This window comes from Monodelphis domestica, chromosome X (genome assembly GCF_027887165.1).
Source record: "Monodelphis domestica isolate mMonDom1 chromosome X, mMonDom1.pri, whole genome shotgun sequence".
NCBI classification, from domain to species: Eukaryota; Metazoa; Chordata; class Mammalia; order Didelphimorphia; family Didelphidae; genus Monodelphis; species Monodelphis domestica.
In genome coordinates this window covers 83,799,239-83,871,327 of record NC_077235.1, presented here as the reverse complement: position 1 = coordinate 83,871,327, position 72,089 = coordinate 83,799,239, and the positions used below count along the sequence as shown (strand labels likewise).

The 72,089-nt window shown below is 38.1% G+C and overlaps 1 long non-coding RNA gene across 1 annotated transcript; it reads right to left on the bottom strand.

Annotated features, from left to right (window-relative positions):
- Positions 1 to 12,135: 12,135 nt before the first annotated feature.
- On the bottom strand, positions 12,136 to 71,045 carry LOC103098920 (uncharacterized). Its single transcript, XR_008914735.1, has 4 exons — positions 70,852 to 71,045; positions 69,970 to 70,074; positions 69,449 to 69,586; positions 12,136 to 13,835 (listed from the first exon to the last, which is right to left on the bottom strand). It is a non-coding gene; the product is annotated as an uncharacterized LOC103098920 (long non-coding RNA).
- Between the last annotated feature and the right edge of the window lie 1,044 nt (positions 71,046 to 72,089).

Here is a 72,089-nt window from a genome sequence, read left to right as displayed (position 1 = left end):
GGACTTCTCCATTACTATCAATACAATTTCCCTGAACAATCTGCAGGGATCTAAAAAAAAATACTACCCACAAGCAGAGGATAAACTGTGGGAGTAAAAACACCGATGAAAAGCAACTGCTTGACTACAGGGTTGGAGGAGATAAGACTGAGGAGAGACTCTAAATGAACACTCTAATGCAAATTCCAACAACAGGGAAATGGGTTCGAGTCAAGAACACATGTGATAACCAGTGGAATCATGTGTCGGCTATGGGAGAGGGAAAGGCGGAGGGGCGGGGGGGAAGGGGAGGGGAGGAAAATAAAACGATGTTTGAAAGAGTCCTTCTGACAAAGGTCTCATTTCTCCAATACATAGAGAACAGGGTCCAATTCAGGAGAATAAAGGGCATTCCCCAACTGAAAATATGGTCAAAGGATAGATATCAGGAGGCAGCTCTTAGCTGAAGGAATCAAAAACATCAATGATAATATGAAAAGATTCTTCACATGACACCACTGACTAGAGAAATTCAAATTAAAACAACTCTAGGATACCAGCTCACACATAAAAGATTGGCTAAGATAACAAAACTGGGAAATGATGAAAGTAGGAGGGGGTGTGGATAAAAGAGAGCACTAAAACACTATGGTTGGAACTCTGAAATAATGCAACCATTCTGGATAGCAATGTGGAACCACAACCAAATGGCCACAATACTGTGCACACCCTTTGACGCAGCAATACCACTATTGGGAAAGTATCTCAATGTGATCACAGATAATGGAAAAGAACCTACATCCTCAACAAGGTTTAAAGTGGCTCTCCTTGTAGTCACACAAAAATGGCAACCGAAGGGATGTCCATCAATTGTAGAATGCCTCAACAAGTTGCAATATGTGTTCATAATAGAATGCTATTGGGCCACAAGAATGGAGGAATGGGATGATTTCAGAAAAACCTGGAAATGTGTGTAGCAACTGGGGCAAAGTGAAGTGAGCAGGACCAGGAGAACATTGCATATTGTAGCAGAAATATTGCATGATGGTCAACTGAGAAAGTTGTACTATTATTAGCAATGCAAGGTTCCAAGACAACCCCAAGGAGTCTATGATGAAAAATGGTATCCACAGCCACTGAAGGGACTACAAGCCTAAGAACGCAGATTGAACCATAATCCTTCCTGAGGACTCTTTTCTCAGATGTTCAATATTTGTCTTTTTCATGACATGAGGAACCTACAGATTTGTATTCTATGACAACACGGGAATAAGCCACATCACATTGTTTATCCTCTGGGGAGATGGTATGGGAGGAAACCGGATTGCAGAAGATGAGAACACTGTTAAAAATGGATTCCATGGGCAATTGAAAAAAAGTGGGAAAAAAGAAAAGTAAGAGCATAATGGCCTATATAAAGACAATTTTTAATGAAAGAAACCACATGATTATCTCAAAAGAGGCCTTAAAAAGCATTTGAAATCATGCAGCACCTATTTCCTAACGAAAATCTCAGAAGATATTGGAATATATAGAATTTGCTGAAAGTGCTAAATGGCATCGACCTGCAAACATGAGCAGCCATTATTTCTAATGGGGATGATCTATGAGCTTTCCCAATGAGATCAACAGTGGAGCAAAGATGCCCGTCATTATCATGACTATATCATGTACTAGAAAAGCTAGCTATAGCAATAAGAAAAGAGGAAGAAACTGAAAAGACGACGATACGCAATGAAATGAAAAAATCACTAATGGGCATATCAAATCAACCTCATAAAACGGACAATTCTCCCTAATTAAATTCCACCCTCCCCCCACCACCAGGAACATACCCATCAGACTTCCAGAGCAATATTTCATGAAACTACAAAGCATTCATCAGGAAGAATACCAGGTCAAGCACATCAAGGAAAGTCATTTAAAAAATGAAGGAAAAAGACCTAGATATAACAGATCTCAAACTGCATCATGAAGGAACAGTGGAATAGGTCTATTAATCAACCCTTAGAATTTAATGACCATGATAACGTAGTGTTTGATCAACCTAAAGATTCAGCTTCCTGTGGGAAGGACTCATTTTGTGGACTTGCACCTGCTGGGAAAACACTTTCTGCAGAAATGAGGCACAGACCGACATGTCACTCAGTCTACTAATGTGTTTACCCAGAGTCACCCAGCTGCAAGTCAGAAGGGGCTTTTAATACCTCTTTCGGCACTCTCGCAGGCTATCATTGTGACTGTTCAACCACCAGATCCCGTTCCTTTTGCAGTTCATAAGAACCATATCTGTTGCCTGCCAAAAGCTGTAAAGTCAAAAACAGAACACAAGGAAAACCGGGCAACGAAGGCTTGTCTAGTGGTATCATTCAAATCATGCTGGGAACTCCCTCTGAGGAAGACCACCCCATAGCTCAGAGGGATTTCTCTGTGGCTGTGGCCAATGAATTCCATCCCGTATTGGGCAACCTTGCGGCCAGTCTTGGCTAGGCAGGTTGGGAACACACAGCTGTGAGGCTAGAAAGAAGCCCAGAGGCTACAGAAGCCTCCCAGATGAGGAAAGTTAGGCTCACGAAATGTAGAAAGAGGCGGAAACCATCAGAGTCAGGACAGCAAGCTACGTCCACATTAGACAGTGTCCTCTCCCCTCCTCAATTGGGCCTCCCTGAGAGGTCAGGAGACCACGCCTAAGGAGTATTGGGGCCACTGAAGTTTGGCTTCTCTCTCCCTCTCCAGAAGGAAAAAGTCAAAGGCTAGCAGGAAATCTCTCAAACCAGAGGAACGACATCTTTGCAGAGGGACTCTTTTTGTGGGAAGGACGGGCGGTCCTTCTTAGGGAAGAGGGGAGTGTTTTCTCACCTTTCACAGACACTTAGAGTACACAGCCAAGCAGCAGCATTCTGTACCAACTTGGGACAGAGAAGTACAGCTTGGGACAGGACAGGGACAGGGAAAGACGGGAAGAAGTATTCAGGAGAGGAAAAGGATGCACTCGGAATGCAACTGACACGATAGGTTGAAAGGATAACAATTTCCCTCTCCAAGAATACACCAAACTGCAGGATCTCTTCTCCCACAAGGACCCCAAATAGCTGTTAGAACAACAAGGACTGGGGACATTTGCTTGACGGGAGCTTTGCAGAGTCTTTGCATGCATTTATCTTTCTCTTTCAATGGGCTTGGGAATTGACTTCCATTAGGAAATGAGCTATTAGGGGGACTGAACCCATTCTTGCAAAGAAAAAAAACACCACCCGATTAGGCTTCCTTCACTGCCAGGATAGAACCTTGAGCTCCCACGTGATGAACCCTGTGAAAAAAGGTAGCAAACACCCGGTTGGCCTTATCTTTGCCTCCTGGAACAGGGACAAGGAGGATACTCCAGGCTTATCCCTTTCTCCACTGAACCACCTCACTGCCTCCAGGAAATGTCAGCCAAAGTTTATTAAGATAAGACAATGATGGGGGAGAGATCAAAATCCCTCCTTCCTGATGGAGTGCTGACTTGCTTAGAAAACCAGAGGGAATGAGCAAATTTACTGAGGTCAATGATCCCTTCATCCAAGCTGCAGGTGGAACAAATGCATCCTCTAAAAGCAAAATGTTTCTATAGAATGCTAACGGCAGAAGACAAGAAGCATTCCCAGAAATAGGGCAAGTCCAAGATGGACAACTACAGAAGGCACAACCATCTGTGGCAATGGACCTCTCGAGGAGGAGGGAGAACTTTACAGATTCCAAGGTAAAGACCTCCTTCAAGCAGTAAAGGGCCAGATCATTGGCTGTAGGATCATGGGGGGCCGGAGGGGGGCTCAAGCTTGGGGAGGGCCAATGTCATCAGAATGCAGATTGGACCAAGGACTTGGGAAGAGTGGGAAAGTGGCAGGAAGGGGGCAGTGGCCATGGAAAGAGGGGGTAGGTACAAGGTTTAGCTTCAGGAGGGAGCAAGAGCAGAGATGTGAGAGCAGGAGGAGAACCACACTGCTGCCAGGGGCAGAAAGCTGGGCCATGGCAGGTCATGAAGAAAGAAAACGTGCCGATACAAGCTAGGGGGCCAGAATTGGACACAGCCACAGGTGACAGACACATCTGGACCTGGGTCAGACATGAAGCGCACGAGGTAGGACTAGACACGCTGGCATGTGGGTAGAGCAAGGCAAAGGTCTCCTCTGGCACAGGAGGTTTCAAAGCAAGCCTTGTCCAGCAGGGACGGCGGCAAAGGAGCTGGTAGTTTTGGTGGTGCTGCTGGTGGTGGTGGCGGTGGCGGCTGTGGCTGTCTCTCTGCATGCCGGCTTTGCTGCTTTGGCCGGGAAGGAAGGCCAGGAAGAGGCTTCTGTGGGTGCGGTGGGGGGTGGCTGATTCCAGGGGCGCCAACAGAACCTTAAGACAGGGGGCAAAAGCCCCACACTTTCTCCTTGCTAGTTACCTTTTTATGCTTCTCTGGAGGCTTGTGTTCCAGTGTTCCCAGAGAGCTTGTCTCCTGTCAAGAGGAGCTTGTCGTCCGAGTGTCCCGAGACTAGATCTGCTTCCACAGAGAGCGCACCTGCAGCACCTGGAATGTTCTCAGAGAGCGGGTCTCCTGCCATCAGCATTTCCTCCAGCGAGGATCGTGTGTTTAGAAGTCCTTCCCCAGAAAGTAAGCCTGTTGTAGTGCCTAGAATATAGCGAGAGAGGCTGCCACCCCCCCGAAAATATGTTGTCTCCGGGTGTTCTGAGACGCCATCTGCTCCAGCGGAGATCCAGCCTGTAGGAGTTGGAGTGTTCTCCGAGAGTGTCTCTCCAACCACAGCGATCTTGCCCTCGGAGGGCTGGGAGACTAGATGTGCTTCGGCACACAGTGACCCGGTGGTACCCGCAATGTCCTCAGAGCGTGTGTCTCCAGCCACAAACATCTCGTCCTCCCAGTGTGACCTGGAGGACGAGAGATCCGTGGCCCCAGGCAGACCCATGCTCCGAGGACACCCCGGCTACTGCCGGCTCACTGTGTGCCCGAGCACACCGAGCCTCTCAGCGTTCTTAGACTAGACTTGCTTGCACAGACAGCGCACCTGCAGGACCCAGAATGTTCTCAGAGACCGTGCTCTCCTGCCACCAGTATCTCTTCTACCGAATATTCTGAATTTTTATATGTTTGCTCTGACAGAAAACCTGTGGTTGTACCTAGAATATGCCCAGAGAGGTTGTCTCACCCCCCCGCAACATGTTGTCTCCAAGTGTTCTGAGATGGAATCTGCTTCCGCAGAGAGCCAGCCTGTAGGACTCGGGATGTTCTCAGAGAGCGTGTCTCCTGCCACCAATGTCTTGTCCCCTGAGTGTTCTGAGACTCGGTGTGTTTCCACAGAGAGCCAGCCTGGAGGAACTCGAAGGTTCTCAGAGAGGTGGTGTGTCTCCCACCACAAAGTGTGTGGCCTGTGAGTCTCATGGACTTGAGCTGGCTCGTTTGTCTTCCCTGAAACAAAAAACACATCCTGTCACCTAGGCTGGCTGAAAGGGACAGGGAGAGGGAGAGGAAGGGAGAACTGGGACAGGGGGATGGGAGAAACAGCCAACATGGAGGAAAGCTCAAGAGTCTCAAGAGGAAGCAGGGAGGCTTGGCAAGGAGCAATGAAAGGGCTTTGGCACATGCAGAGAGACTGCTTCCACCACCACCAAATTGGGGCTTGTCTTGAAACCTCCGACCCATACACAAGAAATCTTTGCCCTGCCCTGTCCACACATCTGTGTGTCCGGCCCTGGCAGGTCTGCGTGCTGTGCGTTTCGCTCGTGTGTCTCTCGGCGCTCAGACACTCTGTGCCAGTCCCTGGATGGGGCATGCCACTCGTCCTCTCCTGTGCGTGGCTGTGCCGGGCCCACCTGTTTCTGGCCCCCTCTGGCCCTTCTCCTTTGCTCTGGCCCTGCGCCTTCATGCTTGAGTGCCTCCTGCCGCTCGTGCTTCTCTGTCCCAGCCTCCCAGGTGTCCTTGGACCTCGGGCTGGCCAGCATCCTACCTCCCAAAGTCCCCATCCCAAGCCAGCGAGCCAATGCCTGCCATGGCAAAATCGTGTTCAGTCGAGGTCGGCGGAATGGTCCTCCTCGGAAGATCTAACTGTCCTTCAGACACATAAAGAGATGGGAGAAGTAGAAAGTAGTTTGGCAGGAGCTGGATGAGAAATGGGCACCTGACACAGCCTCTCAACTCCAACTCCAAACAGAAAGAGGAATGAGATGGGACGGAGAAATGAAGGAAGAAGGTGTTCTCACCGCTAATTATCCATGGCAGACGTCAAGGGAATCAGGAAGAATTACTGGATGGGGGCAGCTGGGAGGCTCAGCGGATGGAGAGCCAGGCCAAGGGAGTGCCCAGGTGCTGGGTTCTAATGTGGCCTCAGGCACTTCCTGGCCCCTGGGTACTAGGTCACTTCTCCCCCAGGCCTGGCTCTTGCCACTCTTCTGTCTTGGAGCCAGCACACAGTAGGGATTCTAAGACCCAAGGGAAGGGGGTAAAAGAATACAATGACTCCAGGCAGAGTCGACACTCCTGCAGTTCACCATTCAGCAGATCCTGACTCATCTCTGACTCTGGACGCAGAACACAGAGACACGGGTGGCCGAATTCATGCGTCCCCAAACACTGACTAAGAAAGAACCAAGTGTGTGCTAGGCACGGCGTGGGGTATGGCAGATGCAAAGACGATCAAGCATTGTAGTGATTAAAATAGTGGAAGACATAAATTGTGGATATATAAAAGAGTGGATGAGTCCACTGTGACCGCAGAAAATAGGTTTTCGAGACAGTGTCTTGTTTTTAAATCAAATAGAAGGTGGTTGCCAGGGAAAAATTCCCAATTATTAAAATATACCCAAGTCAGCTGGGTTTAATAGAGATTTCAATTAATTAATATAAATTAAAGAATTAATGAAAGTGAGAGAGAATAAAAAAGGAATAAGTATGAAGGGCCTTAGCCGAAAGCTCTAGACCTGAGTCTTGTACCGCAGCTTTGGATTCATGAAGTTCACACAATTTGTGCTGTAATTCCTGTATATAGGAAGCAGTAGCAGTATCTCCCCCTAATAGTGATGTACATGCAGGGGAAAAAGCTTTAGCCTGTATAGGCAGATGTCCAAAAAGCATCTCAAATCCTGAGATGGGGAGGTCTCCTCTACGCCTGCTTCTAAGATCAAATAGGGCCACAGGGAGAATTTCAGCCCATTTTAAATGGGTCTCGGGGCATAATTTTCCAATCATAGTTTCAAGTTCTTTGTTCATTTCCCCCTACTATTTGCAGGGGAGAAAAAACTGTCAAAGGTTAATTAACATCAATAAAGTCAATAGAGTCTAACAACAAACACCTTCTTTATATTTCAGCCGTTCCTTGGGCACCCTCCTGAAGGGCACCCCTCTGAGGGTCATTAACACCTCCACTATTTTTTCGACGAGCACTATTTCTTATATATTGCTGTTGGGTATTATCATTTTCTTCATTTGGAGCATTGTCATTATTTTCCCCATTCCTAGTTCTATAATTTTGGTTTCTAAAGTTCTTATTTCTATATTCATTATGGTTATTTCCATAATCATTATTCTCATTTCTAAAATTTCTAAAATTCTGGTTTCTATGATTGTTATCATCATTTCTATAGTTATTATTTCTAAAGTGGTTATTAAACTGCTTATTCCTTCCAATCATCTTAAGAAAGGTTCTACATTCCATCATTTTGGTGGCCCTTCTCACAGAAGTGGCAGGTTACGGATTTATTTGTGAAGTCCCACAAAGGGACTATAGTCTCTCCCTTATTTTTCAATTTGTCTCTTGAACATTTCAACTTCTTTCTTTAAATCTTCCACTAACCTATTGCCTTCCTCAGGTCTTTTTACACCACCTTTATAAACATAGGTTGCTACTCTCCTCAATTCTTCGAGGTCCATAGAGTCCCAATTAGGACAGCTAGTTGTAAAGTAGCCTTTTACCACTGAACAACAATTCTCAAGGAATTGCCTACGTATTTGCCTAATGGCTCTTTCTCTGGATAAATCAAGGTCCATATATGTATTTCCTACGTCAATAAGTCTGTCCATAAACTGGGAGGGTGTTTCATCAATATCTTGTCGGGTTCTTTCAAATTTTGACCATTTTTCCGGGCTATCAGAGCAAGCTCTCATGGCTGTCAATAATGCTTCTCTGGCCTGGTTTAGTTTTGTGTGATCTAGTTCAACATTGGGGTTCCAATGTGGATCTTCAGTGGCCAATAATGTCCTTTTTTACCTCGATTTTGATTAGCCAGAGAGACGATATTATTTTTCTCTCTCTTTGTCAAAAATGCTTCTAATAAATTTTCAACATCCAACCATGTGGGGTCAAAAGTTCTGAGTATGTTCTCTAATTTTTTTTTATAATTAATATTGGTTCTTCCTCAAATGATGGCATATCTTCCTACAATTTATTTAAATCCTCGGGGCTAAAAGGTGTTTGATGCCTTAAAGATACCAAGTTTCCATCTATATTAAAAGTGGGTATTTCCCTTCACGGAAATAACCTATCTGAATTATTTGGTACTCCTGTTTCTAGGCTTATTGCTCCATTCTCAGTGGGGTAAGTACGAGAAAGAGAAGAGTTGGGCACACTGAGGGAAAGGGTTTGTTGTTGTCCCATAGTGTCAGAAAGATCTGAGGTAGGAAAGATCTGAGAATTGAATTGAGCAGGGTGGGAAGGAGGAGCCAAGGAAGAAGTGTGAAAGGATACAGAGGGATTAGGATTGGAAGGATCAGGAAGGTGTGAAGTGGAGGCATTAGGGTCAGAAGCATGGGTGGGGTGTGAACTTAGAGTGGATTGTGTAGGGTCAGAAGCATGGGTGTGGTGTTTACTTAGAGTTGAGGGTGTGGGGTCAGAAGCATTAGTAGTGGGAGGAGTGAATTGGTTAGAGCTAAGGTTTTCTGAGGCCAGTGGGACAGGGGGAGGGGTGCTTTGGTTAGATGTAGGGTTTTCTGAGGCTGATGGGGCAGGGGGAGGGGTGGCTTGGTTAAGAGCAGGGAGTTCTAAGGTAGAGTTAGCAGGAGGAGCAGTGGGTTGACTAGGAGGGTTATTGTCCAGAGCAAGTTGGGACAGAGATTCTGATAATGTTCTTAACTCTCTTTTCATGTTTCTCATGAAAGCTACAATCTCTCCCTGAATTTTGCCTATGAGCTCGAGCCGAGTATTTAGTTCTGCATTTTGTTGAGTAGTAGAAGGAACATTCGGTTGGTTTGACTGAGAAGTGGGTTTTTTAAGGAAACACAAGATTACAGCGATAACAATCAAAATCCCAAGGGGGAGTACTTCGTCAGTTGGTTTTGCCATAAGTCCCATGGTATGAGAAATTTCAGAGAGACAAAGAATGCAAATTTTACAAGCTTGGTCATGGAGCTGAATAGCCAGTTGTTAAGTATTTTGTGAACTGGCTGTAACCACATATTTCTAAAGTAAACACGTGGGGAGCAGGACAAGGCCAACATTTTCCCCAGGTGTGTCTTAATCTTATTTTAGACAGTTGTTCCTTAAAGGAAAGGATTTAGAAACAGTTCTCCTAGCCAGGACTTTAGGGCCCTGTTGCTAAGATCTAAAACAGCTTAATTTAGGGAGAATCAAAAAGGATTTTTACTCACCCGCTCTTGGAGCTGGGTTTCTTTAAGCCAAATGAGCAAGGTTTTAAAAAAAACAAACAAAACTGACTGATAGAGCAAGTAATAAAGGAAAGAGAGGAAGGAAAGAGACTTCACAGAAACTTTTTGAGGGTTTTCTCAGCAACCTCGTGGTCAGCCTACTGTCGCCAAGACTCAGCTTTTCCTCTCCTTAGGAAGGGAATTTGCTCCTATGTCACCTCCCCTAAGTTCTCCCATCTACCAATCACAGTAGACGTTTTTCAAAGGACAGACCATTCTTAATTCACACCTAAAAAGGCTTAAGTTTTTGATTAAGTTCACACCAGAAAACTTCTGAGTAAGCTTCTCACCTCTTTGCTCCTTGTAAATTCACAAGTTGCCTGACCTTTATAGGTACTTAGCACCCTTTTGTATTGGATCTAAAAATCAGCACAGCTTAAGAACTTTTGTCATCCCAGAAGGCTCTTGCCAAGCCACACTTCAGCAGGCTGCCTTCAGCCAAAGGAAGAAAAAGAGAAGAGCTCATCCTCAGCATCCTTAAGTTCTGAAACTGCTCAGCCCCCTTCAAAACTCGCCATTCTCGGGAAGCATTCTGGTTGCCCTAGCTCAGCTAGCAATTCCCCAGGTACAGTTAGTTCCCCCTGAAATACAAACAGGAGAGCCTCAGCAAAACCCTCCCACCATCCACGAGAATTTCTCCAGCCTGCTGCCAAAATGGTAGAGACAGCATAAGGGACTTGCCCAAGTGACCTTGGACAATGATACGGATCAGGCGCAGCATTGGAACTCAATTCTCCCTGACCCTAAGGACGGGAGACACCAATATGGTTCAACCCACGAAGCAGGAAGCTCCCTTTTCGGGGACTCCCTTTTCAGAGTCCAGGACACTTAAGTTCCTGCCTTCAACATGTACTCACATACAAGCACAACACACCCAAAAACTCCCATAGAGAAAACACTCACAACCCGGGGACTTGGCTTTGATGTTCACTTCACACAGATTTGACCTCATGTTGTGGAAATCATTTAAAAAATGGCTTTATAAAGATCATTTGCCATCATAAGACTACCAAACTGAATTCCCACTCATTTTGCAAAATCAAATTGCCTAGAGGACACTTGAAATCATAATAACAAATCCATTTAGAAAAACAAAGACTCAAGAATATCAAGTGAAATCGAGGAAAGAATTACAGAGGAAGCGGGCACAGGACTCTCAGTCCATTTGGGCTTCATATGATTTGATATATTAGAAAGCAGCACTCATCAAAACTGTCCGCTATTGCTAAATATAAAACACAGAAAGCAATGAATGGAAGAGACTAGACAAAGGAGATTCAAAAACCAGAGGCCTCCCTGACATTCTGTTTCCTAAAGTAGAATAGAGTAGAAATGCCTAAGCAAAAACTCACTCTGTGAGGAATTACTGTAGGGAAAACTGGTCAACACTGGTAGAAATTAGCTTTTGGCCGATACCTCAAAGCATACACTCCACAAAATGTTGGTTTTTATACAACACCTATTATCATCGTAGCTCTTAAGACAAAAGACCATACTATCAAAACAATCAGAAGAGAAATTGAATCATGTTTTGATTAGAGCAACTTGCCAAAGAAATCAAGACTGGAGAGATTAAGCAAGTAGAAGAAATGAAGAAAAGGGTGAGATGACCTCATCAGAAAGGAAAAAAAAAAGAGTCTAAATAAGGAAAGAATGAGTACAGAGCTAGAGCCAAATGGAAATCAACTTGCACTGACAGACTTTTGAATTCAAGGCTTGAAAGAGAAAGGGGGCTTAGAGTTGGGAAAAGGAGATCTGAAAAACAATTTTGATGCCACTGAGAAGGACAAACCTTTGAGGAATCTTTTAGACAAATGCCCGTTAGGTACACTGCTCCATACGGCTAATTTTGGAAAAATGGAAGGAGTGCATTGGGATCTTCTGATGATTTAAAGAAATCAAGAAACAGTGATGGGGCCCTAGAAGAGCCACTCACCAAAGGAGGAGTTTTAACCCTTGTCGGAATTCAATTGAGCAAAACTTACTTCCATTGGAATCCATTCTTCTGACCAGCACAGATTCTTAACAAACATTGGATATATTTCAGAAAATCAGATGACTGATAAAGTGTAAAAGACTAAGTGTTTTGTATTATTATAAATTTAAAGTAATCAACAAGAATCTCAATAAAAGTTCTGTCATCTGGAAACCACTATTCAAATGAACCTTTCTATATCTTTGGACATTAGTAACTAATTCCACATTGGATAGCTCTATACTGCGTTTTTGATGTCATTGAATATGATGAGTAAATTATCAAAGCACTTAGGATGCCTGATTTTTTCTGTAGCTTAATGCATTTCGATAAAGTATTGCCATGTGACTAGTGTTTCAAATACATGATGCAGGACACGCAAAATGTTCCTATGCAGAATGATGAGCTGAGAACAATTTTTAACAGAAGTGACTTCTCCAGTTTTTAATTTGAAACTTCAGTTTTTTTCCCGCCCCCCCCCCCATTACATATAAAAATTGTTTCCTTTTGTCTCTTTGCAATCGTTTCTCCTTCAGCTGAGAGGAACAAAATTTGACTCCAATATTCTTTGGAGTTGTCCTTTTGGTATCTTCTTCTCAAGGTGATGAGTGGGTTATTCAATTCCATTTCACCCTCTGGTTCTAGAATGTCCTGGATGTTTTCCTTGATAATTTCTTGAATGATGATATCAGATCTCCTTGTTGATCATGGCTTTCAGGTCATCCAATAATTCTGAGATGATCTCTCATGGATTGATTTTTCAGGTCAGTTCTTTTATTCAGTGAGATATTCCACCTTTCTGTTTGTTTGTTTGTTTGTTTGTAATTCATTTAACTTTGCTGGATCGTTTCTAAATGACCCATGGGGTCATTAGCTGGCTTCGATTTATTCAATATTAATTTTGAAAGCATGTTTTTCTTGAAAGAGCTTTTATACCTCCTTTCCTAGTCAATGAATTCTAATGAATAAACAGTTGATTCCTCAGGGAATGTCTATCTCTTTTTCCATCTTGCCAATTCTGCCTGTTTTGAGGTTGTGTTCCCTTTGGTACACTTTTCTATATCTTTTACCATTTGGCCAATTCTGATTTTAAGAACTTCTCTTGATTGGATTTACTTGGCTCTTTTATGCAGTTGACCTATTCTGGAACTTTAGCTATTAATTTCTTTAGTGTGATCGTTGTCATTTTTTTTCATGACTTTCCTTTTTCATGATTTTACAATATCACACTCATTTCCTCTCACAACTTTTCTTCTCCCTCTCTTGTTTGATTTTGAACCTCCTTTTGGCTCTCCCGTACTACATGCTTTTGGCTTAGAGAGCAATTCATGTTTTTCTTGGAGGTTTTGGATGAACAAGTATTGACGTGGTTGCCTTCTTCTGACTTCATGTTGGATTCTTTTTGGTTGTTCCTGTGACCCAAATAACTTTCTATGCTGAGGTTCGTGGGTTCTTGTTTGCTCATTTTTCCAGGCTTTTCTTTTCCTTCACATTAAAAAATGGATCACGTGGGGCTCTGTAACTACAGTGCAGGGAGCATTGTTCAAGGCTTCTGGTTCTTTAGGCACTTCCCTTCAGAGATACCTCAGGAGATCTAACTGGCGTCAGTTCTTCCAAGATGGTTTTTAACACTCTCCTGGCCTGTGCTCTGCTATATGTGTAAGCACAAGCACTCCTTTCCTCCTTGCAATTCTGACCAGGCTTGCATGAAACCCCATGAAACCAAAAGAACCGGTTTGTACTCTGCTACTGCCTCTCTTCTGCCTACAAATGCACATTTGGACTACTACCTGGATCTGACTTTAGGAAAGGGATTCAGAGTCTTGCAAGCCAGAGACAGCAAAGGGATTCCTTGTAATCTCCTTTGGAGTGGTTGCCCCTCCCCAATGATGATCTGTGCCTGTAAGCACCACAAGTTTTTCCTGTTGATTCAGCTGTACCAAAAGGAGCTCTGGACTTGCCGAGGCAGGAGGCTTCCACATCCACTTCCACCCTGGTGCACTAGATCTTCTGTCTTGGCCTTCTAAGGTGTTTTGGAATGAAAATTCATTTTGCTCTGTCCTTTTTGGTATTGTGCTTCTCCAGAATTCATTTGCAGGCTTTATATCAGAGATTTTGGAGAGTCATTTGGTAGAAATCAGTTGGGATTTTGTACTTTTCCAGACAACTTGGTTACTCTTCACATTTCCCCTTCATTTCAATCTCCTACAATACAAAGTATATGAAAAGCAGTTAAGACATAATGAGGCATATTTTGCTATTAGTTAAGAAAGCAAGAAGAATTATAGTGTACTTACTGTGGGGAGAAAAGCGTAGCAAAATCCTCTTTAAGAGATCTTTTAATGTTGATATTCCTTTGGGTGGGAAAAGGTAGATTGATTAAAAATGTACATTGGTGTAGAAGGAAATAGTGAAAGTAGAAAAGGCAGGACCAGGAGTAGAAACCTCAATGCTGGGAAATACACAGCTAGTAATCATAACTCTGGATGTGAATGGAATGAATTCACCCATTAAACTCAAGAGAATAGCAGAGTAGCGTGCAGGACAAGCAAAATGTTCCTATGCAGAATGATGAGCTACAGAAGAGTTCCAAGCATTCATAAATAAAAGACCAGACCTGAACAGAAAATTTGAAGTCCAACCACAGATCTCAAGAGAATCATCAAAAGGTAATTAAAAAAGAGGGGGAAAACTACAACAACAACAACAACAATTTTTAAGAGACTCAATAAGTTAAAATGATATGTATCCCTATAAGAAAAGAGGTCATTGGCATCTCTTAAAAACTGTTGCTATAACCTAAGCAGCCAGAAGAACTACACTCAGAGGGAACAGTGACAAACTCTAGGATGAAAGGACAAGACATAAATAGGTATATAGGTATATGCATGCATAAATACATATACATGTGTATGTATATATATATACATGACTAAAGCTAAAAAAGAAAAGAGGTTATGACTAAAAGAAATGGGAAAAGAAACAAATGGGGGTAAATTTATATGTCACAAAGAAGCTCATGGCAGTAGGGGGGAGAAAGTCGATACACTGGAAGGGTAAAGAGGTTGGAGATAGGAAATACTCAAGTCTTACGTACTTTGAAACTGACCCAAAGAGGGAAGAACAATCCAATCCATTGGGGAAGAGAATACATTTGCGCCCTATAGGGGAGTAGAAGGGTAAAAAACAGACTAGTGGGGAGGGAAGCAGTACAAGGGAGGGAGAGGGTGGGGGGGAAATTTTAAAAAGACTACAGGGGAAAATAAGGGAGGGACTAAGAAGGGAGGGGGGTAGAAAGGGAAATACAAGGGGGACTGATTTAAAGTAAATCTCTGGACTAAAAGGTAGAGCTGAAGAAGAAAGGTTAGAATTAGGGAAGGATATCAAAATGCCAGGGAGTCCACAAGTCACAATCATAACGTTGAACGTGAATGGGATGAACTCACCCATAAAACGTAGACGAATAGAAGAATGGATTAGAATCCAAAATCCTACCATATGTTGTCTCCAAAAAACACACATGAGGTGGGGAAAGACACCCACAAGGTCAGAATTAAAGGATGGAGTAAGACCTTCTGGGGTTCAACTGACAGAAAGAGGGCAGGAGTGGCAATCATGATATCTGATAAAGCCAAAACAAAAACAGATCTGATCAAAAGGGATAGGGAAGGTAATTCTATTTTGTTAAAAGGGACTTTAGATAATGAGGAAATATCACTAATCAACATGTATGCACCAAATAATATAGCACCCAAATTTCTAATGGAGAAACTAGGAGACTTGAAGGAAGAAACAGACAATAAAACCATATTAGTGGGAGACTTGAACCAACCATTATCAAATTTAGATAAATCAAATCAAAAAATAAATAAGAAAGAGGTAAAAGAAGTGAATGAAATCTTAGAAAAATTAGAATTAATAGACATATGGAGAAAAATAAATAGGGATAAAAAGGAATACACCTTCTTCTCAGCACCACACTGCACATTCACAAAGATTGACCATACATTAGGTCACAGAAACATGACACTCAATTGCAGAAAAGCAGAAATAATAAATGCAGCCTTTTCAGACCACAAGTCAATAAAAATAACGATCAGAAATGGTACGTGGAAAACCAAAACAAAAACTAATTGGAAACTAAACAATATGATACTCCAAAATCATTTAGTTAGAGAAGAAATCATAGAAACAATTAATAAATTCATCGAGGAAAATGACAATGGCGAGACACCCTTTCAAACCTTTTGGGATGCAGCCAAATTGGTAATCAGAGGTAAATTCATATCCCTGAGTGCATATATTAACAAACTAGGGAGAGCAGAGATCAATCAATTGGAAATGCAAATAAAAAAACTCGAAAGTGACCAAATTAAAAACACCCAGCAGAAAACCAAACTAGAAATCCTAAAAATTAAGGGAGAAATTAAAATCGAAAGTGATAGAACTATTGATTTAATAAATGAGACAAGAAGCTGGTACTTTGAAAAAACAAACAAAATAGACAAAAAATACCCAGGGCCTGAGGTATTCACCAGTGAATTCTATCAAACATTCAAAGAACAGCTAACTCCAATACTATACAAACTATTTGACATAATAAGCAAAGAGAGAATTCTACCAAACTCCTTTAATGACACAAACATGGTACTGATTCCAAAACCAGGCAGGTCAAAAACAGAGAAAGAAAACTATAGACCAATCTCCCTAATGAATATAGATGCAAAAATCTTAAATAGGATACTAGCAAAAAGACTCCAGCAAGTGATCAGAAGGGTCATCCACCATGATCAAGTAGGATTATACCAGGGATGCAGGGCTGGTTCAGTATTAGGAAAACCATCCACATAATTGACCACATCAACAAACAAACCAACAAGAACCACGTGATTATCTCAATAGATGCAGAAAAAGCCTTTGATAAAATACAACACCCATTCCTACTAAAAACACTAGAAGCATAGGATTAGAAGAGTCGTTCCTAAAAATAATAAAGAGTATATATCTAAAACCATCAGCTAATATCATCTGCAATGGGGATAAACTAGATGCATTCCCAATAAGATCAGGAGTGAAACAAGGATGCCCATTATCACCTCTATTATTTGACATTGTACTATAAACACTAGCAGTAGCAATTAGAGAAGAAAAAGAAACTGAAGGCATCAAAATAGGCAAGGAGGAGACCAAGTTATCACTCTCTGCGGATGACATGATGGTCTACTTAAAGAATCCTAGAGATTCAACCAAAAAACTAATTGAAATAATCAACAACTTTAGCAAAGTTGCAGGATACAAAATAAACCCACATAAGTCATCAGCTTTTCTATATATCTCCAACACAGCTCAGCAGCAAAAACTAGAAATTGAAATCCCATTCAAAATCACCTTAGACAAAATAAAATACCTAGGAATCTATCTCCCGAGACAAACACAGGAACTATATGAACACAACTACAAAACACCCTCCACACGACTAAAACTAGACTTGAGCAATTGGAAAAACATTAACTGCTCATGGATAGGATAAGCAAATATAATAAAAATGACCATCCTACCCAAACTTATTTATCTATTTAGTGCCATACCCATGGAACTCCCAAAAAATTTCTTTACTGATTTAGAAAAAAGCATAACAAAGTTCATTTGGAAGAACAAAAGATCAAGGATATCCAGGGAAATAATGAAAAAAAAAACCACAAATGATGGGGGCCTTGCAGTCCCAGTCCTCAAACTATATTACAAAGCAGCAGTCATCAAAACAATTTGGTACTGGCTAAGAGACAGAAAGGAGGATCAGTGGAATAGACTGGGGGCAAGGGACCTCAGCAAGACAGTATACGATAAACCCAAAGATCCCAGCTTTTGGGACAAAAATCCACTATTCAATAAAAACTGCTTGGAAAATTGGAAGACAGTGTGGGAGAGATTAGGAATTGATCAACACCTCACACCCTACACCAAGATAAACTCACAATGGGTGAATGACTTAAACATAAAGAAGGAAACCATAAGTAAATTGGGTAAACACAGAATAGTATACATGTCAGACCTTTGGGAGGGGAAAGACTTTAAAACCAAGCAAGACATAGAAAGAATCACAAAATGTAAAATAAATAATTTCAACTACATCAAATTAAAAAGCTTTTGTACAAACAAAACCAATGTAACTAAAATCAGAAGGAAAACAACAAATTGGGAAAAAAATCTTCATAAAAACCTCTGACAAAGGTTTAATTACTCAAATTTATAAAGAGCTAAATCAATTGTACAAAAAATCAAGCCATTCCCCAATTGATAAATGGGCAAGGGACAAGGATAGGCAGTTTTCAGATGAAGAAATCAAAACTATTAATAAGCACATGAAGAAGTGTTCTAAATCTCTTCTAATCAGAGAGATGCAAATCAAAACAACTTTGAGGTATCACCTCACACCTAGCAGATTGGCTAACATGACAGCTATGGAAAGTAATGAATGCTGGAGGGGATGTGGCAAAGTAGGGACAATAATTCATTGCTGGTGGAGTTGTGAACTGATCCAACCATTCTAGAGGGCAATTTGGAACTATGCAGAAAGTGCGATAAAAGAATGTCTACCCTTTGATCCAGCCATAGCACTGCTGGGTCTGTACCCCAAAGAGATAATGGACAAAAAGACTTGTACAAAAATATTCATAGCTACGCTCTTTGTGGTGGCCAAAAATTGGAAAACGAGGGAATGCCCATCAGTTGGGGCATGGCTGAACAAATTGTGGTATATGTTGGTGATGGAATACTATTGTGCAAAAAGGAATAATAAAGTGGAGGAATTCCATGGAGACTGAAACAACCTCCAGGAAGTGATGCAGAGCGAGAGGAGCAGAACCAAGAGAACATGGTACACAGAGACTAATACACTGTGGTATAATCCAACATAATGGACTTCTCCATTAGTGACAGTGTAATGTCACTGAACAATCTGCAGGGATCTAGGAGAAAAAACACTATCCAAGTTCCATCCACTTATCTGTACTGTCTGCACATTCCTTCATTGCCGTGAGGATGGCCTCTCTACAACGGTATAGTTGTAGATAATCCTCAGGATTGTTGTAGTCCCATTCCGGATCCTGAGATGGCCAATGTGCTGCATTATGCCCCCGGGTTTTGTTGACATGAGCAATTATTTTATTTTTCTCACGTTCAGTTAAAAAAGCCTGTAGCAAGTTCTCAATGTCCTTGTAAGACGGATTATACTGAAAAAATATGCCTCCCATCTTTTTTTGCTACTAGAAAAGGATCTTGTTCATATGTGGGGATATTTCTTGTAAATTCATTTATTTCTTGGGGAGTAAACGGTATCCTATGTCTTAATGTCACCACATCCCCATTCCATCCTATTTCAGGTACTTCTCTTAGAGGAAACAGGCCTCTAGTTGAATTTTGTACCTGTGGGTCAGTTTGACAAGGACAGGTTTCTTTAGGAGGACAAGATCTCCTTTGCGTTGGAATTTCGTTTTCTGTAGGAGAGGGAACATGAGAAACTGGGATTGCAGGGGAAGGGTTTTGGGGATTTAATTCAGTCAAAATTTGCACTGCTAACTGGGATATAGGGAAGGTGTTTTCCATCTCTATTTCAGGGAAGGAAATTTCCTTATTCAATGGTTCAGAAACAGGTCTGTTTCTCGTAGAGTGGGTGTTTGCCAATTGATCCTGTAAGAAACATTTTAGATCTTCTAATTGGGCTTGCATTTTATCCTCAAATTTTTCTATTTTATCCTCAATATTTTCTATTTTATCCTCAATATTTTTTATTTTAGCAAATCTAAATATAGTATTGAGGAGTACAAAAATGACAGTACCTATTAATATAAAAATTTGGAGGTATCCTGCATTCCTCAATGCCCCTAATTCTTCAGCTGCCATATAAATGTCAAAGAATGTAGTACTCATTTATATATATATATATTTTTTTTTAATTATTTCTCTAACAGTCTTCACAAAACATGTGGGGAGCAGGGCAAAGCAACAAAGTTTCCACAGGGTTTTTTTTTCTAATCTAGGATGTTGTTCCTTATGGGAAAGGATATTTAGAAACAGCTCTTCCAGCCAGGACTTTAGGGTCCTGTTGCTGAGATTTAAAACAGCTGTTTTCTATCTAACTATCAGAGTCACACAGCTGGGAAGTATCCGAGATCCGATTTGAACCCAGGACCTTCTGTCTCTAGGCCTGGCTCTCAATCCACTGAGCCACCCAGCTGTCCCTTAAGATTAAAGGGAAGAAAAAGAAAAACTGCTGATTCCAATTTAACTTAAGTAGAAAAGAGAAGAGAGAAAAAGTTTTTTATACTCACGTGTTCTAGCAGCTGTGTCTTTAAGCCAAGTTTGCTGTTAAAAGGGACTAAGTGGTGAGAAGGTAGAGTAAAAAGGCATGGAATTTCAGAAGTTTATTGAGAGAATTCTTTAGACTCCTATGTGGTCAGCCACAACGTGACAAGGAAATCACTTTAAAAGACTGATATATATTAATTTAAGGTCACCAAGGAATTCAGCTATGGACAGTACATATCATAAAACATTTCTACATATGACTTTAAAATTAGAAGCTCACATATGTCCCTCTATCTCTGTATTTAATTCCTTTATGCCCCACATAATGAATCTCTTCCATTAAAGAATAGAAAGGAAGTCAAGATTATGGGACAGATGTGAGATCTGCCTTACTCAGTAAATAGAACCAGCTTTTGCTACATGTTAGACCAAATAGGTCCTAGGATCACTCATTAAGAACCATTAGAAAAATGTATGACTGGTCGGTCTGGATGCAGATCTAGGGCTGACCAGGGTCCAGGGCTTCTAAGAGCCAGGCCTTGGGTTTCAGCTCAGCTTGTGTTATTTGAGGGTGGGTGACAGAAAACTTGAAGAGGGAGGTTGAGGGAGGAGGTGTCCTGAGCTCCCCAAAAGTGAAGAACTCAGCAGAAGTACTATCAGTAGGTATTAATTCATCACCAGGTTATGAGGAGGAGTTGAGAGTCTTGATGGAACACTTCCTCATCAACTATTCACCAATTGGAGTTGTTTGGGGACGTCCAAGAGAGAGGTTGAAAAATGAGCTCCAAAATTGTATTTATGGACTCACACAAGGGAACTTTGGGATCTTTGATTAGCAAGAGGATCATAGACCATTAATGTAATATTTAATGCTAGCCTAAATGATACTTTTCTAACCCAGAAGTTAGACTCTCAGAATCTTTAATTATCACAGCTATATTAACAGAACAATAAAACACATGACCAAAAAGATAGCATCTCATTTCCTTTTTCCAATCTAAAAAACACTGGCAATGAATTTATAATGGGCCAGTGTGAAATTCACCACAGTATTGTTTCATTTTTATGTGTGCTGAGAAGTCCCACTAACTCTGGCAAGTAAACTATAAACATGGAAACAATAACTAGTGGATTATGATGGGACCACCTTTCAGATATGACAAATGGGCTGCTTAGATTTACAATGATGAGAAAATTCCTCACATCCATGTTCAGACATATGTTAAGTCCTTGATTAAGGGGGCTCAGTTTCCCAGCCTCACAGTTCTAGTTTCAAACAATACCCAGTTTCCACAATCACTATCTTCCTTAAAGCCTGGGCAGAAAGAGCAAAATTTGAAGGAAAGTTGCCCTGGTGTGTTGAGCATATCACTAGCATCCTATTTACATTTTATTTTGTTTCCCCTTTCTATGCAAACAGAGTGAATCATGGGTAAAGTGGTATCAGTTCCTTGGGAACAACAGGGCAACAACCTCCCAAACATTTTAAATGACCACTTCCTTAGTAACTAATCAAGATAAAAAACATTCCTGAGAACCCCTTGGACAACTACCTATCTTTCTTACTTAAATTTCCTACTAGCTAACTCTCTACCTATTGCAGTACTATACTCTCTTATAGTAAAGCTTGTTACCTTATCATGGAGTCAGCATGAGCTAGCAAATTCTTAAGATGGTACCCTAACTTATCCCCATTTCAGATGATACTTTTGAGGAAAGGTCCTTCTATTCCTATACTTTCTAGTATTTTCAATAGGAATGGGTGTTGTATTTTGTCAAAGGCTTTTTCTGCATCTATTGAGACAATCATGTGATTTCTATTAGTTTGGTTGTTGATATGGTCAATTATGTGGATAGTTTTCCTAATATTAAACCATCCTTGTATTCTTGGTATTAATCCCACCCAGTCATAGTGAATAATCTTTGTCATAACTTGTTTTAGCCTTTTAGCTATTATTTAATTTAATATTTTTGCATCTATGTTCATTAAGGAGATTGGTCTATAGTTTTCCTTCTCTGTTTTTAGTCTTCCTGGCTTGGGAATCAGTACCATATTTGTATCATAGAAAGAATTTGGTAAGACTCCTGTGCTTATTTTGTCAAATAGTTTGTAGAGTATTTGGATTTCTTGATCTTTAAATGTTTGATAGAATTCACTTGTGAATCCATCTGGCCCTGGTGATTTTTTCTTAGGTTGTTCTTTGATAACTTGTTGAATTTCTTTTTCTGATATGGGATTATTTAAGTATTCCATTTCCTCTTCTGTTAATCTAGGCAATTTATATTTTTGTAAATATTCATCCATTTCATCTAGATTGCCACATTTATTGTCATATAATTGGGCAAAATAGTTCTTAATAATTATCTTAATTTTATCTGTTAGAGGTGAGGTAACTCTTTTCATTCATGATACTGTTAATTTGGTTCTCTTCTTTCTTTTTCTTAATTAGATTAACCAGTACTTGATCTATTTTGTTTTTTTTTTCAAAATACCAGCTCATAATTTTACTTATTAGTACAATAGTTCTTTTACTTTCAATTTTATTAATTTCTCCATTGATTTTTAGGATTTGCAATTTGGTCTTTCTCTGAGGGTTTTTAATTTGTTATTGTTCTAGTTTTTTTTTTTAGTTTCCTGCCCAATTTGTTAATCTCCTCTTTCTCTTTTCTATTTATATGGGCACTCAGTGATATAAATTTTCCCCTGACTACTGCTTTTGCAGTAGCCCAGAAATTTTGATACTCATATCATTTCCTCATTGTCATTCTCTTCTATGAAATCATTGTTTCTATGGTTTGTTCTTTAACCAACCAGATTATTTAATTTCCAATTAAGTTTTGATTTGACTCTCCATGTATCCTTACCAACTATCATCTTTATTGCATCATGATCTGAAAAAAAAGTTGCATTTATTGTTTCTGCTTTTGTGCATTTGTTTGCAATGTTTTTATGCCCTACTACATGGTTGATCTTTGTGAACGTGCCATGTGCTGCTGAAAAGAAGGTGTATTCCTTTATATCCCTATTTATTTTTCTCCATATATCTATTAACTCTCATTTTTCTAAGATTTCATTCACATCTCTTACTACTTTCTTTGGGGGGTTGATTTATCTAGAATCCCCAAACACTGTTTAACTTTAAGACTGTGTGGGAAAGCCCCTTTACTCATCTGATTTTGATTTCTGTCCTTTTGAGACACTTTGTAATGATCAGTTAGAAGGAGATTCAGAAGGTTCCTGTGACTAAGCTGCCATCTTAGCTCCACCTCCCTGGTAAGATTTCTTTAAAAGCCCTTTGGGCATAATTATGAATTGCCTTCCAGAATGGTTGAATCAATTCACATCTCCACCAGCAAGGCCCAATTTTTGTACATCCCCTCCAGCATTTATTATTTTCCTTTACTGTCATATTGGCCAATCTGCTAGTTGTGAGGTAGTACCTCAGAGTTATTCTGACTTGCATTTTGCTAATCAGGAAGGATTTAGAAAACTTTTTCATGTGATTATTAATAGTTTTAATTTTCATCTGAAAACTGTCTATTCATATCCTTTGACCATTTGTCAATTGGAGAATGAAATGGCTTGATTTCTAATACATTTGACTTAGTTTCTAATATATTTGGGAAATTAGACCTTTGTCAGAAAATTTTGTTATTAAATTTTTTTTTGTTTCCCGTTGTTTTGCTTCCAATTTTATTTCTTCACTTTTAATTTTGGTTGTATTGGTCTTCTTTGTACAAAAAATTTTTAATTTAATATAATCAAAATTATTCATTTTACATTTTATACTGTTTTCTGTCTCTTGTTTGGTCTTAAATTCCTTCACTTCCCATAGATCTGATAGGTATACTATTCTATATTCACCTAATTTATTATTTCACTTCATATTTAAGTTATTTACCCATTTTGAATTTATCTTGGTATAGGGTGTGAGATGTAGGTCCAAATCTAATTTTTTCCATACTGTTTTCCAATTTTCCCAGAAGTTTTCATCAATTCTTTTTCTAAAAGATGGAACCTTTCAATTTATCAAAGACTAGCTTGCTGAGGTCATTTACCCCTAGTCAATTCCATTGATCTATACTTCTATCTCTTAGCCAGTACCACATTGTTTTGATCATCACTGCTTATTAGTACAGTTTAAGATCCAATACTGCTAGGCCACTACAGTTCACATTTTGTTTTTCATTAGTTCCTTTGATATGTTTGATCTTTTGTTCTTCCAGATCAACTTTTAAATATTTTTTTTGAATTATACAAAAAACATTTTTTGGTAGTTTGATAGGTATGGCACTGAATAAGTAAATTAATTTAGGTGGGTTTGTCATTTTTTTATGTTTGCTCATCCTAACCATGAATAATTAACTTGTTCAATTATTTAGATCTAGTTTTATTTGTGTGAAAAGTATTTTGTAGTTTTACTCATATAATTTCTGTTTGTCTTGGCAGATAAGAGTCCCAAATATTTTATATTGTCTAGAGTGATTTTAATTGGGATTTCTCTTTCTAACTCTTGCTTCTGATTTTTGTGGAAAATATAGATAAATGCTGATGATTTATGTGGGTTTGTTTTGTATCGTGCAACTTTTACAGTCATTAATTATTTCAACTAGTTTTTAGTTGATTTTCTAGGATTCTCTTAGTTAGTAAGTAAACTTACTAACATATTATCTGCAAAGAGAGATAGGTTTCCTCATTGCATACTTGTATCTCTTCAATTTCTTTTTCTTCTCGAATTGCTACTGCTAATATTTCTAATACAACTTTAAATAATAGTAGTGATAAAGGGCATCCTTGCTTCACTCCTAATATTACAGGGAAGGCTTCTAACTTCTCCCCATTGCAAATGATACTTGCTGATGGTTTAAAATAAATTCTGTTTATTATTTTGAGGAAAGGCCTTTCTATTCCGATACTTTCTAGTGTTTTCAATAGGAATGGGTATTGTATTTTGTCAAAAGCTTTTTCTGCATCTACTGATATAATCATGTGGTTTCTCTTAGTTTGGTCATTGATATAGTCAATTATGTGGATTATTTTCCTAATGTTAAACAGTCTTGCATTACTGGTTTAAATCCTACCTGGCCATAATGAATTTTTTTAAACCCTTACCTTCCGTCTTGGAGTCAATACTGTGTATTGGCTCCAAGGCAGAAGAGTGGTAAGGGCTAGGCAATGGGGGTCAAGTGACTTGCCCAGGGTCACACAGCTGGGAAGTGTCTGAGGCCAAATTTGAACCTAGGACCTCCCGTCTCTAGGGCTAGCTCTCAATCCACTGAGCTACCCAGCTGCCCCCCCATAATGAATTTAATCTCTTTGCTTATATTTTATTTAAGATTTTTGCATTTATGTTCATTAAGGAGATTGGTCTATAGTTTTCTTTCTCTGTTTTTGGTATTCCCAGTTTGGAAATCAGGACCATATTTGTGTCATAAAGAGTTTGGTAAGACTTCTTCTTTACTTATTTTGTCAAATAGTTTGTGTAGTATTGCAATTAGTTTAAATGTTTGATAAAATTCACTTGTGAACCCATCTAGCTGTAGGGATTTTTTCTTAGGGAGTTCTTTGATGGCTTATTCAATTTCCTTTTCTGAGATGGGATTATTTAAGTATTCTATTTCCTCTTTTGTTAATCTAGGCTTTTTATATTTTTTAATTATTTGTCCATTTCTCCTAGATTGTTATATTTATTGCCACATAATTGAGCAAAGTGGTTCTAAATAATTGTCTTAACTTCCTCTTCATTAGAGGTGAGACCATCCTTTTCATTTTTGATAGTGTTGATTTGATTCTTTTCTTTCTTTTTTAAAATTAGATTTACCAGTACTTTATCTATTTTATTTGTTTTTTCAATGTACCATCTTCTAGTCTCATTTGTTAGTTCAAAAGTTCTTTTATTTTAAATTTTATTGATTTCTCCCTTAGTTTTTAGTTCCAATTTAGTTTTTATCTGGGGGTTTTTAATTTGTTCTCTTTCTAATTTTTTTTGTAAGTTGCAAGCCCAATCAATTGATCTCCTCCCTCACTATTTGTTGATATAGGCACTCAGGGATATAAATTTTCCCTGAGTTCTGCTTTGGCTGTGTCCAATAGATTTTGATATGTTGTCTCCTCATTGTCATTCCCTTTAATGAAATCAGTAATTGTTTTTTATCCCAACTGTTTTGAATAATTAGATTAACTAGTTTCAAATTAATTTTAAATTTGCCTCTCCATGAACCCTTATCAATTTTTCTCCCATTATGATCTGAAAAAATTGTGTGTGTTATTTCTGCTTTTGTGTAGTCATTTGCAATGTTTTTATGCCCTAGTACACGGAGTGCTGAAAAGAAGGTATATTCCTTTTTATTCCTGTTCAAATATCTCCAGACATCTATTAACTCTAATTTTTCTAACATTTCATTTACTTCTCTTACTTCTTTCTTATTTATTTTTTATTCAATTCATCTAGTTCTGATAGGGGAAGATTGAGGTTCCCCACTAGTATGGTTTTACTTTCTAGTTCCTGCTTAAGCTCCTTGAGTTTCTCCTTTAAAAATCTGGATGCTTTTTGGTGCATAAATATTTAGTATAGATATTACTTCATTGTTTATAGTTCCTTTTAGCATGATGTAATTTCCTTTCTTATCTCTTTTAATCAAACCAATTTTTACTTTAGCTTTGTCTTGTATCATGATTGCTACTCTTGCTCTTTTACTTTAGATGATGCATAATAAATTCTGCTCCAGTCCTTTACCTTTCATCTGTGTGTGGGTGACCTTACCTCAAATGTGTTTCCTGTAAACAACATATAGTAGAATTCTGGTATCCACTTCCATTTTATGGGTGAGACCATCCAATTCACATTCATAGTTATGATTACTGTGTATTGCCCTCCATCTTATTTCCCCCTTTTGATCCTGATCTGTTCCCTTTCACTCTGTTCCTCCTCACCAGTGTTTTGCTTTTTATCACACACATACCCATTTCTCCCTCCCTCCAAATACCTCCTTCTTCCCTTGTCTTATTCCCCTTCTACTTCTCTGAAGGGTACAATATAATTCTATACCCCAAAGAGTATGTTTATTTTTCCCTCTCTGAGCCAGTTTTGATGAGAGTAAATTTTAAGCATTGCCCATCACCACCCTTATCCTCACCTCCCCATAATGATTTTTCATACCTCTTTATGTTGTATAACTTATTCTATTCTATCTCTCCTTTCCCTGTTCTCTTATTGCAATACTCTTTTTCATCCCCTGATTTTTTTTATATATTATATTCTTTCTCACAGGTTTGAAACCCCAAGGAGTGTGCACTGGCTTGGAACTCTGTTTGCCCAGGCAGTGTCTCAGGGTCTGAATATTGACTTCTGCTTTGGTTCCAATCATGAAACAGCAGATGTGGAGTGGGGTGGGGTGGGGCTTGCTCTTCAGTATTTGCTATAGTCTCTTGCTGACTGTGACCCCCTCTTTCTCCAGTGCCCCAAATGTTCTCTACCTACCTTTTAGGTCTTTCTTTTCTTAAAAGTTGTTTCTTTCTGTCTTCTTGTTGGTTCTTTCACTCCCCTATTCATTTTGTGGAGTTATTTTAATATTGGTTGGAGAGGATTCTCCTGGTGACCTTGAGCTTCTCTGCTTCACTCCACCATCTTGGCTCCACCAGAAATAATTTCTCCTTCTCCGTTGTCTCACATATAATGATGTGTTTATTTCTTATTAAAGCAAAGCACTTCACATGCCCAAGGGGTCCCATTCCAACCCATTTCCTTGGGCAATTTGGTCCTTACATCATCTCTATTCTCCCTTATCTTCAAGTCTGTTTGTCTGTCTGTCTGTCTCTCTCTCTGTGGGTCTGTCTGTCTGTCTCTGTGTGTATGTGTGTGTGTCTGTCTCTCTCTCTCTTCCCCACTACCTACAAATAGGTCCAAGTCTCTCCCATACTCAAAAAACAAATACTTTCTTAGATTGATCCATTACTTCTATCATCCCATATATCACCTCCCTTGTTGTGACTAGACTCCTTGAGAAGGCAGTCTAGTCACCTCTATTTCTTTTTTTTCTCTATTTAACTCTATACAACATAGCTTGTGATCTCATCATACAATTGATACTACATTCACCAATATTCTGAATAGTCTCTTCAGTGAGAAACTGAATGTCCTTTTCTCAATCTTAATCTCTTCTGAGCACTCTGTAGCCTTTAACTCTGTTGTTCATCCTCTTCTAAAGAATTTCCTCTCTTTAAATTTTTTGGGGACACTCATCTCTCCTGGATTTCCTCCTAATCAGTCACTCAATAAACATTTATTAATCACCTATTTTATGGTCTGCACTGTACTAAGCATTTACAAGGAAGGGTAAAAGACAGTATCTAAAAGGAACCTAGGCAACTCAGTGTATAGAGAGCCAGGCCTGTATATGGGAGGTCCCAGTTTCAAATTTTGGCCTCAGACACTTCCTAGCTGTCAGTTAACACCAATTGCCTAGCCCTTACCACTCTTCTCATTTGGAACTGATAGCTTAGTATTCATTCTAAGATAGAAGGTAAGGATTTTTTTTAAAAGACAGTATCTGCTCACCAGCCCCTCACAATGACCACTCCATTTTAGAATCCTTAGCTGGATATTCATCTAGGTCATATCTGGTAAGCATGAGTGTCTCACTGGGCTATGACCTAGACTGCCCTAGACCATCTCTCTCTAGATTATCACTAGGTGGTGTCAAAAGTTCTCATGGATTCAGTACTCATCTCTATGCAGATTATTCTCCAATACTTGTAAAATTCAAACCTCTCTGCTGACCTCTAGTCTTCCATCTCCAACTTGGTTATTGGATACTATACAACTGGATTTCCTGTAAATATCTTTAATTGATGTGTCAAAAAATGAACACTTTCTATCCTGTACCCCTAATGCTCCTTCCCTCTAAACATCCATATTACTGTTGAAGGTACTACCATCTTCCCAATCACCTAGGCTCACAAGCTGGGAATCATTCTTCACTCTTTACTCTCTTACCACCCTCCAAATCAACATGACCTGTCAATTTTATCTTTGATACAACTCTTACATATGCCCCCTTATCTGCAGTGATACTACTTCTACCTCATCATTTCACACAATTTGTGGTTGGGATCTCTACCCCCACTATAGGCCTATTCCAGCCTGTCTTGCATTCGGCTCTCAGAATCATCTTAAAAGTATGTATGTCTGACCATTTACCTTCTCCCCCACACTTCGATTCCATAAAATCCAGTTTCTTCCTATTAGCTTCAGGTTTAAATATGAAATGTTCTCTGTCATTCAAAGCCTTTCTCTTTCTCTTATTCCTATTCCTTTTGGGGGTTTATTCAATTATGTGAAGAAACTTAAAAAAAAACTTTACCTTTCACTTAGAATTGATACTAAGTATTGGTTTTAAGGGAGGAAGAGTGGTAAGGTCTAGGCAACTAGGGTTAAGTGCCCACAACCACACAGCTAGGAAATATCTGAGGTCATATTTGAACCCAGGGTCTTTCATTTCCAGGCCTGGCTCTCTATCCACTTTGGATCAACCAACTAGCTGATCCAAAAAATGATTTTTAAAAATAATTGTTTTCTGTCCTTTTCCAAACCAAATTCTCCCTTCCTCTCTCCTATTATTATTCATTTTAAAGCAAAATATTTCCAATACAATGCTTTACATTTTTAAAAAACCATGACAAATCTCTGTCAGGAGAAAAGTTAATATTCCAATGATTCAAATTATCAACTTCTGCTAGTCATTTAAAAATAAACAGCATTTCTTACACAATGATTTCCCCCAAATCACAATACAAGAAAAATTAGTAGCCTAATAGTAACATAAACAATGTTTTAGATCTATAAAACATGACACAACACTTTTTGCCAATCAAATAACATCAATTTGGTTGAATACATGCTGAAATCACCTTACATATTAAATTGCTTCATCCATCTTTGTATTCTAGACTAATATTTGCATTCTAGACTAATAACATTAGAAAACCAGTATAGAGTAACTGTACTTTCATTTCTTATTCATGCAGCTTCTAAACATAGTTCCTTACTGCCAAATATTAAGTGTATTTTTTCATTCAAGTCTGATCCATCTACAGAGGGTGAAACATCACAATTATCTCATTTTCAATGAGATTACACTGTAATTCAGATTTAGGAGAAACTCAATACACTCAAAGTAGGATTTACAATCATTAATGATATCATTCATAACTCTAATTCCAAGCTGCTTATACCTCAAATTATAGAGCACATTACTTTCACTGAGCTCCATTGCAAAGATTTACACTGATATTTTGGCATTCTCCTTCTTCCTTAAAATATTTAAGCATTTACAAAAATCTTCAAACCATAATTTAGAAATTTACACCAATGACACTACAATTAAGTTGCAAATGTGGTCTCTAAATATTGGACAATGTCATAAAAATTTCTACAAACCAGGAAAAAGTTTCTTTTCTTTGCTTGTCTCATTTTATCTCTGTAAATCCAACCAGACCATGGCCAAAATGACATAAAATATCTTGCAGGGTTTTTTTTTCTTTTTCTAAAACCTTCTCTCTCATTAAAAGTTTCAAATAGGAATGTGCAGCCACCAATAGTGAGAGTAGGCCCCAGTAAAATCAAAGCCATAACTTAGGAATTATAAAGCACATAATCTTCTCCCCAGCATGAGAAAAGCAAATGTTTTCCCCTCCCCAAATACTAAATGTTCTGCCAAGAAATTACTGGTGCAAGAATTCTATGAGAAACTCTGTTAGATGGTTACAAATAGACATACTGAATTATTATCCCATAAAAAACTCTGTTTAGAACCACTAAGGTAATCTAAATCCATTGTCTCCATCTTGTAAATCATTACTAACCATTGCCCCTGCAAAGGGCAATCCCTTAGCCTATATCATTTTCCCTATAAAGTACGTACCCCAAATCATTCAACTTTTACCACTGACACAACTCTCACATATGCCCCCTTATCTGCTCTGATACTAACTCCACCTGATCATGAAAACAATGGAATATTCAAACAGACTTATGGTTGGAGGGTCTCTACTCCTAGTATATCCCCCTTTCATTTCATCTTGTACTAAGCTCTCAGAATCATCTTCCTAGAGTCTGACCATGTGCCTTCCCCTCTACCCTTCCACTCAATAAAATCTAGTGGGTTCCTATCAACTTCAGGATTAAATATACAATGCTCTCTGGCATTTAAAGCCTTTCTTTTCCTTTTATTTCTATTCCTTTTTTTTAATTTAAAACCCTTACCTTCCATCTTGAAATCAATACTGTGTATTGGTTTCAAGACAGAAGAGTGGTAATGACTAGGCAATGGGGGTCAAGTGACTTGCCCAGGGTCACACAGCTGGGAAGTGTCTGAGGCAAGATTTGAACGTAGGACCTCCCATCTCTAGGCCTGACGCTCAATTCACTGAGCTACCCAGCTTCCCCCTATTTCTATTCCTTTTTTCCAACTACATGAAGTAACAATTTTTTTTGAAAAGCCTTATCTATCATCTTAGAATCAATACTAAAGATCAGTTCCAAGGCAGAAGAATGGTAAGGTCTAGACAATTGAGGTTAAGTGACTTGTCCAGGGTCAGACAGGTCATATTTGAACTCAGGATTTTCCATCTCCAAAACTGGCTCTCTATCCACTGAGCCACCTAGTTGCCTGAAGAAAAAGTTTTTAACAATTGTTTTCTGACTTTTTATAATCTGAATTCTCTGCCTCCCTCTTTCCCCTGCCCCTTCCCCAGATAGTAAAAAAAACTGATGTTATTTTATTGTTGTCATACAATACAAATTTCCATATTCCTCATGTCATTAAAGAAGACATCACACATGTAAGGAAAAAACTCATAAAAGGAAATTTGACTTAATAATTTGACATTTAATTCTATGGTTGTGTACAGCATTTTTCATCTTAAGCCCTTTGGGGTTATCTTGGATTCTTGCATTGTTGATAATAGTTTAATCCTTCATAATTTTCATTGTGTATTTGTTACTGTAAACAATGTTCTCTTGGTTCTGTTCATCTCACTTTGAATCATTTCATACAATCTTTTCAGGTTTTTATGAAATCATTTTTTCCTATGGCATATAGGAAATATAAAGATATATATATTCCATAACAACCAGATACCATAACATGCTCAGCTATTCCCCAATTGATGGACATGCCTTCAGTTCCCAATTTTTTGCCACCACAAAAAGAGCTACTATAAATATCTTTTTACAAATAGGTTCTTTTCCCCTGTCTTTGATCTCTTTGGGATACAGAACTAGTAGTGGTATTGCTGGGTCAAAGGTTATACACAGTTTTATGACCCTTTGGGTGTGGTTCCAAACTACTGTCCAAAATGATTATATCAATCAGCTCATAGCTCCACCAACAATATATTAGTGTTCCAATTTTCCCACATTCCCTCTAACATTTATAATTTTCTTTCCTTTTATGTTAGATTATCCAATCTAATCGCTGTAAGGTGCTAGGTCATAATTTTTTTAATTTGAATTTCTCTAATTAATGGTGATTTGGTCTATGTATCACCAATGATGTTCAACAGCAAAAGATAGAAAAGGAAATTTCTTTAAAATAACTTTAGACAATATAAAATAACTAAGGATATTATATATATATTATATACCAAAACAAACCAAAACTCTATGAACACAATTACAAACACTTTTCATACAAATAAAGTCAAACCTAAATAACTGGAAAAATATTAATTGTTCATTGATAGGATGTGCCAATATAATAAAAATGATAATCCTATTTAAATTTATCTATTCAGTGCTATACCAATCAAACTACCCAAAAGTTGTTTCCTAGAATTAGAAACAATAATAAAATTCATCTGAAAGGACAAAATATCAAGAATACCATGGGAATTAATTAAAAATAATGAAGGAAGGAGGCCTAGCTGTACCAGATCTCAAACTATACAACAAAAGTGATAATCATCAAAACAATCTGATATTGGCTAAGAAATAGAGTCATGGATCAACAGAATAAGTTAGGAAATCAATACATAGTAGTTAAATGACCATAGTAAACTAGTAGTCAATAAAACTGAAGATCCAAGCTATTGGGGAAGAACTCACCATTTGAGGAAAACTTCTGGGAAAACTGGAACATAATATGTCAGAAATTAGGCATAGACCAATATCTCATACATTTACCAAGATAAAGTCAAAATGGAACTTGATCTAGAAATAAAGGAGGATACTATAAACAAATTAGGGAAGCACAAAAGAATTTACCTTTCAGAACTATGGATAAGCAATGAATTTATTACTAAACAATCTAGAGAGCATTATAAGATGTAAAATAGATCATTTTGACTACAATAAATTTAAAAGATTTTGCATAAACAAAATCAATGCACCCAAGATTAGAAAGGAAAAAAATGAATGAAGGGGGAGGAGATTTTATAGCAAATGTCTCTGACAAAGGCCTTGTTTTCTCACATATATAGAGAACTCTGACAATTTTATAATAATATAAGTCATTATCCAACTGATAAATGGTCAAAGGATGTGAACAGGCTATTTTGAAATAAAGAAATTAGGACTATCTTCATTCATATAAAATATACTCCAAATCATGACTAGAGAAATATAAATTAAACAACTCTGATGTGCCACCTAACAATGATCATATTGGCTAATATGGAGAAAAAAAGGAAAATAACAAATGTTGGAAGAGATATTGGAAAACTTGTACACTAATATGTTGCTTGTGGAACTATAAACTGATATAGCCATTCAGGACAGCAATTTGGAACCATATCCAAAGCAACATAAACCTTTTGCATAAACCTTCAACCTAATAACAATACTACTAGGTCTGTAACCCAAAGAGATCAAAGATAGTGAAAAAGGATCTGCCTATACAAAAATATTTATACCCACTCTTATTTGTAGTGACAAAGAATTAAAATTGAGGGGATGTTCATCAATTGAAGAATGATTAAACAAGTTGTGATATATGATTGTAATGGAATACTATTGTGTCATAAGAAATGATGGCCAGGACAATCACAGAAAAAACTTGGAGCAACTTACATGAATTGATATAAACTTAAATGAGCAGCACCAGTAGATTGTTGTATGTAGTAACAGCAATAACTTTTGATGACCAAATGTGAATGTCTTAAATATTATCACCAATGCAGGTATCCACCACTATAGAAGTTACAAGAGTAGATGATCTATGTATTTGATTACTTTACTGCTTTTTAATTTTATATTATCTGAATCTTGGCTCAAAATTTGTGCAAATAAACTCAGACTTTCCATGAACCCCTGGGGCACGTGGGTCCATATATCTGAGAGCCCTTCCAGGTGAAAGCAAAGATTTTCCTGGAGTCCTCATGTATGGGTATAAAAAAAGCCTAAGCACAAATCCACTACTATAAAGTATGTAACTGGGATAGGAATAGAAGAAATAATAGTATTTATGTTAGAAACTACAGTGTCTCTTTATAATATGATTATTTACAGATCTCAAATCCTGTACGAATCTATAGAGGTACTTGCCATCGGGCCCCAATTTTGGTTTTTTAATAGGCAGGATGGGTGTGTTGTATTCAGATGTACCGGGAATTATGCTGCCCTGATCGATTAATGAGTTTATTACCAGGGTAATGCCCTTGATTGCTTCCTTTGAGAGAGGGTACTGAGGAATGGAAGGAGGTAGGCTAGATTTAGTTTTTATCTGCACAGGTACAGCTGACTTAAGTAAGCCTACATTGGAAGAAGATGTGGCCCAAAGAGACTCCAGTACATCTGCAGATATTGCAAAATTGGGAGGCTCTTTCACCTCCTGGCTCTCTGAGAGAAGTACAGGGAGTAATTTAAAGGTTCCTCAGGTACTTCCAGTGATAAGGAACCTGGAAAGCAAGTTATTGTGGCTCTGAGTTTGCATATAAGGTCTCTCCCCAGCAAATTTAAAGGGGAGTCAGGCATCAATAGGAAAGAATGTTGTGCTTCTAGGGGTCCTATAGACACCATCCTATGGGAAAGCTTTTTAACTCTTTGGGGTATCCCCAACATCCCCATTACATTTTCTGAGCCAATATCATTACAATGTAAATCAGATGTACTCTTTAATACAGACCTGGAAGCTCCAGTGTCCAAAAGACAATCATAATAGGTGTCACCTACCTTTAAGGTAGCATGGGGCTCATCAGTATGGGGGGGGGCAGTGGATAGGGACAATGGGTAGTAAGACATCAGGGTCCAGAAAATCAAAGGTTGTATCCTCTGATTCCTGTGCCCCAGCCCCTCCCCCCAGACACCTTCATAATATTTGGGAAGTTCCTTGGGAAACCCCCTGAGGGTCATTAGCACCTCAAGTATTTTTTGGACAAGCTCCACTTAAGATAACTGTTCTTGGGTCATTTGGTTTGAGTTATCACTCTCTCAATTTCTATTTCTAGAATTTTCATTGCTAAAGTTGTGGTTTCTATTATCATTATTGTAGTTATTTTTATAATTATTATTTCTCTAGTTGTTATTAAACTGCATGTTATTCCTGATTGCCTTGAATAAATTTCTATACTCCATCATTTTGTGGCCCTTCTTCTCATAGAATTGACAGGTCATTATTAGATTCTTGGAGAGGGGCAAGTGCCATTCATTGAGTATCATGCCCTTTTTCCTGTTTATCAATCTTATCTCTTAAATATGTCAATTCTTTCCTAATTGTCTCCATGAAATCATTAGTCTCTTCCTCTTTTTCTTTGTTTCCTTTTGAAATATATACAGCAGTTTTTCTCAAATCAAGATCGATCCATTTCAGGCCACCTCGGGCAATGAGTTCTAAAATAATGCCTGATCACTTTGCAAGAGTTAATGACAAAGTGTCTTCTAATTTGTCTTATGTAATTTTCTTTAGAAAAATCAAAATCTAGGTATGGACCCCCAAACTCAATGAGCCTATCCATGAATCTGGAGGGTGTCTCATCACCATTTTGCTAAAGTTTTTCAAATTCTATCCATTTATCTGTGCTTTCAGAGCACTCTCTCATAGCAGTTAGAATGGCCTCCCTACAATGATATAGTTGTAAATAATCTTCAGTTGTTATAGTCCCATTCTATATCTTGTGATGACCAGTGTGCTGCATTGCACCCCTGGATTTTATTGACATGAGAAATTATTTTATTTTTCTCACATTACATTAAGAAAGCCTGGAGTAGATTTTCAATGTCTTTATAAGACGGATTATACTGAAAAAATATGTCTACCATGTTTTTGTTACCATAAAGGGATCCTGTTCATATGTGGGAACATTTTGTGTGAATTCATTTATGTCTTGGGGAGTAAACAGTATATGGTGCCTTAGAGTCACCCCATTGAGCCCTATTTTGGGTACTTCTCTTAAGGAAAAAGGCCTCTAGTTGAATTTGGTAAGGGTGAGTCATTTTAACTAGAAACAGTTTTGTTAGAAGGATGAGATTTCCTTGGGGCTGGAATTGGTTTTGCAGTGGGAGAAGGAACAAGAGAAACTGGGATTTCAGGAGAAGGGTCTTGGGAAGTAAGATCAGCCAAGAGTTGCAGACCAGGAGAGAAGCAGTTCTGCAGCTGAGCTATAGGAGAGGTGTCTTCCATTTCCATTTCAGGGGAAGGATTTTCCTCATTTGGAGATTCATAAGCAGGCTTGTAAAAGTCAGACATGTTTTGGTTGGGGTCAGTATTTGCCATTTGACCCTGTAAAAGGTATTTAAAATTATCTAATCAGTTTTGTACGTCTGCCTGCATTTTAGATTCAAATTTTCAAAGGTAGCATTTCTTGTCACAATATTTAGGAATATAAAAATAAAATTATCTCAAGTCATAAGGAATTGGAGGCATTCTGAAATCTTCAAGGTTCCTAATTGTTCAAACGCTAGGAAAATTTCATAGAACATAGTATTCATTTTTATATTTTTAAAAAATTATTTATAATTCTAGTTTTAGTCAGTAGATGGTGCTACTGGCTAGGCATTAAAGTCAGGTTGTGAAAACAAAAGGTAAAGGTGTAGTCTCTTTTAAAAGCCTTTTAATTCAATCAACTCTTCTAGGTGAAAGTGGACAGAAAACAAAGCCTTTTGCCTGAGACTGAGGTTGAGTTTGTTTTTTTTTTTTACGTTTGGGAGGGGCCACAAGCTGGTCTCTCCTTCCCCTTCAGGCTAAAACCCACCAGAATGATGTTTCCCTATTTGAGCAAAGCCCACTTCAATTTTTTAAAAAAAAACTCAATACCTTTACTCTGGTGGTCTAGCCGTTTTTGTTTGGAGAGATTGAAGCAGGGCTCCTTTCTCCAGGTTTTCCTCACAGCTACTTAAGTGCAATCTAACCACCTACTATTGTCAGTGAAGGTCGACTAATTGGGTTGTTTAAAGGCAAGGGAGATTTGGAATCAGCTTCCCCAGCTAAGACCTCAGGGACCTGTTGCTTAAGATTAAAAATGGCTTTGTTTAATTTAATTTAAGGAGAAAAGAAAAAAAAAGTTTTATACTCACCTGATCTAGCAGCTGTTTTAAATTGTAGGCTTAAGAGGAATTAGTAAAGAGGGGGGAAATTTTCAGGGAAATTGAGGGTAGTCATCACAACCTTTGTGGATTAGCCAGACTGTTAAGGATAAAATTTAGGGTTGAGACTGAATATATATTTTTAGTTGGTTGCCAGGGATTTAAATTCTGAATCCCAATGAAATACTCAAGTCAGATTGGAATTTTATTGTGGTTTATTTACAATAGAAGAAAGAAGTTAAGAATGAGGGAGAGAGAGGGAAAAGAGAAGAAGATCTGCTCTGGCCTGCTCTGAGCCAGGGGGAGTTCAGAGGCCTCAACCAAGGGGCCTTCCCAAAAGATTAAATCTAGCTCAGATTCCAGCCATGAGGTCTACTCTAAAATGAGGGGCCTCCTCAGAGGTTGTACCTCCAGAAAAGTCAAGGAAGGGGAAGTCAGCCTTAACATTCACCACATGATCGTCTCAGGGAAGCAGTCTGAGGTCTCACGCTCCAGCTCCTCCAAGTCAAGTTCTACCACCCATTCCCTTTCATAGGAAGTGATGCAAAATATAAAGGCAATTCTTTACATCATGTCCTGTTTCTTACATGTACCAATGGTGGATTAAACTTGGCTTTGGACAGCCAAGGGGGTCAGTCAGTTGTTTCTGATTTGTCACTTGCTAGCACACATGGGTCATAGACCTTCCTCCCCACACTTAATCCTTAAGTGGGGTATATACATTCCTGGTTGCTAGAATTCTAAAGACTAAGCAGGGTAGTGTAAATCTAAAATTCACAGCAATCCACCACTCTAGAAGGAATTGACAAAATCTGAATGCAGATGGAGGCATAACATTTTCCACTTCATTTCTTCCATGAATATTTTTCTGTCATAAGCGATATGTGTCTTCTTTCACAACATGATGAACATGGAAATATGAAATGCATGATAGCACATGTTTAACCTATAATCACATTGCCTGACACCTTAGGGAGGGTGAGGTGGGAGAGAGGGAGACAACATAGATCACAAAATGTAAAAAAAAAGTTATTAAAAATTGTATCTACATGTAATCTGGAAAAATAATATAAAAATAAAAGAGACAGAGATATATGGTGAATAGCCTCTTGGCCCAATTATTTTAGTCTTTAGTGAAGAAGATGGGGGTTATTGGGAAAGTATAAGTTTTTAATCAGAGGAAGTCATTATGGGGAAGGGACTGATTTTTCTCATCACCACCAACAATGACTGCCACCAACAGGCAGGTGAGCACAAAAACCCTGAAAGTGGCAGAAACTCACAAGACCACTGGTCTTGGCCCCAGACCAGTCCTCAAACTACTATCCGCCAGGGAATCAAGTCCTATGGAGACATAACAAGTATTCCCTACAAGAAACTCTCATTTGCAAACTAGGTGAAGCAGTGGAGTGGCCTGAGGAAGAGATGGGAGGCAGCATATGTCAGCCAAGTGCAACTGCCACCAACTTGACTATCATCTCTCTTGGATTTTATTGGAGACAGCCCAAGAACCTTTGGGCTAGCAATGCTTCTAGCTAAGTACCCATAGCCATCATCTGGGAAAGCCATCACTTTTGGGATATAGGCAGCCTGGCAACTGCTTATGCAGTTGCTACTGCCAGATCTACTGAGGATCCAGAAAACAACTTTCTTGTCCCCAAAGTCCTTGGCATTGTAAAAAAGTGAACAGCAGAAAAAGATTTTGTCTTTGGAAATGACATTAAAGAGGCATTTACATCTGCCTTGCCACTCAATGCTAAAGACCATGGGGCACTTTCAACTGCTTTTCATCTGAAACTTCCTATACGTATTGTCTTTGCCATCAGAAAAACTGCTACTTAAAATGGAAAGAAATTTGCCAGAAACTAAGTATAGACCAATATCTCACACCCTTTACTAAGATAAGGTCAAAATGGGTACATTATTTAGACATAAAGAGTGATACCATAAGAAAATCAGATCTATAGATAATGGCAGAATTAAAATAAGAGACAGAGGGCATTACAAGATGAAAAATGAGAAAATGTTTACTATATTAAATTTAAAAACTTCTATACAAATGAAACCAATGTAGCCAGGATTCAAAGAAAAGAAAAGAAAAGTGGAAAAAATGTATAACAAGTTTCTCTGATAAACATTCTCTGATAATTGCCTCATTCCCCAAATATAGGAGAACTGAGTCAAATTTATAAGAATATGGGTTATTCCCCAACTGACAAATGGTCAAAGGATAGGAACAGATAATTTACACAAGAAGCAATCAAAACTATCTATAGTCATATGAAAAAGAGGGGGTGGCTCAGTGGATTGAGTGCCAGGCCTAAAGATGGAAGGAAGGTCAAGGGTTCAAATCTAGCTGCAAGTAGTTCCTAGTTGTGTGACCCTGGGAAAGTCACTTAACTTCCATTGTCTAGCCCTTACCACTCTTCTACCTTGGAACCAATACAAGTATTAATTCTAAGATGGTTTCTTATATATATATATATATATATATATATATATATATATATATATATATATATATAATTCTATAGGTTTTTCTTTAAGTGCTCTAAACCACAATTGGTTAGAGAAATACAAATTAAAAAAACTCTAAGGCATCACCTCATATCTTTCAGATTGGCTAATATAAAAGAAATGGAAAATGACAAATGTTAGAGGGAATGTGGGAAAATTAGGCCACTAATGCAATGTCAGTGGAGTTTTGTATTGATTCAGCTATTCTGGGGAGCACTTGAAACTATGCCTAAAGAGCTCTAAAATTGGACATACCCTTTGGCTCAGCAATAAAATCACTAGATCTGTATCTCAAAGTGATTAAAAAAGAGAGAGGGAAAGGATCTATATGTATAAATATATTTATAATGCCTCTTTTTATTGTGGCTAAGAATTGGAAATTGAGGGAATGTCCATCAATGGGTGATGACTTTTCAGCTATAGTATATGATTGGTATTGTGTTCTAAGAAATGCTCAGCAAGATGCTTTCAGAAAAGTTGGGAAGAGTTACATAAACTGATACAAAATGGAGTGGAACTAGGAGAATATTGTACATATAACCACAATATGGGATAATTATCAACTGTGAAATAGCTTAGCTATTCTCAGCATTGCAATGATTCAAGACAATTTTGAAGGATTTCTTAAGGAAAAAGTTATCCACTACTTGAGAAAGAGCTGATGGAGTCTTGTTACAGATAGAAGCATACTTGATTTTATAATTTTTTTCTTGTTCAGTGTTGTCATTTACAACACGGCTAATATGGAAATATGCTTTGTATAACTGTATATGTATAATATATATATGCATATATATATCAAATTGCTTGCTTTCTCAATGGGGCAGAAGTGGAGGGAAAGGAAGAGAATTTGGAAGTCAACATCTTTCAAATGAATGTTAAGAATTGTTTTTAAGATATAATTAGAAAAACTAAAACCAACAAGAATTGTCCATTTGTCTATATAACTATAGCGCCTTGAGAACAAGGATAGTCTTATTTTAGTATTTGTATTTTGTATAAAGGAAATCTAATTAGAGAGCCTCTCATTTAAATTAGCTTAAGGATCCCTTTAGTTTGATACCTTTCCACCATGATATTTGTAATAAGAATATAGTCTCAGGTAAAAGTCTGTGTATGTAGCCAAATTAAGAATGTAGTCTCAGGGTAGTATCTGAGTAAGAGTTTCAAGTGTGTTGCCATAAGAATGTTACAACATCGATCATAAGTATGTGATTATATTACATTATTTTCTTTTTCTTAATATCAAACTGATTCATGTACAAGGGCATAAAGCCCAGAAGAGTCTTGCTGCCAGAGGTGGCAGGTCCTGAAGGGGTTGGGGGGATTTTCCAAAAATGAGGATGCATTAAGACAGACATGAAACTATAAAAAAGTATGTGTTTTGCAATATGAGGTCTCAGACATCATTTGGAGTGTGATTTTCTTGCTCACAGTAAAAGTCAGATCTTTGTCCAAGAGGATTTCCCAATCTCTTTTCTTTCATTTGGCACCCCATTGGGACCAAGGATGGACTCCAGACAGCAGCAGCCACTCCAGCTGAAATCTAGAAGTTTCATGGAACCTTTTGACTCAAGGGAAATACTTTACAGTATTTCCTGGACTTCCCTGAATTCAGGTACCTGGTATCTCTGAGTTCTGGCAAAAGCCTCTACTCTTGGGAAGATCCTGTTTTTCTTTTCTTTTGTGGGCCCTATGTTTTATATTTCATATTTGTCTTGTTCTTTGGCCTATTTGTGTTTGACAGTCATTGATTTTTCTTCTTTTTGTGGTCTAGATATTTTGGTGTGCACATATAGGCATTTTGGTCAAAAATCTCATACTGAGGAAGAATATTTGGATGAAGACTTAAGGCGTTTAGGTTTTTCTTCATGGAGAGAATAGTTCCCTGCAGAGGGAGGTTGCTCTCATTTAGGAGACAGCAACAACAAACCTGAGATCTTTCTTTTTAAGTGAAAGGTTCTGAGTAGATTTTGCTCTGACAGGGAAAAGCTTGTTCAGTGGGGAGGAATAAGTTCACTCAAGGTTTGACTTGGTTTTGGTTTTGTCAATGTTTATTCTGCTTTTTGCCTCTGGATTGTTATGAATTGTGTTACTTTAATATAATTTTAAGATATTTAATTCATTTGATCACCAAAATTATTTTACTTTGGTTATATGCACTTAAACAGGGTCAGTTAGATTCCTGTGGGTCACATTTACAATCACAAACACCTATACCTGAAGATATTGAATTTGCTCTTTTCCTGTGTTGTTTATGTACAAGAGAAATTCTTAGATTAATTGCACAGGTGTAAATTTGCTAGAAAAAAAATGGAAAGTGAACTTAGCTCCATTCTTCCCAACAACCAACTAGGGAAACTGTTGCAAGCAGGGATAGCTTCCTGTTCAGGAATATAATATATCATCATAATAATATATATTATTACATAATAACAATAATATCTCATTATGTCCTTTTTTTTCCTTTTTCTTTTTCAATTTCAGCCCCATTGTAAATGACCAGAAATAAGGGGCAGCTAAGTGGCTCTGTGGATTGAGAGCCAGGCCCAGAGAATGGAGGTCCTGGGTTCAAATGTGGCCTCAGACACTTCCTATATGTGTAACCCTGGGCAAGTCACTTAACCCCCATGCATAGTATTGATTTTAAGAAGGTAAAGGTTTTTAAAAAATTAGCAGAAATAAAAGACAGAAGTTAAAATTATGAGAAATTAATCATATGGCAAAAATAACTAATTTCCTAATTGGATTTTCTAAATTGTGTTGGTTTCAAAAACATAATGAAGGCATATATTATTTTTGAAAATAAAAAATCTTAATTCTGAATTGTGCTAAACTTAAAAAACTTTCAGGTTTGCAACTATGGAAATCAGAATTCAGTATTGGCAAAATGACTTTCTATTAGATTTTACAGGATTATAGATGCCCCTGTGTATTGCAGTTATTTATATGTTTCAATGATCTCATGTTCTTTAATGATCTAAGATTTGGTAAATATTAAGCATATAATTATAATTGCTAAATTATTATTTTTATTTATTAACTTAGATTAATTAAATGTTATTTGGTCTTACCTAACTTATTAACCTTGAAAGTAAAAAAGTAACCTTGAAAGAAAGTGTTTATTCTCTATCAACCCCCTCCAAAGGAATAATAATATTGGGATCTTTATTTATTTTGAAAGTTCAAGCAAATAATTATAAATTAATGATGAAAGGTTCATTAAAATGAAAAGTCTATCAACATAATACTAACTACAGTATACTTAAGTGATTTCATTATTGTTAGACATCATTAATCGTTTGAATCTTGGAAAAAACAAATTAAGGTTTGAGAGTGTTTTCAAAGTGATGCTGTGAATTTCAAAAACTACTCCACCCTATTCAGACCATTCTTTAGAAGATGGGATTTAGCTATTTCCTGATCAATAACAATAGAGATACTTGGAATAACAGAATTAGGTATTGGAAACTACAATCTCCACCCTACTCAGGGTAACAAGATTAGGAAGGGCTGCAGCAAAACTCAAGATTTAATTATTTGAGAATATGGCCTTCAACAGACATGTGCAAAAAGGACAGACCTCTGGGTGGTCCTGGGTCAAGCAAGAGCCACCAAGAGCAAGAGCACATGTGAGAGACAGGAAGTGAGGTAGAGGACAGCTCAGGAGTTCTGGCAACTTCCTGGGTGAAGGGAAAAAAGTTGTTGGAGCCTGGTGCTTGGAGTGGAGGAGACCACAGACTGTTACTCCATTTTGGTCTCATGAGTGATAGGGACTGATCTCTTTTCTTTGCCTCAGCTATCCAGGGCCTTGGGCCTTTGGCTCAGCCTAAGCAGAGTGGGTATTTAAGCCCTATTTCCTTCTCTCCCTTTTCTCTCTCTCTCTCTCTCCCTCTAATACTTTTCTTCCTCCTGTTTGTAATTAAAACACCATAAAAAAGGTTAACAGCTGACTTGAGTTTTCATTTAGGAATTACATAGCTGAATTCCTTGGAGACCTTAAATGAATATATATCAGTCTTTTAAAGTGATTTCCATATCACAGTGTGGCTGACCACAGAAGTCTAACGAATTCCCTCAATAAACTTTCTCAATTTTCTTGCCTTTTTACTCTACTTTCTCACCATTCAGTCCTTTTTAACAGCTAACTTGGCTTAAAGACACAGCTGCTAGAACAAGTGAGTATAAAAAACTTCTTCTCTCTTCTCTTTTCTCCTTAAGTTAAATTGGAATCAGCAGTTTTTCTTTTTCTTCCATTTAATATTAATGGGCAGCTGGGTGGCTCAGTGGATTGAGAGCCAGGCCTAGAGACAGAAGGTCCTAGGCTCAAATCGGGCCTCAGATACTTCCCAGCTGTGTGACTCTGATAGATAGAAAACAGCTGTTTTAAATCTTAGCAACAGGACCCTAAAGTTCTGGCTGGGAGAGCTGTTTCTAAATATCCTTTCCCTTAAGGAACAACTGCCTAGATTAGGAGTAAAAAAAAAAAAAAAACCCTGTGGAAAGTTTTTGCTTTGTCCTGCTCCCCAAGTGCTTTGTGGAGACTGTTAGAAAAATAATTACTATATATATATATGTATATATATATATATATGAATATTACATTCTTTGACATTTATATGGCAGTTGAAGAATTAGGGGCATTGAGGAATGCAGGATACCTCCAATTTTTTATATTAATATGTAATGTCATTTTTGTACTCCTCAATACTGTATTTAGAGATGCTAAAATGAAAAAAATTGAGGATAAAATGCAAGCCCAATTAGAAGATCTAAAATGTTTCTTACAGGATCAATTGGCAAATACCCACTCTACCAGAAACAGACCTGTTTCTGAACTTTTGAATGAGGAAATTTCCTTCCCTGAAATAGAGATGGAAAACACCTTCCCTATAGCTCAGTTAACAGACTGCTTCTCTTGTGTAGTGCAAATTTTGACTGAATTTAATCCTCAAAACCCTTCCCCTACAATCCCAGTTTCTCATGTTCCCTCTCCTACAGAAAACCAAATTCCAGCCAAAAGGAAATCTCGTCCTCCTAGAGGAACCCGTCCTTGTCAAACTGACCCACAGGTACAAAATTCAACTAGAGGCCTGTTTCTTCTAAGAGAAGTACCTGAAATAGGGCAGAATGGGGATGTGCTGACTTTAAGACACAGGATACCATTTACTCCCCAAGAAATAAATGAATTTACACAAAATATCCCCACATATGAACAAGATCCCTTTCTAGTAACAAAAAAGATGGGAGACATATTTTTTCAGTATAATCCATCTTACAAGGATGTTGAGAACTTGCTACAGGCTTTTTTAACTGAACGTGAGAAAAATAAAATAATTGCTCATGTCAACAAAACCCGGGGGCATAATGCAGCACATTGGCCATCTCAGGATCCCGAATGGGACTATAACAACCCTGAGGATTATCTACAACTATACCATTGTAGAGAGGCCATCCTTAAGACAATGAGGGAATGTGCAGACAGTACAGATAAGTGGATGAAACTTGAAAAAAAATAAGCAAAAGGAGGAAGAAACACCCTCCAGATTCATGGATAGAATAATCGAGTTTGGGGACAAATACCTGGATTGAGACCTAACTAAAGAGAATAGCTTAAGACAAGTTAGAAGGATCTTTGTCAATAACTCTTGCAAAGTGATTAAGAATTATTTTAGAACACAATGACCAAGATGGTCAGAGATGGACCTTGAAGAATTATGAAAAACAGCTATATATGTTTTAAAGGAAAACAAAGAAAAGGAGGAAGAAAATAATGATGACATGTAGGAAATGAAGGAAAAAATTATCCCCTGTGAAAATATTGTCAAAATTAAATTTCAAAAAATATACTTGGAAATTTAGACTGACATCACTGTCCTGTTTCAGAGTACTGTCTTAAAACTAAATCTTAGAATAGAAATTTTGCTCTGCAAACTCCTCATGTCCCCTTTGTTTTCTTTTAATTGAGAGAATAATGATTGTACACTTACTATTTATTTTCTGTGATGCTCCATTCTAAAGAATTTAAATACTTGCTACGGTTTTCAAACTTTTTTAAATTCTCTTTTATTTCATTTTTACTGTGTTGTCTGTTGTAATTTAGAAATATACTTTTTCTATCCATTATCTTTGGACTTGAGAGATTTCTTCTAAATTATATTATATTCTACAATGTTATAAATTCACCTAAACTGTTGCTATCAGTCTGATCATAGCTCCATTATGCTCCTATTACTTTTTTCATTTCATACACTTTAGCACTAGAATAAGATAAACTGTAAAGAAACTTATAAATCCAATTACATGAAGAGAATGAATGAAAAGTTAATAGTTTCTTCATATGGTAAAACTGCCATGTACAGGAAAAATTTGGTGGAGAAGAGATCAAGTCTGTAATTTTTAAAAGTTTAGGAATGATGGTAAAGATAAATAAAAGGTAAACTACACCAGCATAATACCACCATAGTACAACACTGAAAGGATTTTCAGACTATTGTTATTAATGGTCTCCATACTAAGATGAAATAAGTCTTGACTAGTGTCCTTAATTTGAAGATGGGCAAGGGTTTGGTTGTGAACTTTTAAAGCAGTCTGTTCAGATTCGCCTTGAAGTTCAAAAACCCAGTACTGATTATCTTATAAATTACTCTATTTTTAACCCTTTCCTTCTATCTTAGAATGAATACTGTGCATTGTTTCTAAGGCAGAAGAACAGTAATGCCTAGGCAATGGGAGTTAAGTGACTTGCCCAGGGTCACTCAGCTAGGAAGTGTCTGAGGCCAGATTTGAACCTAGGACCTCCTATCTGTAGGCCTGGTTCTCAATCCACTGCCCCCAGATACTCCATTTTTAATTAAGAGATTAATAATCATTTCCTTACCCCTTTTCTGAGAATATCCTTGGAATGGCTGTACTGGGCACTCTTTTCAGGTTCTCTTTTTAGAATTTTTTGATTCTTGAGTGAACTGGAATGTCTCTCGTTCTGATATATTGTTTCTTTGTTTCGATTTGTCTTTAACTTCTTTAAAAATTGATTTTACTTCACTTTTTCATTTGACCATTTGTAACACATAAACTGCCACCTGTGGTTCCTGAGTCTCCTCTTATGAACTTCCACCGCTTCCTTTTTTCTTGCATGCTGACTTAAAAGATGAATTTTGGGGAATGAATGTGATCTCTGACAGCTGCATTGCTACTTTGTAGATGTTAGAAATCATATTAGAATTGATGTTTGAATCCATTATGTCCAGCAATCCAATTCTGTCCTTATTTTACTGACAAGAATTTACAATTTGAGACAGAATATTGAGAATTACAGTAGTAAAATACTTCTGAGATTCTTCCTTTCAGACATGATTGTCAAATTTCTTATGGGGCTAAAGGATCTCCAATCAGGACATCAGTACAACACAGGTGACTCCTATAATTTCCTTTAACCATTACTATGCCTCCCTCTACCTTCTGCCTGAGAGTAAGCAAGGAAATTATTGGTATCTCCCTTTGCATATGGCATCCTCAATAAATATAAGTCCACAAGTCCCTTCTTTTATAAGGGGCATACTTTGAAGCATTTTTTCTACATGGAACTTCCTCACCATAAGACTCTCTGCCATACATTTTTTTTACTTTCTTTCTCCTTATGCCTCCATCCTTTTCATTGCCTCCTGTGATATACTCTGTATGAGTGATGATCCAGTCCTCCAGTGTTTCTATACTGTCCCTGCCTGGGTGTGAGGAGCAGATCCTTCTAGTCTCTTCTCCCTACAAGGGGGGAATCTAATTTCAAGATTTACTTTTTGAAAATGTGTTTGTGTGTGCATATGTGTGTGACTCCTTTGTCAGTACCCAAATTAGTGACTTCTATCTCTCCTCTTAAAGTACAGTTGTGCTGACTATGAGTGGGGTGTGAGCAAGGGGATGAGGGAACAAGAAGTTGAGGAATTTTCCATTGCTAGGTCTAAAACTGCAAAAATAGGAAGAAAAAACCCTGAGACACTTCTCAGGCCTTAGGATACAGGGAATGTGGGCTGCAGAATAAATTTCCTATCCAACCAGGTATGGTCTGAATCTGAGCCATCAGATGAGCTTCTTGGCTAATTTTTATATCTTTAAAGCAAGAGCCTTTAAGGGGACCTCAGACTAGCCCTCCAAAACCTGTATTCAAGGCATATGAAATACTAGTTTGGAAAATATGTCACCATGGGCTGGTTTTTATAAAATTTTCTGGGCACCATCATCCTTCCCAAGGCCCTCACTGTCATTCATTATTCAACTCACACCAGAGAAACTGATCCTGTTCCCTTGAAATTACAGAACAGACTCTATAGCAAAAGAAGCTGTCTCTGCCAGCCCAGTCTACTTTCTCTCTTTGACACCTCTATTGAATATGAATTGCCCTCCTGGTTTTTCTCCTTTGATTTCAAAGCTGTTAAGTATCTAAATGTAATGACTTTGAAGTTCTGAAGTTTAAAGTTTTGAAAGTTGAAATCTCTTCTTGTTACCTTAATAGCTTTTTATTTTTTGAGTTCAGTTTCAGTGAAATCTTCTCAGGTAGAAGGATCTTCCCCTTTATCTTCCCCTTTTATAACTTCCCTATCCAATCAGGTAAACTATTCCCTCCCCCAGTCTTTAAATATCTCTCCTCTAATGGAATATCATTTGTGTAACTAATTTTCAGCTGTACCTTTTCCCACTCCAAAGCAACCGAACTAGGACTATGGAACTTCTAAGGAAAACTATTGAGTGTGTAAGTAAATATTTGAACTCTGACTCTGATGTTGTTGACCATAACTATTCCAGCAACCATGACTCAGGTATCCATTACACCTGAAGAACCATCTAGGTAACAGGCATGTATTATTGCAATTTCCTTTCTAGACCACTCCTGTAACTCTGGACTATCATCACCAGAATGAGGACATAGGTCCTCATTCCTACCTGGGAGCAGCATTCAATAACCCCATGCAGCTCGTCTTTAAAAGACAGCATTCTTCTACAACTGACAGGGACACTCTTTCTTGTAGACAAGTCTCAAGAAGAGAACATTGCCATCACCTCAGATCAACAACTGTTAAACTAGCAGCATCCATCACCAGCAGCCCCTGATTCTTCTATGCCAGGATCTCCAATCTCATCTGGCTGTTTCATTTTCTTCTCTTTCCTTTCCTCTTCTTCTCCTTCAACTGTCATCTGTTTGCCTCAATAAGGGAATGCCACCCTTGGTCTACATGTTGCCCAGAGAGGAGTGCCATTTAGGTCATATCAGCCCACTCCCAACTTTATCCAATTTAATCAAGCAGCCTCTCATTTGTATTAGCTTAAGAAACCCTTTCGTTTGATACCTTGAAACCATGAGATTTGTAGTAAGAATGTGGTCTCAGGCAAAAGTCTGTGTATGTAGACAGATTAAGAAAGAAATTTCCTATCCAACCAGGTATGAGCTGAATCTGAGCCAGAGGTTCATAAAAAACTTTCTTTCCAAAATGGAGATTAAGAAAATAATAATTAGACTACGTAAATAATGCATTCTCAAAGACAGAAAATGAACAAACCAAAATAATCTCACTGAGAAAAAAATGGACTTAAATGCAAATCCTAACAAACATTAAAAAATAATTAATTCCAACTCTACCTAAACTGTTAAGAAATGGATGGATGTGGTCCTGCCGAACTTCTTATATCATAAAAATATAGTCTTAATACATAAATTGGGCAGAATCAAAATGGAGAAATAAAAGCATAGATGAAATGCATATTATGCATATTGGTGCCCACATTTTAAACCAATAGAATACAATACCCATTCCTGTTCAAAATGCTGTAAAGTGGGGGTATAAATGGAGTTTTCCTAAAAATAAGTAGTAAGTAACTAAGTTCAAGAGCTAGCACAACAGACTAATCAATAAGAAAAACAGTAACAAACAAAGGATTGCAGATCTAGTAAATGAGTTCAAGGTACCTAGGAATAAATACTACAAAATGAAGAAAAATAATCCAACATTTGATGAAGCAAAGGATTATGGAATTTGAGAATGTGTAATCACAACATGCTGTTCCTGAGTAGATCAAAAGAAAAAGAAGAATGAGCTCACAAATTATATCTAGCACAACAAAAATAATGAACAGAAGAGAAAAAATAGAATCTTCAATGTCAAGTCTTACTAAAGAAAGAAAAGAGAACAATAAACTGGAATGTCATATACAGAAGTGAAGGACAATATGAAATAAGAGAAGCAAAAAACCAAAAATATTCAAAGAGAATATTTCATCATGCAAGCAAATCTAATATAAATATAAAAATAAATCTCGAAGAAAGGATGCCTAGAGACCACTTTAGGTTCAACAGAATACTATGATAGGACAAACAACTTTGACACCACAATGAAGGAAATCACATAGGAGAATGGCCTATTTAGGAACAGAGAAAATGAAATTCCAGTAGAAAGAATCACAGATCTCCACCAGAAAACAAACAAACAAAAAAAAACAACACTGAAAACTATAAGACACATGGAGGTTAAATTTCACAATTCAATGGGGGCAGCTGGGTGGCTCAGTGGATTGATAGTCAGGCCCAGAGATGGGAGGTCCTGGATTCAAATGTGGCCTCTGACACTTCCCATCTTTGTGATCCTGGGCAAGTCACTTGACCCCCATTGCCTAGTCCTTACCGCTCTTCTGCCTTGGTTGGCTCCAAGACAGAAGGTGAGGGTTTTTTTTTAAAAATTCACAATTCAATTCAGAAATAACAAGTTCTACAAGCTATCATGAGAGAGGTTGATATATCAATTTTACATATCTATACACACATATATAATATGCTGCTATAGAAATATAAGGTGGTTTCATTTACAGTGAGAGGAACCTTTGTTAGAACATTTGTCATGCTTTTGGGAGAAGCATATAATTGCAAAATATTTAATGAAATGGCTGGCTTATGCAGGGGATGAACACTGTAATATTCAGACCTTATAGGAATTCATTTGGACAAAATGCTCTTTCACTTACATGGTGCTTTTATAAGCCCTGCAAATCAAGAATAGAGCCTGGCTTGTGGTAAGTACTCTATAAACTACTAAAAAATGACTAGCATAAGCAGCAATGCAATGATCTAGCACAATTTTTAGGGACCTATGAGAAAGAACGCTATCCACATCCAGAGAAAGAACTGTGGGAGCAGAAACGCAGAAGAAAAACAACTGCTTAGTCACATGATTTGATGGGGATAGGATTGGGGATATAGACTCTAAAGGATCACCCTAGTGCAAACATCAATAATATGGAAATAGGTCTTGATCAATGACACTTGTAAAACCCAGTGGAGATGCACATCAGCTATGGGAAGGGGGTGGGGGGAGGGGAGCGAAAGAACATGATTCTTATAACCATAGAAAAATATACTAAATTAATTAAATAAAAATTTTCCAAAAATAAATTAACATAACAAAGCCAAGGTTTTAAGATAAATGATTCTCTATGAATTTCACTTAATTAGCGACATCTGATGAATAATATGAAAATCTCTCTCATATTATGAAATTTGAGAAACAATTGTATCCGAGGTACTTTTGGAAGGGTAGTTTCTTTTTTTACCTGAATGCTATTATGAGAACTCTTGCAGAAATATGGCAAAACATTTGAGGACTATTTTGTTTTTAATCAGTAAATACTAATAATGACTCACTGAGAAAAAAGTAGCAAAATCCTTTTGAGAAATCCTTCTGACAAAACGTTATAAGGCTGTAGAGCTGTAGTTTAAGGAACTAGGACCTCTCCCGACCAAAATAGGAAAATGGACAAGTTAACTTTAAAGGAAGAGTAAAGTTTCAGTTAATATCATTTGAAAAATCATTAAATTGTCCATTAGCATGTAGTGAAGCTCCACTGTTGAACCAACTATTTACTTTATGGGGGAACACTACATATCAGTAGAAGTCCAAACTGTAGTTGTTCTTACCCAGAAGATCAATGGAAGGTCCTAGCATTTATTGAGACATGAGAAAAATAACAATAATCTAGTCCTAAGCTGTAATTGGTGAAATTTTGCTGTTTGAGAAAAAGTCTTTGGGTGCTTTTATCTGCTACTATTCTAACTTTTGATTTCAGGAATAGGTGTCAAACTTCTCAAAAGGATACTAGTCTAACATTCAAGGGAATTCCATGTGCTCCTGCAGTCTGAGGATTGCTACAGTTGGATGCTTATTTCTGGGAATGTTGAGGGAATGATCTTGCAAAGGCCAAGTTGTTTGACTTAATTTCCCCATTTTTTTAAAAGAGGACATTTTCCACCTAGGTATGTCTGAACGTGGCTGTGATACTCTGTGGTTCATAATGAGCTGTTCTGTGTGATTAGCTGCTCTCTATAATCCATCTCTGAATTCAAAAAGAATTTGAAAAACAATATTGAAGATATTATGTCCCTCTCTTGTTCCTCACATGGCAAATTTCGTTGTTGTTTTTTTTGATGTAGTCGAAATTATTTATTTTACATTTTGTGATTCTTTCTATGTCTTGCTTGGTTTTAAAGCCTTTCCCCTCCCAAAGGTCTGACATGTATACTATTCTGTGTTTACCCAATTTACTTATGGTTTCCTTCTTTATGTTTAAGTCTTTCACCCATTTTGAATTTGGCAAATTTCATAGATAAGAGCTAGTGTACAATGATGCCTCAATTTTTCATTCTAATCTTGTGATAAGCTCCATGGGTGACTTTTGACTAGTACTATTAATAGTGAGGAACAAGTTTAAATTGTCATTTGAATTGAAAATAATGGAGGCCATTCAATTCTTAACCTTGTTAATATTAGAGAAGATACTTCCTTGACTTTAATAGATAGAGTATTCAGTTTCCAGTTGTTAAGATTAAAATTCTCTGGAGACTATGTATTAATTTACAGTGAAAAGTGGGTCATAAAGAGAAAGGGCACATAATTACATGGCCAGTCACCTAGCTATCCCAAATTCATTGCTTTCCACATGTCCCCTATTTACTCCCACTGCCTCACCAGAACAGACGCAGCAAACTTTCTTGACCCATGAATTACAATCCCCGTGACATCACTTTTTCTGGTCTGATTGGATAGACTTGATCTCAGTCTGGGTCAGAGGCAAGTTTCTTCAGGGATGCCAGGAAACCATGAGGCTTTGGGCTAGCGACCTCCATATACTGATAAGCCTTAGACCTTGTTCTTAACCCAATCAAAGGGTGGGGGCTGAATGGAAACCCAATTCACTAGATAAACACTCCAAGACTGACATTAGGCTACCAAGAAATGAGGTACAAACTAGTTTCCAATTCTCACACAGGAGATTAATACTACAAGATCCTTCCCCATGTATGACAACCATAATGTCCTCCATAGGAGGGGGGATTAATTGGAATTAGATTTAGATAAAGATAAATAAAAATTAATGTAAAATTTTAAAAATTAAATGGAGCATGCCTTTTTTCTTTCTTTACATTTTATTTATTTTTAAATATTTTTCCATGGTCACATGATTCATCTTCTCTCCCCTCCCTTCCAGAGCTGACAAGCAATTCTACTGGGTTATACATGTTATCACTTGATACCTATTTCCATATTATTCATTTTTGTAATGGAGTAGTCTTTTAAAAAACCAAAATTCCAAATCCTGTGCCCATATAAACAAGTGATAAATCATATGCTTTCCTTCTGCATTTCTACTCCCACAGTTCTTTCTCTCAATATGGATAGCATTCTTTCTCATTAGTCCCTCACGGCTGTCCTGGATCACTGCATTGCTATTAGTAGCAAAATCTATTAATTTTGATGGTGCTACAATGTTTCCACTTCTGTGTGCCATGTTCTCCTTGTTCTGCTCATTTCGTGGAGCATACTATTTTGAGGAGCAACAAGGTAATTGTAGGTACACTACTGGCCCTCAAATGCAAATGACTTTCATATAATATACTTTGACTTATGAAGGCATGATTTTTATTAGTTTAATTCTCAGGTAAAGACTGTCCAAAAATCAATTTTTATATTGAAGGTGATTTTCATGTACTTCTTTTAGGATAGATAGCAGTGATCATATAAAATACAAGATTTGGACAAAAAATAGAGAAATCCAGGACTTAAAAATTCTGAAGTTTCAGATATGAGTTCCTAATTTAATGTTACTAAACTGTATTAAGATCTGTTTTGTAAAGGCTATAGCAGGAACACCTAGGAGCTACCACATTGCCAATAGTCCTTCTATGAAGTCCCACTTTCAAAACTGCCATCAACTGCGATCTACCCTAGAATGAAATCTGAGACATGGACATTAACTCAACTGGGTATTAAATGGATATTGGGAGTGGACTACTAGGGTACAAAGACTCTTGCTTACTGTGTTGCCTGGAGGACAAGTAAATTCTATCTTTCCAATGCAACATTTTCTCTGTAAGGTTAACTTGCTGAAGGGGACTGCCCCAAAATGATTTTGTCAATATGCCAGCCACAGGTTCCAAGTCCAAAGGACTTCTGAATCATTAGAGTTTATTCATGTCAAGAAAGCTTTGACTGGTCCATTTGTAACAGTCATCCAACACCAGAAATAATCATACCTCTCACCTTACCTTACTTACTAAAAAGAAATGTCCAACTTGCTAAAGAAAAAATGTTATCAGCATGTCTGATATGAAATATAAGAAAATGAGGAAATCTAAGTTTCCTATGTGAGACTTGGGGTTCAATATATAATCATATAGTCAAAGCAGGATCCACTGCCCTAATCAAAGCTGTCAATCACCTCTCTTCAGAAGTCGAGTTTGACTAAAGCGCAATACGACTCTCGTAACTCCTTTCAGATCCTTACTAATTCAGTAATACAATTCACAAAGCAGAATTTGGAACAAATGAAGGAGTATGACTCTCCTTAGTGACCCATGAAATAATTGCTGACTATTACAAGTATATTTATGTCTTCAATATATGTGAAGTATTTCTACACCTTCATAAACCTTCTGTATACCAGTATGCTCATCAGACCTTACAGGCCTGGCATATGGATTTAGATAAGGTAAGATAGGATAAGATAAGATATTCATTAGGTAACTTAGAATAATGGGCCAAAGTCCTCCTTTGTTTTCCCATGGACTGAAGCATTTTCAATTGTGTGATCTTTCTGATGAGGAGTGCTTCCATCAGACTTAGTCAATGAGTGGTAATCAATGAAAAGGTAACCCTTTTAAGGATCATAGGGGGAACTGTGAAGCTGATTAGTGATTTCTGATTTATAGTTAAGGAGTATTATTAACCAAAATAGTAATCATTATAGCCAAATCATTATAGCCATTTATTATTGTAACAAAGTTTTAAGGCTTTAAGGCTTAGAGTATTGCTGTGCAGATCTAATGTACAACCTTCATTTATTGAGTAAAACCAAATGTCAGTTGAGGAAGATAAGAAAGATAGATGGAGGACAAGTTAACCTGATCTGAAGATGTTTGCCTATACTGGGCTTCACTGGTAGAGGGAGTGGTAGATTAGGAACCTTCTGGAGAATGTTATAGAAGGTTGACTAAATCTATACCTCCCTTCACAACACCATGAACTCTTGAAAGTCCCTGGCCTGGGAGAGCACACTGAGGTTAGTTCTTACAAAAGGAGGTTGGCCAAATTTGGGTTTTTATGTCATCATATGGCTAAAGATTCTTGGTGAGATGGTCAGAAAACATAATTAAGAATCAATAACAATCTTCATTTGGGGACGCATTAACAAAGGATTCGGTTCCTGAATCCCTCAAATTAGAGCCTAAACACTTGTCAGCTCTATCAGATCTAAAAAAGGCTATCATGTCTTCCCCTGCTCTAAGCATCCCAGATTACAACAAGCCATTTACTTTATATGTGCATGAGCAAAGAGGAGTAGCCTCTGGTGTGTTAACTCAGGCTTGGGGACCTTCTCAGCGCCCAATTGCTTATTATTCTGCCTAACTAGACCCAGTAGCAGCAGGAGCACCACCATGCCTTACAGGACTAGCTGCTACAGCTTTACTAGTAACAAAAACCGTTGATTTAGTATTGGGATGTCCATTAACAATAATGTGCCCACATGAGATAGAAGCATTATTGATAAAACATAGAACACAGGCATTCTCGGATCAGAGAATTACAAGGTATGAAATAACCTTATTAAATAGTGAAAATATTACCTTGAAATGCTGTTCAACTCTTAACCCTGCCACCTTGCTTCCAGATTTACCTACTTCAGGAGAACCATTACATAACTGTGAAACATTAGTGCCCATGGCAGAAAAGCCTTGAGATAATCTCTTGGACACTCCCTTAGACAATGCAGATCTGATTTTATTTACCAATGGTTCCTCTTTTATGAGGGATGGCATACGTTACACTGGAGCTGCCTTAGTCTCAGAATTTGCCACTGAATGGTCAGCTTCACTACCTTCTAACATTAGCGCTCAAGGAGCAGAACTCATAGCTCTAAAACAAGCTTGTATAATTGCCAAGGATAAAAAGGCAACAATTTATACGGATTCTAGATATGCTTTTGGCATTTGTCACTCAGTCGGGATGCTATGGCTCCAGAGAGGATTTTTAACCTCATCTGGAAATCCATAGCTAATGCAGAAATTATTAATGAAGTTCTTTCTGCTCTCAAACTGCCTAAAGCCCTAGCTGTAGTTCATTGCTCTGCCCATACAGGTGGCTCTGATCCTGTCTCTAGAGGAAATGACCGAGCAGATGCCGCTGCAAAACTAGCAGCCATAGAAGGACCTGGATAAATTTTAATATTAACAACCACTGATAATTTAAATTTATCACTTTCCTATAATGAAAAGGAAGTGGAAAAATGGAAATAAAAATTTAAAGCAAAACAGATTAGTGGAGTCTGGGTGTCATCTGAAGGAAAACCCCTGCTCCCTAGAAGTTTCTATAACCAAATTTGCCAATCTATTCATAAAAATGGTCATTTTGGCACCCAGGGCATTGTGGACTCTGTCAAGAGAGTATGGATAGCCCCTGGTATAACTACTATAGCCTCTAAAGTATGTTCAGCCTGCCCTATCTGCCAGGCATATAACCAACATGCATATAGTGGAAAAGCCTTTGGGGGACGTCCTCTGGCTTACACACCTTTTAAACATCTACAGATAGATTTCATAACGATACCAAAGGCTGGACGTTATAAAGTTTGTCTAGTAATTGTAGATCAACTAACCAGATGGCCGGAAGCATTTCCTACAACCCGAGCCACAGCAGATTTTGTTGCAAAGATACTTTTAAAGGAAATTATTCCTCGTTTTGGCCTGCCAGCACGTATTGACTCCGATAGAGGGAGTCATTTTACTGATTCTGTCTTAAACCAAATATATTCTTGCTTGGGGATAACTCCAAAATTCCATGTTCCATATCACCCCCAGAGCTCAGGCCAAGTGGAGAGGATGAATAAAGAACTTAAGACTATGATTGGCAAATTATGCACTGAGACCCATTTAAAATGGCCTGAAATTCTCCCTCTGGCCCTATTTTATCTTAGAAGCAGGCCTAGAGGAGACTTACATATTTCACCATTTGAGATGCTTTTTGGACATCTGCCTATACAGGCTAAGCCTTTCTCCCCGGCTTATACATCGCTATTAGGGGGAGATATTACTATTGCTTCCTATATACAGGAGTTACAGCACAAACTACATGAACTTCATGAATACGGAGCTGCAGTACAAGCTGGACCATTAGACTTTTCTCTGCATGACCTGAACCCAGGAGATAAAGTTTATATCAAGAATTTCAAGTGAACTGGAGCAACTCAACCTTCATGGGAAGGACCATTCCAAATGTTATTAACTACTCCAACATCTATAAAGATTGGAGAAAGAGACTCTTGGATTCACTGCTCACATGTGAAGAAAGCATTTTCTGCTGAGACTGATTGACTGTATCCTATCATATGAATTGTGACTCTATCTTATCATATGAATTGGAGATAATAATCCATAGACAAATGGATGCTGTTTTTTCAAGAATATATTGAATTACTGATTTTTTTCTTATTTTTCTTATTTCTTTTCTTTTCTGATCAGAATATTTGATTTTTTTCTCATTTTTGTACTGAAGGTACACATAGTTAATATTAATATTATTTTTTCCTGCAGTAATACAAGTTAATATATATACTCTTGCTATAATATCAATATATGCCTAAAAGCTTTAAACTATGGGAACCTGCCATTTATTGATAAAATATTATAGGACTGGATTAATGTTTGCATCTGATTCCAGGAAAATGGATAAAAACAAGTAGCACAGACTAAACCTGAATAGTGCCAATAGAGCACACAAGAAATATTAAAGTCAGACTCGAGGTCGCGACGCTTAACTTATGTTTAAGTCGTAGGACTTCCTTGTATCTACACTCTTTACGAAGTACTCAAACAAGTACAAAGCTTGACTATCATGCTGGCTCCCTATATCCCTGAAGAAAAAAAAATCAGATGAGGGAATGACATTTCCCCATCAAAATAGAATTCTAATTCTTTTCTTCTTATATTATGGCAACTTCCTGTAGTCTTGGCTACAAATGGCTAAGTGAAATATTACTGCATTCTGTCCTACATACTTGTGGGATAGAAATTACTTTAAACTGGACCTATACAAGGCCTATTTTGAATTTTTCTTATATTTTTGATTATTTTTCTATTCTCTTGATAATTGACACATACACCCCATAACTGAACATTGCATTCTGAGCTAAACTTGATATTTTTTAATACTTACTTCAGGGGGGATTGTATTTTAATTTAAATTCTAAGAATTTTTGAATTTTTTGTTTGAGATTGTATTTTTATAAAAATCCAAGAATTTTGAATTTTGTTTAAAATTTTACTGTTATAAAAAAATCAAAGATTTTGATTCTGTTCGAGAAAAGATCTTCAAGAAAAGCTTGAAACTTTTATATCCAGAGAATGAACTGTTGCAGAAAGATGCCGAAAACCTACACTTCATCAAGAAGATCAAGAATGAACTTTGGATATGATTGATTGGACTGAACTTTTGATTGAACATTTATTGTAATTGTACACATTTATGCCAAAAGGGACTGCCCCTAATTTGGCTTTCTGTCAATGCGCCTAGCAAAGCATTGTTTTTGCTTTCTTTTCTTTTCTATTTCCTCTCTCACTATTCTAATTTCTCTTAGAAAATTGAATGTTGTGTATATCTATAGTTAGAAGTGCATTTAGAACTACAAAATGATTATGTTAAATGATCAATGGGGAGACTAGTCTCCCAATGATCATCAGGGGGGATTGTAAACCTTAAAATTTCTTAGACTTATAAATGTTGGAAATTTCACCATTGGGAAATTTCATACTTGAAAAATTTCCTACTGATAGTCTATTGGAATGTTAACCCCCTTGGCAAGGGAGGGTCTTTCTCCTCCCTACTTAAGATTATTTTAGGACAGAAACCTTTTGCTGAACAATGGAAAGGGCTTTGACCTACGCTTAAGCATAGAACAGGAAGTTCTTTGAGTCATGATTGATTTTAGAATTGATACAATAGAGATACTTGGAATGACAGAACCAGGTCTTGGAAAATACAATTTCTACCCTACTTAGAGTAACAGGATTTAGGAAGGGCTGCAGCAAAGGATCAAGATTTAATTATTTGAGAATATGACCTTCAATAGACATGTGCAAATCCACAGATCTCTGGGTGGTCCTGGGTTAAGCTAGAGCCACCATTGGCACAGGGAAGACATGGACAGTGATTGGTAGATGTGAGAACAGAGGGGAGGGAACTTAGATGGTTTCCTTAATGATAGCGGGGTCTGAAGACTAAGTTGGTTGGAGAGGTTTTGCTCTGAGAAGCTTGCTCTGAAGGAGGTTGGAGGTGGAGGCCCCTGAGACTGTTTCTCTCTCCATTTTGGTCACATGAGTGATAGGGACTGATCTCTTTTCTTTGCCTCAGCTATCTAAGGGCTTGGGCCTTTTGGCCCAGCCTAAACAGAGGGGGTATTTAAGCCCTATTCCCTTCTCCTTCTCCTTCTCCTTCTCCTTCTCTCTCTCTCTCTCTCTCTCTCTCTCTCTCTCTCTCTCTCTCATACCTTTCTTCCTCCTGTTTGTAATTAAACTCCATAAAAGGTAGTCTGCTGACTTGAGTTTTCATTAAGGAATTACATAGCTGAATTCCTTGGCGACCTTAAATTAATATATATCAGTCTTTTTAAGTGATTTCCTTGTCACAATACCCATATATGCATGTGATAAGTGATGTCATATGTTCTTCTTTTACATTTGTACTCCAATAATTCTTTCAATGTGGCTTCTTGTTCATTCTTTAATACACATTCTTGAACAAAAAATAAATAAATAAAAGTGAAAATTAAAATATTGGCCTAAAAAAAACTGGGGTGTTCTTTTCTTAGGCAACAATTAGCCTCCATGTGGCAGGGAACCTGAAGGGGGGAGGACTGGGAGAAGAAAGTTACACTTCCAAACAGGAAGTCGATTACAAGCATGTTGTATCATATGAAAGAGCAGTGCATTACCTATTTCAAACAGCTCCCAGCTTTAGGATGTTTTTTTTTTCATGAGTGTATTGATCCTTTTACATATCTTACCTGAGATTCAGGGTAGAAATTCATCTCCCTGCAACTCTTTGCCATTTGAGCCTGCCCAGTTTGAGATTCCTAAAACCCATGTTCTCCCTCACTATTGGAGATCCCATAGTGCTAACAATAGGGACCTGAATTTTAGAAAAAGGAATTTTAAAGGATCTGGAGGTGAAATTTTAAGCCTTTTCAGACTCCATTTTTTTAATAAAAGTCTCTGTATTTTATTATATTTTGCTGATTGTTTTAAGATATAATTTTGTGGGTTTAAGTTCATATATAAATGTATTCAATATTATTCTTTTACACTGTATCTGTTTAATGTACTGGATTTTAACTACTGTTATATTCTGTTACCTTTCCGCTATAACTATACTGAACAAATATTATTGAATAAGCCCATATAAAAAACAGCTTTTTCCATTTTGGCTTTGTAAATTGTCACATAGAGGATAGATAGACTTCATCAAACTGGTTACAATTGTATAAGAACCTTTGGAAATTTTAATGAGCTAAATATTTCAAATTGATTTAAGAGGTCTTCAAACATGAATTTTAGATTTTTTCTCAGCTCTGATCATTTTGCCCTGCCTCTGAGTTATTTGTAACAAGAGGTAAGGTTCATTTTAGTAGCTGAAGTGAAGTACAATTATAATCCCCACCTCCTGATGGGATATTACAGTCTCATACCAAAGGAGCTCAGAAGTTGATCTCAGGGCATGGTACACCTGGATGGCTCCAAAAGAGGAGCATCTCTCATTTGTAACTCCTCAGCTCACTTTACCTTTTCACCAGGATGATCACCAGATTCTTGGTGACATTTTTAAACTCAACAGCAACAGTATAGAGGTTTTGATTTTTCTAGACCCCTCTGCCACATTTTTATAATTTTTTAAAATATCTCAGCCAAGGTTGAAACATTGTTACACTTGAAAAACTTTTGGTAAGTATCCATTAGATTCTAAGGTTTTTTTTTCCTTTATATGTCATAAAGCAGACTCATGTAAAATATGATAATGGGTTTCCTATTGTCATTAAATGGGCTATTATAACTTTGGGGATTTTGATACTTTTGAATGTGCATTACATGCTGTACTATTGTTCTTTATTAAAAAAACTGTTACTTTGTAAAAATCATTTGCTTATATTCCCTGTGGATCATGGCCAGATTTGAAAAAGGAAATGTATCTCATTTTTTGGTGAGAAACTTTTGTATTCTACATTTCCTTAGCTGACAAAGTGTGTCAATGATTATAAGCTATATTTTTTATTTTTAAAACTCTTTTATTATTGTTTTTCCTTGTATGTGCAATATACTATTTCAGTTTTTTCTACTTTTTGTATTTGAAGCATATGTCACAAGTATTGAGAAGATTTTCTTTAACTTTTTTGATTTTGCAGTAATATAAGTTTAAGATACATTTGCCCTAATGTCAATGCATACCCAAAAAGCTTTAGACCATAAAAATTATGCCACTGATTGTTTAAAAAAATTCATGGGACTTTGCTTAATGATTCTGTCTGATTCTAGGAGAAGGGAATACAAAAAGAGCTATTGCACAGTGCCAAAGAAGCACAAAGTCAGAAGCATAGTGGCAATGGAGCACAAGGTCAAAAAAGACCAAACCAGTACAGGTGGGATTGATGAACTTATAAACCAGTACAAAAGGACTTGAACCTAGTGTGAGACTTGAGGTTGCGACCTTGACATATGTTAAGATGTAGGACTCCTTGTATTCACACTCTTTGTGAAATACTCACAGTCAAGTACTGAAGTGTGGCTATCATCCTGGCTCCCCCTATCCTGAGAATGAAGGAAAAATGAGACCAGGAAATGACAATTCCCTATCACACAAAAATCTAGTCCCTATTCTGTCTTTCATAATGTGGCAACTTTGTATAGTCCTGACTACTGATTGGGTAAGTGCATAATTACATAAATCACCTTAAATTGGGTTCTGATTCAAGGACCTGTTATAGGTTTATTTTCTTTTACTTAAAATTTCTACACATAAGACTTTGATAGTCTGTATTTCATGCACAAATTATTTTCTCTTTTATTTTGATTTTTTGATGTTTTTTATTTCTTGCCAATTGATTCATATACCTCATAACTCAGCCATTCATTCCTAAGTGATCCCTGCATTTTTAAACACCTTCTTCAGGAAGGAATGTATAATTATTCTAAATTGCAAAGTTTAAATTCTTTTTGAGAGTAATTTTAGGTTAAGAAACATGCTACCTCTCCAAATCCAGAAAATGAACTCTTTGGAGAAGGCACCATGAAAAAACTCCACAGACCACACACTGCACCAGAAGATCCAGAGTGAACTTTGGGATGTGGTGATCTGAACTGTGTGGGGTTGAATGCATTTGTTTCCTATGTATACTCTTATGCCAAAGGGGACTGCCCCCTAACTGGCTTTTTGTCAATGCACCTAGCAATTATTGGTTTTGTTCTCTTTTCCTCTTATCCTCAAATTATTGTAATTTCAAAGTTGGTATGTTTACAAGACCCACTGGAGAGACTAGTCTTCTGTGGGTCTGGGGGGGTGTATAAATGGAGATTTTGAACCTTTGACTTCATTCCTCAGGAGGCCTTATTATTTCCCAAAATTCCCTATAATCTCTCCTGTGTCTCCACTTTGGCAAGATCACGTTATTGGTATTTAACTGGTGGTAATGCCTCCCAGAGTCTCTTTTTTGCATGATGTAGCATCAGCAATAATGGTGGTAAGTTGGGGAAAATTTGAGAATCACTAACCAGCCATGGGCACGTGGTTTTTATTTGTATCCTCTTTATTCCTTGATTTCTAATGATCTTTAATAAAACTCCTAAACTGTAATATTTTTATTATTAGAGATATAATTTTAAATTTTACACTAATGTCAATACATACCCAAAAGCTTTAGACTATGGAAACCTGCCATTGATTGTTAAATATTATGGGACTTTGATTAATGATTGTATCTGATTCCAGGAGAAAGAATCACAAAAGAGCCACTGCACACACAGTGCCAGGGAGCACAAAGTTCATCTTCACAGTGCCAATGAGCACAAGGTCAAGGAGATCAACTGATCTTAGTGGGATTGATGAGATTCTGTGCCGAGACAGGGGGCTTGAATTTATTTTAGGGTTTGAGGAAGCCACTGTTTGCAAAGTCAGACACAGGATTCCCTCATGCCATCAACACTGAGAAATTTTAGGATAAAAATCTTGCAATCTACCCAAATCAAGAAAGTGAACTGTTTGGAGAAGGTGCCTTGAAGATTCCTGCAAAAACCGCACACTGCCCCAAAAAATCCAGAGTGAAATTTGGGATGTGAGAATTTGAACTGTGGGGGGAGGGGGGTTTGAACACATTTATTTTCAATGTACACTCTTATGCCAACAGGGAATGCCCCCCAATTGGTTTTTTGTCAATGGAACAATTTTTTTCTTTGTTCTTTCTTTTATATTTCCTTCTTATCCCCAAATTATTGTAATTTCCCCTTAGAAAGTGCAATATTATATGTACTTCTTGTTATAGATCTTTAGAGATATAAGTTGGTTATGTGTACTGATTCCATGGGAAAACTAGACATGTAAATTTGGGAGATTTCTACATGTGCATTTTCCATGAGAATCACAAGGGGATTAGGTATTTAGAATCTGCTGCCTGTGTTGGGGGCCAAGTGACTTGCCCAGGGTCACAATATACTGTAGGTTATAACTACAGTATTCAAATGTTTAATAAGCATAAAGATTCCAGCTTTGGGTAAAAGAATACACTATTTTTTAAACTGCTGAGAAAATTGAAAGAAGTATGGCAGGAACTAGGTATAGGCCAGCATCTCACTCCATGTACCAAGATAGAGTTATAAGGAGAGAAGATTTATAGGAATCCAGACAATCCAGCCAATTATACTCAAAGTAAGGGGGAAACATCTCTTCTACCCTGATTAAGTCAACTGAAGGGTAGCAAATCTTTTGAGAGAATACCAAGATACTGAAGAGGGGCCCATGTGAGTTGGATATGTGAGGAGTGAGTTATTCATTACTCTCAGAATATGTTTCTCAAAAAATACCTGGCTGAGCAATATTTTCAAGCATGCTGACAAGTGTGTCATCCCCAGAAACCCCTAACCATAAAACCCCCTGCTTTTGCTGGGCCATGCCTCTGAGCATACCCTAGATGGGCTACAGGTGTTATGAGCTATGGTAAGCTTCTATGCTAAGCCATAGGTGTTATAAATTGTGATTGTCCTATTTTCTGATTGGGTAAAACCTTTATAATGTAAGTTTTGGCTCACCAGCTTCTGGAGGGCAAATAGGGAAAGAGGAGCTTATGGTAAAAGGTCTATAAGAGGGTGCCTTTGGCCATAATCAGTGGGTAGTACCCTTTTTCAGGAAAAAGAAATAAAACTCTTGTCTTTTCTGCTCAAACCCTCTGACTCTGAATTTTCATTGTGAGGGGTAGTCTTCACCCCCACCTCACACAGATATTACTAGGTCTTAATAGAAATAATTAGATTAATTCAGGGAGTTTACTCATACAAGCCCAGTCTTCCTGCATGGCAATAAGACAAAGTAAAATGGGCAATCCCCAGTTCAGACCAGGAATTATATAAAAATAGAAAAAGAAGGCATACTGCCAGGGATGAAGATTCACATACAAGTTCTCCCATGGGATAGGTGGAGCTTCTTTTGCTGGTAATTACATTTACTCAAGGTAATTTACATTCTCTGTGGAATCATAGATTATATTCCTAGGATCTGACTCCCACCCTAAAAAGGCCAAAATGGGTACATGAATTAGAAATAAAAGGTGATACAATAAGAAAATTAGAGGAATGTGGAATTATTTAACTGCCAGACCTATGGATAAGAGAAAAATTTATGACTGAACAAGATAGAGAGCATTACAGGATATAAGATGGATAATTTTATTACATTAATTTGAAAAGGTTTTGCACAAACAAAACCAATAGAGGCAGTTTTAAAAGGAAAGTGGAAAACTGGGAAAAATTTTTTTACAAGTTACTTTGATAAGTCTCATTTCTGGGGGCAGCTGGGTAGCCCAGTGAGAGCCAGACCTAGAGACAGGAGGTCCTGGGTTCTGTAAAAATGGAGATTTGAACTCCAGACTTCAATTCCCAGAAGTCTTTGGTACTTCCCAGAATTCCCTATAATCTCACTTGAGTCTCCACCTGGGTGAGATCACAATTCAGTATTTAACGGGCTCTCTGCCTCCTAAGAGCCTCTTCCTCTACTCGGACATTGTAACATGTAGTAAGTAGGCTGTGAATGGGCTAATCAGCCCTAGGCACATGGTTTATTATTTTGTATCCTTGATTTCTAATAATCTTTAATAAACCTCATAAAATATAATAATTTTATTACTAGAAACTAATTTAACTGTTACATTTCTGGTGACCACAAGATTGGATGAGAACTTCTCAATTTTTTTTAAAAGATAGCCTAGATAATGTTTTTTAAGCCACGTTCCTCCTACCAAGGCTTTTCAGCAAAGCTGATTCTTAAGCTCCTCCTGACCTTCTTGACCAAGATCGCTCACCTGGTCCCATCCCAGATCCCACCCAGATCCTGCTGCCTGCTTCTGCTCAAGCAATCTGGACCTACTTGACCCAGATCTCTCTCCCGGCCCTGGCCCCAGCCCCAGCCCCAGCCCTGGCCCCAGCAACTCTGGCCTCTGACCCAGATCGCTCATCACCTCAGGCCCAGCTCCAGGACTCAGGCTGATGTAGCTACCCTTGTGTCTTCAGAATCAAACACCAGCTGGTAAAAATAGGGGTGTTCTTCCTTAGGCTATAGGGACCATAGTGGGGGACAACGAGGAGAAGGAAGAGACTTTTCCAAACAGGAAGTTATAAGCATGGCTTATTTAAAAGGAAATCTTTTGAGTGCACTGATTCTGTTACTTATCTCACCTGAGATTCAGGGGAGAAATTCATCTCCCTGCAACTCTTTGGCCCAATTTGAGATTCCTAAAGCCCACCCTCATTATGGGGGAGCAGCTCAGTGGCTCAGTGGATTCAGAGCCAGGCCTAGAGACAGGAGGTCCTGGGTTAAAATCTGGCCTCAGACACTTCCTAGCTGTGTGGCCCTGGGCAAGTCACTTGAACCCCATTGCCTACCCCTTACCAATCTTCTGCCTTCTGACAATAGGCATCTAAATGGATAAAAACCAATGAACTTTAAAGAGACTGGAGGTTATATTTTTAAGACTTTTCAGACTCTAATATTTTATTTTAAAAAATCTGTATTTTGTTGCATTTTGCTGATTTTGTCTTAAAATTTAATTTTTGTGGTTTTAAGTTCATATATTAATACATTCAATACTATTCTGTTACACTGAATCATTTTAATGTACTGGGTTTTAACTACTGTTATATTCTGTTGCTTTTCCCCTATAACTATACTGAACAAATATTATTGAATAAGCCCATATATAAAAACAGTCTTTTCTATTTTTGACTTTGTAAATTGTCACATAGAGGATGGATAAACTTCATAAAAAACTGGTTACAATTGTATAACAACGTTTGGAAAATTTAATGAGCTAAATATCTCAAACTGATTTTAAGCAGTCCTTTAGACATGATTTTTAAATTTTTTTCCAATAACTCTGGTCATTTTGCCTGTTTCTAACAGGAGGTAAGATCCATTTTAGTAGCTGGAGTGAAATACAATTATAATCCCCACCTCCTACATTTATAAAAATGTGAATGGATGGGACATCACAGTCTCATACCAAAGAAGCTGGAAAGTTAATCCCAGGGCATGGGTACCCCTAACCCTGGATGACTCCCAAAAGAGGAGCATCTCTCATTTATAACTCTTCAGCTCTCTTTACCCAACATCAACAGTACAGAGGTTTGGGTTTTTTCCTAGACTCCTCTGCCACATTTTTTTAATGATATCTAGATTTCTTGATGATGTTCTAGACCCAAATAAGTTTTACTTTGTTTAAAAATATATTTTCTAAGGTTGAAAAATTTGCTACGTTTGTAAAAATTGTGACAAATATCCATCAGTTCATAGGCTTTTTAAAATGCCATACAGCAACTTATGTGAAATACGATAGTGGTTTTGTTTGCTATTATAATTAATTGGGTATTGAGAATTTTGGGGATATTGATACCTACATATTTGTACTACTGTTCTTTATAAAAAAAACTGTTACTTTGTAAAAATCATTTGCTTGTACTCGCAGTGGATCATGGCCAGGTATGAAGAGGAAATGGATCTCATTTTGGTAAGAACCCTTGTATTCTATATTTTCTTAGCTGACACAATGTGTCAATGATTATAAACTATATTTTTATTTTTAAAACTCTTTTATTATTATATTTTGCTTGCATGTGCAATATACTATTTCAGTTTTTTTCTCTCCTTTTTATATTTGAAGCACATGTCACCAGTATTAAGATTTTCTTTAGCTTTTTTGATTTGCTATAATGTCAATACATGCCCCAAAAGCTTGAGACTGTAAAAATGATGCCAGTAATTGTTTAAAAAAATTATGGGACTTTGCTTAATGATTCTGTCTGATTCCAGGACAAGATATACAAAAGAGCCATCGCACAGGGCCAAAGAAGCACAAAACTAAACCTGAATTGTGCCAAAAGAGCATACAGGTCAAAGAAGAAGAAACCAATCCAGGTAGGATTGATGCACTTCTAAGCCAATACAAAGGACCTGAACCTAGTGTGAGAATCGAGGTTGCAATGCTTGATATACATTAAGATGTAGGCCTTCCTTGTATCCATGATCTTCATGAAAATACTTACAGACAAGTATCTCAAATTTGGCTCCTACCTGGCTCCTATAATCTAGTCCCTTTTCTGTCTTTCATAATGTGGCAACTTTCTGTAGTCCTGGCTACTGACTGGGTAAATGCTTATATCATTTTAATTGGGCCCTGATTCAAGGACCTGTAATAGATTTATTTTTCCTTTACTTGGAATTTTTACACATAAGACTTTGATAGTCTATATTTCATCCAGAAATTATCTTTTTTTATTTGGATTTTTTTGATGTTTTTAATTTCTCTTGCCAATTGATTCATAAACCTCATACCTCAGCCATGCATCCCTAAATGATCCCTGTGTTTTTCAATTACCCTCTTCAGGGGGGTATGTAAAAATGTAAAATTTATTATTATTTTAAATTGCAATGTTGCTTATATCATTTTAATTGGGCCCTGATTCAAGGACCTGTAATAGATTTATTTGTCCTTTACTTGGAATTTTTACACATAAGACTTTGATAGTCTATGTTTCATCCAGAAATTATCTTTTTTATTTGAATTTTTTTGATGTTTTTAATTTCTCTTGCCAATTGATTCATAAACCTCATAACTCAGCCATGCATCCCTAAATGATCCCTGTGTTTTTTAATTACCCTCTTCAGGGGGGTATGTAAAAATGTAAAATTTATTATTATTTTAAATTGCAATGTTTAAATTCCTTGAGAGATAAATTTTAGGTTAAGAAACATGCTATGAATCCAGAAACTGAACTGTTTGGAGAAGATACCATAAAGATGCCTCCACAGACCACAAGCTGTGCACGAGAAGATCAAGAATGAACTCTGGGTGTGGTTGATTTAACATTTACTTATATGTATACTCTTATGCCAAAAGGGACTGCCCCCCTAACTGGCTTTTTGTCAATGAAGCTAGCAATCACTGGTTTTGTTCTCTTTTCCTTTTACCCACAAATTATTGCAATCTTTAACTTGATTATGTTTCCATTAAGGAGGGAATGGAGGGATGGAAAGAGGGAGGGTGGAAGGAGAAAGAAAGGAAGGGAGGGAGGGAAGAAGGGAGGAAGGGAGAGAGGAGGAAAGAGGGAGGAAGGGAGGGAGGGGGGAAGGAGGAAGGTTCTACCTGAAGAGAGAGGAAAGTTCCCCAAAGTCTTTTTACTGATGGCCTTCATCACACTTCACCACACTCCACTGCTTTGCCAAGCACCCAGCCCTCCAGAGAGAGGCCTTGGCAGTAAGATTGACCCAGGCAGGAACAGCCCTGGAGGAGTAGAAACAAATAAACATATGTGTAAATAGACACACACATACAATTCCCCCATATACACATAATCCTACCTACACACACACAACAAAGAAAGATTTCAATACTGCTATGACCCGCCCGCCATACATCCCCCTACACATTACTCTGAACAATGAGGCAAGCTAATTATGAGAGGGGACTCTGGGAACTGGGGATACAGAAGAGAAGATAAATAGAAGGGCAAGAAGAGGAGCGGGGGCAGGAGGAGGAGGGGATACCTAACACAACCCCATCCAGGCATAGGCAGGACCTCCTGAGATGAGCAGGTGGATGGGCAATAAAGGAGAAGAGGAGAGGAGTGAGGGAGGGTAGATAAATAGGGCGAGAAGCAGACCAACCTAGAGCTGCCGAAGATCCCCACCAGACTCCAGAGAAGCAGGAATTCAGCCATCCTCCTCCAGCTGCTTCTTTTCTTCAGACCGACAGAGACAAAGAAGACCCACCTAGGGGAAAGAGTGGGGGGCGGCCACAGTGACATCACTGAATGAGCAGTGCTAGTCTCCTCCCAGGGCCAAGTGAAAGGGGGGGGAGGGGAGGAGGCTGTGATTTCAGGCCCCAAGAAGTGGGGATCTTCTACACCCTTTCATTTCCCTTAACCCTGCCCCCAGCCTGGCAGAGGGATGGGGTCACCAAGCTTCTTCCACTTGGAGGCGGGGCCGGTGTTGAGAAGGGTGGAGAGGCTGAACAGAGCTTGGGTTGGCTGGGTCTGCTGCCCCACTCCTTACAGGAAACCAGAAGGGAGAAGTCAAGTTTGTGTATCCTGGGCTTCCCGCAAAAGAGAACCCAGCAGAGGAAGAAAGCCTCCACCTGAACAGGAGAGGAATCTTTCCCAAAGGCTTTTTCCTGCTGGCCTCCGCCCCACCCCGCCCCACCCCAGCCCACTCCCCCAAGCACCTAGCCCTTCAGACAGAGAGCTGGTCAGGAAGGGAGGCACAGGCAGGAAATGCCCGGAGGAGCAGGCACACTCAGATACACACAGGTGTACATATATATATATATACATATACAGCCCCACACCACACTCACATGATTCTACCAGTACATGATAAATACTGCCATTTTCCTCTCTGCACCACTCCCCACACACCCCCCTGTGCACTGACTCAAGCTAATAATGGGGGCTCCATTCAAGAGAAGGAGGGTTCAGAAGGAAATATAGGGAGAGAGGGACAAGAAGAGGAGGTGGAGCAGGGGACAGGAAAAGAGAGCACTGAACTCACCCACTTTCATGCAGGCACACACAGGACCCCCAGGGATGAGCCAGGAAGCAGGAGTCACGGTTAAGGAAAGGAATGCCAGTGTTCAAAGGGAAGAGAAAGGAGTGAGGGACAGGTAGACATTAAGCTGCCCTTGATCCCCTTCTTGACTCCAGAGAAGTAGGAATTTAGCCACTCTTCTCCTCGTCCTCCTCTCTTTCTTTGAGAGAGACAAAGAAGACCCACCCAGATGGTGGGAGGGGAGGAGGGGAGGCCACACCAAGAGCACAGTGATGTCATCAGAAAGAGGATTGGTAAGAGGGAGGAGAAAGAGACAGCAGACCCAGAGCAGTACAAAGCCCCTGTACACACCCCTCTGGTCATTTCCCTCAGATTCCATCCCCCAGTTTAGCAGAGGGAGGCGCCTCAGAGTATCTTCCATCTCCTTCCAGATCTAGGACAGACCAAGGTCCAAGGGTCCTAAGAGCCCAGGAATTGAGCTCAGCTTGGATTGATCTGGCTTCTTTATGGAAAATCTAGAGGGAGAGGGTCAAAGGAGAGGATGTCCTGGGTTCCCAAAAGGGAAGAGCAAATCAGCAGCCACTGATTTGGATTTAAATATCTGACAAAGACCCAGAGCAGAAAGGAGAGTGGGGGGGGGCTGGGGAGAGAAAGTCTCTCACCCTTCTTTCCTCAGGCATAAGGAGAGAAAAGTACTGTAGAAAAGTGGGCTCAGTTGCTGCTGAGCACCTCATCAAATGAGGAAGGACAGTTGAAGCAAAGGTTTGGGGCTTCTCCCAGGCTACAGGATGCAGTCCTGCCCATGAAAAACATCACCCAGTAGACCCAGAGCACTTCACAGGACCCAGGCATCTAATCAAGAGCCCCTGGAAGCTGAGAAGGAAGCATCTTGATCACACAACTGTAGAGTGTCAACTAGAAAAAACATAGAACTATTAAATAGTCAAAATCACTCTTTAATCAAGGGAAAAGGGGTTAGCGCTACTACTACGACAACAAAGCTACTTCCCATGACTGCACAGAGTCAAGACGCCCTGGTCACTAGCCCCTGGGAGTGCCACCGACGCAGGAGGGACTCCGGGGAACAAAAGAACTTGGGGAACCTCTAGACCCTTTGGAAATCCAGGGGCAGGGAAAGATGATGGACATCACTATGGCTACAAGGAAAATGGGAGTGTTCAAACTACACTGACAAGATACAATCAAGCTAGAAGCTAGGGTGCAAGAGAAGGGGCTGCTTA